Source organism: Tenrec ecaudatus, chromosome 2, assembly GCF_050624435.1.
Source record: "Tenrec ecaudatus isolate mTenEca1 chromosome 2, mTenEca1.hap1, whole genome shotgun sequence".
In the NCBI taxonomy this organism is placed as follows: domain Eukaryota; kingdom Metazoa; phylum Chordata; class Mammalia; order Afrosoricida; family Tenrecidae; genus Tenrec; species Tenrec ecaudatus.
Genome location: NC_134531.1, coordinates 296,675,048 through 296,747,136, shown reverse-complemented (window position 1 = coordinate 296,747,136; position 72,089 = coordinate 296,675,048). Strand labels below are relative to the sequence as shown.

The following is a 72,089-nucleotide window of genomic DNA, read 5'->3' as shown; positions in this document are numbered from 1 at the left end:
TATATCATTGCTGATGTTAAATTGGTCTTGGCTCAAAGCAAAGAATACCAGAAAGATGTTTACTTGTGTTGTAATGAATATGCAAAAGCATCCAATTGTTTGGACCATAAAAAACTATAGATAACCTTGGGAAGGATGGGAATTATAGAACACTTTATTATGCTCATGAGTGACTTGTACATAGATCCGTTCTTCTTGTGTAAGAAGAACAAGGTAATACTTCATGGTTTAAAATCAGGAAAGGTGTGTGTCATATTTATATGCTCTCACTGTACTTGTTGAGTTTGTATGCTGAGAAAATTATAAGAGAAACTATATTATATGTTGAAGAGTATGAGATTCAGCTTGGAGGAAGGTTTATTAATACTCTGCAATATACAGATGGCATAAAATTGCCTGCTGAAAGTGAGGAGGCATTGAAGCCCTAGCTGATCAAGATAAAGGAATATAGCCTACAGTATAGATTACAACTCCATGTAAAGAAGGTCCAAATCCTCAAACTTGACCAATAAGTGACATCATGATAAATGGAGAAACAGTTTCAGTTGTCAAGGATTTTGTCTTGCTTGAATCTATAATCAACGCTCAATGTTGATTATAGCGGTCAAAATCCAATGACACAAAGCGTTAGGTAAATCACTGCGTAAGACGTCTTATGAAGATGGAAAAGGAGGATGTGACACTGAGGACTGAGACGTGCCTGACTCACGCCAGGGTGTTTCCAAACACCTCACATGCATGTGAAAGTTGGACATTGAATAAGGGAGACTCATGAAGAATCTACGCATTTGAATGTTGGTGCTGGAGAATAATATGGAGGTATCACGGGCTGCTTAAAGGACAAACTGATGTGTGTTGGAAGAAGAAAGGCCAGAGAGCCCCTTAGAAGCAAAGATAGCAAGACTTTGTCTGACATATTGTGGACATATAGTCATGGGAGACCTGTCCCTGGACATCATGCTTGGTAAAGTGGATGGACAGCCAACAAGACGAAGGCCCTTATAGAGATGGATTAACACCATGGCTACAACATTGGGCTCAGACATAGGAACAATCACAAGGTTGGCCCAGGGCCATGCAGTGTTGTGCACAGCATTGCTATGATTAGGAACCTACTCAATGGCACAAAATCACAACAACTCTTATATTTTACCTCTCTCTTATAAGATCTTAGATTCATAAGCTTTGAATACCTTATAATTTTTCTGATGACTTCTAGATTATAACACTTTTTAATTCCTATTTCTGTTTAGGGTAGGAAGATTGATCCACCTCTTCTACCCAATCACGTCAAAGTCGTTACCTTCTCATTCAGTGTTTTTACCTCTTAAACTAGAATTTTCTACTTTGAAATGAAACTGTGCTTGCTGCTTGTGAATTATCCAAACATATTGCGATTCAGTTAATTCCAACCCACAGTGGCCCTCTATAGGGTTCCTGAGGATATAGACTTGTATTGGAGCAGACAGCCTCAGAGTGGCTGATAGGTTTAGGCCACAGACTTTGTGGTCAGCACTCCACCATTGCCACTGGGGATCTTTTGTTTTAGGTACATGACAAGATCTATGCTTTGTGTGTATGTATGTAGATGACTATGTAAATTAAGATGAAATATTCTCACTGGAAAGCAGTGATTCTGAGCATGCAATTTTCTCTCAATATTTATTTTTTAAATCTATCTTGTTATGTCACTCTCTTCACTAACGTTTTGTTGTACTGTTGTTTGAGCACATTTGTGTAAAGGAGAGATGTTTTCGTATGGTATAGAGATAGCGGTACCCAGTTAGGTTGCAGTAAAAAAGGGACCTGCTCTGGGAAAATGGATGTGTGATGATGCTTCTCTGTCCAAATCCACTCTCCCAACCGCACTCGTAAAGGGATATGAAATCAGAATGACGGGTGGACTGAGGGCAATGGACTTGCTGAGATGTGGAAAAGCTGTAAACAGAGATCTATTACTCAGAGTCCCCTTAGTGCTTGCTTACTTTCCTGATTTTCCCCTCAGTGAGGATGTGCTTACAAAACTAGTATGGTCCAGAGACACAAAGAGCTTAAAGTTTGTTAAAATTTCCACAAAAAAAGACGCTATGGGTTATGTGTAAATATTTCCATGAAAAATGAATAAATACTATTCAAAGGAATGATGGCATAGCAATGGATAGAAACTCTTTGCACCTCAGAAGACTTGATTTTGCCAAATCCTATGTTCAACCCTCCACCTTATGACCTTTAACATTTCTGCAGATATTAGCTTTGAAAGTTTATTTTGGTTGACATTTGTTGCATCACAATGTCTTAGCTTTTTCTGATTTCCCTGTTCATTGCTCACCAAACTCCCTTCTAGCCTTTCTATTCTGTTGGAATGCATCAAAGCTTGGATTCTGGTTGCCGATGTTTCTTTACTGTACTCTCCCCTTGGGTAATTTTATTCAGTCTTAATTTTTGAAAGTCATAGCTATTGTAGAATTTTCAAATATGGCCCAAATGGGTCCCAAATCCACCTCTGAATCTAATGTATCGCATACATGGATTAAATAAAAAATAGATGTATGAGTATAGAGAAACTTCTTTCTGTATATGACCAACTTGTCAAAGTTATTCAACCCCTATTATGCAACATTTTAATAAACCTTTCTACTAGGCATTAAATGACTTAGGCCCAGGTATAATCCTCTCTATATATTTTAAATATGAACAGCTAACTGCATTATCTTGTGTTATTTTCTTATTTTTTTTACCAAATCTAACTAAAACTAAACAGAAAGCATTGCCACCCAGTCAATTCTGGCACATAGCAACTCTATAATACAGGGTAGAACTGTCCCTGTGGATTTCACAGACTAACTCTTTTCAGAAGTAGAAAGCCTCCTCTTTCTCTCACAGAGAGGCTGAGGAGGTCAAACTGCTGACGTTGACGTTAGCAGTCCAATGCATAAATAACTACAATGTCAAGAGGACTCTTCTAAGGCTTGTAAATTCTCACTACCACCAATGCTACTACTCTCTAATTCAAATTTATTTTTATCATCTATTTTTAGTACAATACTTATTCTAGCCAGCTGCTTTTATATCTAGTACCCTGATATATTCTTGAAGAATTTTGATTTTAATGTTATAAAAACATAGGTAATATATGGTATTTGTAAATTCAAAACTTTTCATGTGTAAAAATTAGAGAAGTCAATTGTATAAATTTTTTGATCAATTTAAAAAATATAAACCAATGATATGTCATACTATCTTGTATCCCTTCAAACGCATCATATTGGACTACTGAAGAAATCTAGATTATTTCTAGTAGCTAATAAGGCTCTATATTAGTGGTTCTCAAGCTTCCTTTAATACATACAGTTCCTCATGATGTGGTGACCCCTCTCCAACCATAAAGTTATTTTCGTTGCTATTTCATAACTGTAATTTGGTTACTGGTGAGAATCGGGCGATCCCTGTGAAAGGGTCGTTCCACCCCCAAAGGGGTCACGGCCCCCAGGTTGAGAACAGTTGCTCTATATGATCTGCCTGGTACATGCCATTTTTATGTTTCCCTATGTTATAGACTCTCTGACATGAATGTTTTGTCTTGAACAAGCAAAAGCTTTTTGTCTCCATTTTTACATATGCTATTCTTTTGTCTTGTGAATTCTCACATAGTCAATTTCTTCTCCTATTTTAAATGTAAACTGTCTAGCATGGAATCCATGCTTAGTCTATGAAATAGGAAGGGACAAATTAGAAATTAATTCAGTGTTAATCATTATCCATATCTTGATCTATATAATGTTTATCCAACAATGTGCCAAAAATGATGATGGAATTCTGGAGAGAAGAGATTTCTATGTAGTTTGTTGTTTCCAATTATGTCAGTAAAATAGATAAGTAATAAATTGTTCAGACTTCTTCCACGACTACATTTTTCACATAACATGCCCAAGTCCACCCCTCTGAATCTCTTTATCCCCTTACTCAGCTTAATTTTTATATACTTATATAGCCTGATATAACTAGGTACAGTTACATAGTTACTATGTATATATATTACCTATCTCATAGGTATTATGTGTGTGTGTGTGTGTGTGTGTATATATATATATATATATATATATATATATATATATATATATATATATATATATATCTCCTATCTCAAATATCAGATATTTAGAGTATTCATTTTTCTTGGTCTTTTTCACCATTATATTTCCAGGATGTAAAATAATCTCTAAAATATAGAAAAAGTTCAATGATTATTTGTTTGGATACACCAAGGCAGGGTTTAACATACTTTGTTTTCTTCTCAATGACCTCTACAACTAACTCAAGGGGAAAGGAACACTTATCTTGTGTAGGCTCCTTAGAACGGTGGCCCCAAATCATTAGTGCCTCTGTGCCCTGACAAAGGGAATTCTATTACATGGTCCATGCCAAGAGATCTGCATAACAAGCCTTCAGTAAACATGTTTTTTCTCCCCTGTCTTAGTGCCTCTAACTGGGATATTATACATTTTGGATAGTGCTCATTTTTGAATACTCTTGCAGACTCTCACTATCTCAAATACGGTAGATATTATCCTCCATTTGTTCACTCTCATAAAAATTATATCCATCATATATATATATATATATATAATGGGTCTTAAATACTTACAATTTAGCTAAGAACATGAGTAGAGAAAAAACACACTTTTTAATATCTTTGTGTCCTTTTAGTTAATTGTAGTGCTGTGCATATACTGTGAAATTAATACATCTTTTCCTGAAATTTAGTTTAAAAATACATCTTAGGCAAGTTGATAAGAAGGTTTAAAACTATGAGTGAGTAAGTCAAGCAATATAAAGAGACTCTAATCATCTTAAGAAATCATGACTTGCTCCCTGTCTATAGTCTCCGTGTTTTGAATCAGTTTCCCACACCAGAACTTACTAAAGTCACAAACTGCTCATGGTTCTATTATTTAACATAAGTCAACTGATAAACCGTGCATCTAAAATAAAATAATGCCCTCCCCTCATGGATACTATAGGTTGAGGTGGTCTTGATTTATACTAGTTTTATTGACATAGCTTACACATTCCAGTATGTACATTCACTTGCAATTCTGTTGTTCACTTCCATCTGGTGAGTGTATATAATTATCAATGCGGACAGCTTCCCTTCCCCCAAAATCCCTTGTCCTCTCTCTTCCAGTACCCTCAGAGATCATTTACTCCTTCCACTCTCTCTAAGGTTCATCTATCTTGACTTTTATGTACAGATGGATCTTAAATATACAAATGAACATGCACAAATCTAATGTGATCAATGAGGTAAAACACATAAAAATCTTACTAGTAAGGAGAGGAATTATTAAAGAACTAGAGGATAGTAATGTGTGGTTCATCAGTGCCATACCACACTCTGGCTTTATCATCTGTTCAGTGGGGCCCTTCTGAGAGGGACTGCCCAATTATCTTCCAAGTGGATGTGGGGTCTCCATTGCATCCACGCCCTGTCACATCAAGTTTTTCTGATCTTCTGATACCTCTTCCCATTGATACCTTGTGACCACACAGGCTGATGTGCTTCTTCAAGGTGGGCTTTAAAAATTTGTAGCAACTTCATAAACAAAAAGGACAAAGCATAAAAGTTCTGACTTCTGTTTTCAAAGGGGTGATCTTCCTCTAGGTTAAGATAGCCTAGGGTAACACCACTATAATACTTGTTTAATCACTAGACATAAAAATCTAACTAAGCTAAAATATTCTGATACAGCCTCAGAAAAGAAACTCTGGCTTGCTCATCTGCATATTCCTTTTACTCAGTAGGGTGAAAACAACAAATCAAAGCAAACTTTAAAAAATCACTTTTCTATTTAATAAATGGGAATATGAAAGAAAGAATGAATTCATGAATGGATAGGGGGTTTCAAAAGACAAATAATACATTGATTTGGAAAGATAGATGGATTCCTTAATTTTAAGAAAAACATAAATGAAAATGTTATTCTTGCAAACTAGCTGTTGCTACTGTGTCTTATCCTGGTTTTGACAAATTGTAAGTAATTTATCTGGTGATTAAAATATAGTGTGCAAGGGAATCAACCAAATATGAATGGCCAGAGACTAAATGATTAGCTTAGGGACTTAGGGAGATCAATATTTAATATACTCAATTGCTTAGTCAGTATTTTTATTGTCATTTATCATTAATATTCCTACATATGGTAGCTATTATAGATGAGAGAGAGAGCGAGAGAGAGTGAGAGAGAGCGAGAGAGAGAGAGAGAGAGAGAGAGAGAGAGAGAGAGAGAGAGAGAGAGAGATTGTAGAATGGTACATGCTGAAATAGATCTTGAACTCATCTTATTGTGTCAGTGATACCATGTCACTTACCAGGTCTCCTAGGTCAGGAATGAAAGGGTTGCTTATCTTGGGTAGTATGCCAGGTAGAAGTCTGTAGCATCAAAAGCTATTCTGTGAATGTCCATCCGCCTACCTTTTATTTGCTGGGCTTGCATGATATTACACTAGGCATTCCAGACAACAGAAATATTATAGCTGGCCTGGAGCCTAGAAGAAGACTCGGTCATAAGAATATTTCAAGAAGAAATTATTTTTCCAGAGATGCAAAGAAACATGTGGCCAATAATTTTCGAGGTGACCTCTCTCCTGAAAGCTTTTGATATCTCACAGTCTATTAAGGCAGAACTCTTTTTATGAAACAGCTTGAGTATATGTGGGAAATGTGTAAAGGCTGACAAATAATCTAATGAACATCTTGTGGTGACAAGTAGAGGGTTAGGAGGATGGAATGTGTATAAGTATGGAAAAGTAATGGAGAAGGCAAAGAGAAATCTGGAATGATACATTTTTAAATAATTCAGGTATAGGATAAAGGATCATTTAGTATGGACTGTGTTCACACATTAATCTTCAGCAGTAATAATAGCAAGGTCCCCCTGATGACTTGTACCCAAGGTCTTGTGGACAAGGAACTGTTTAATGCTATGACATTAAATGTACTATAACATTTTTGTCTCCTTTCCTAAGGAAGCCATTTTCATTTCAAGATTCAAACAAGAAAGAGCATCTTACTGCTACAAATGCTTGACTGATTCTTTCACTGTCCTTTAGTCCAATTTCCCAGGTGCTGTGGATGTCAAAAGCTCAGATTAGAATTTTCATGGCAATTCCCAGGTTCATTGTAAATACCTTGTGAAATGACCGTTAAAACAAAACAAAACAAAAAAAGATCTAATGGTAAAACAATAAGATATTACCGTATAGAACAAGAATAATAGACACCACAAAGAAATGGATCTCAACTGGGCTCGATCTGTCACATACATTGGTTTGGAGTTATTAGTACTCTATTGGTGGAAAGAATCTGGACCATAATGTGGAACCTCACAGCTTTTGCTAATGTCCAGTGATTAAATTGTAATTCTTATTACAAGTGTGAATTTAGACCAGAGTATCAATAAACCTCTTTGTTTATTGATCTCATCAGATCTGCTTTAAAACACTAATTTGAAAGTTTTTGACATGATATATTCAGGGAGGAGTGTATATTTCTTATATCTGAAGTTAAAATTCTGTTGTAACTAAAATGAAGCAAGCAGAGATGTGAGGAAGAATAAATATAAGACAAATTCATCACAAGAATTATATTTTGCTGTGATTACTAATATTAAATACTTTTTCATCTTTGTGTCTTCATGTGATTTATGTAATGTGGATAAATTATTTGCTGAATTATTTATAAAGATATTTATATGCTGTTTTATAATATTTATACATTTCATATAGCTTACTTCCATTAAGGTACAAAGGTTGGTCTATTACTTTAAAAAAGAGAAAATAGTTACTGAGTTGTTACTATAGTGAAGAATCTACTATGAATAGAAATCAATGCTTGTCAGATTTGTTTCCATCTTTCAAGGAAATTATAGTAAAGAATAAGAAAAATTAGTTCCTATTTCACATAAGAAAAAAAACTCCTAAAGCTCAGAGAGCTTGTATTGCTTTTTCCTAAATAAAAATTTGGGTTGATTTTGACTTATAGTAGAATTTCCTCATAGTGGTTCTCTATGGAACCAGACTGCCACATTTATTTCCCTCGAGGAAGCCTGTTAGTTTGAACCATTGAACTTCTGGCTGGAATCTGAGCACTGTACTACCAGGACTCCTTTTTCATATAAAAGAACAATGTAAAAATATTGCGCTAAATCAAGCTGGGCAGTAATAATATAAGAATTCCACTTTAACCAGAAAAGAATTTCTGCTACTAGAGAACAAGTAAAGCAAAGTGATGAGGGAGGCAATAATGAGAAATTGGAACAGATGCACTTCATTAGAAATGGAAACCACAAGTCATCTCATAGATAGTTTCTGTTTAGTATTTTGCCTACTGCTTTCTAATTTTCTGTAGTTTAAAAAATACATAGGTATGGATATATATAATTTAAAATATATTTTTCTCTCTAACTCTGCTCCTCTCATTTCCAGAAGGCAGCCAGTGCCACTGCAGTGGACCCCTGTGTGAACACCACAGCTAGACCGGTTCATAAGAAAAGGACATTTCCCCAAGACCTCTCTCTTGGGACCGTCATTTTATCCTCCGTGTGGCCCAAATGCCCACCAGGAGGCAAGTTCCCCATGTCATTTGAGAGAAGGCCATAATCTCCATGTGACCTATGGAATCTTTACTGTACCTTTGGCTCATAATATATGAAACATCAATGATGTGTTTTGTGGAAAATAAAATCCATACAATCATGACTTACGGTAGCAAAGGTAATTTTTTTTATCTCCACAGACAACTGCACAAATGTATTTCCCTTACTGGGTCCTTCAATTTGTACTTATTAATCAGATCTTCAAACTTTGAATTCTTTTCAAGGTTTTGTTTTCACTCTCACCAACACACTCGCTTTCCCAACGGGCAATCAATAATCACTACAGTGTGTGCCTTTTCTTGGTAAAATTATTAATGCTAGAAATCTCCACCTAACAACTTCTGATTATTGTGCTCTGCAGGAGAGCTTTCCTATTGCATCTCCTTTCCTAAAACGTCCTCTGAGCAACTTATGCTAATTCACTCTAACTTCAAAGATAAAACTTCAAATTGTGTTTTCCAGGCAAGAATCTTCATAATCGTCCAAAGGAAGGGTGGGGGGAGCCATAAACATCTAGTTTCTTTTAGACTTTAATCTTTAGGCTTTTACCATTAAATTAGGAATTATTTAATAATTTGAGAACTTGTTATAACACCAGTCTGACTCATAGTTGAACACTTGTTCACACAATATTTTTAATTCCTTGAGTAAATTAGATGGAGAAATGGGTGTATGCACACCCCAGGGTGTCTTCAACGAATGCATTTAGCTATGGAAGAAAAATAGAACTTTGATTTCTACTTACTTTTTGCTTGTTTGTAAATTAAAAGAGTTTTAAACTTAAAGGGATTTTGGCATGTATTGCTTTACCTGGATTATTGATCACAAATGACACTTGAGTAACTCTGAATTTAGTATGGGAATGACATCAAAGCAGTTAACTTTATAATAAAGTAAAAGCTTCAAGTAGTAAAGCCTTTATAAATGTATAATGTAATCAAGGATGAATGTGAAAATATTTTGTTACATGTGCATTTTTAGAAGTTAACTAATAGCAATGACTGCAGAGGGCTATTGAATTAGAGATGAGTTATGCATAGTTCTTTGATGTAAAAACAAAAGTATTTCAGATTTTCTGGCCATGCAGTTAGTAGTTATCAGTAAAATCTATTAATATGTCCAAATTAACTCTTCAAGGTTAAAGGATCATTAGTTCATCACAGTGTTAAACCAAAATTATACAAAATATTGAAATATACCCCACTGCTAAAGGCATTATTTAGAGATCCCTTGTGGTACAGTGGCCAAGGAGCTGATAGCTTAAAGTTTAGTAGTTCAAATTCCCCCAAGGGCTCCTTGGGGTAAAAATATCTGATAATTTGCTTTTGGGTATTACAGCCAGGGAAACATTATAGGACACCTCTATACTGTCACATGGATCACTATTAGTAGGAATCAACTAGATGGAATATATCACAGCAATAATTACATTATTTTGGTGAATGCAAAGGTATCTTTTTGTTGCTTTATAATAAACTATAGAATTCTCATTCTTCTCAAGGTTATCCAGAGTTTGATATGGTCCACACAGTTTAATATCTTTGCAAAATGAATAAAACCAAGGTAAACATCGTTTTGGCATTCTCCGCTTGGAGACAAGGTTCATCTGACATCAGCAATGATATCCCTTGCTCTAAGTCCTCTGTTGAATGGGCAGCAGTGCTGCAGCCATTGGTGGGTGACCTTTTTCAAAACGTTACTTGCATGTGATATCAGCGATACTACTCTACAACTTGAGCCTCCCGTTGGGTCACCTTTCTTTGCAATTGGTGCAAATATGACTCTTTTTCTGTCAATTGGCCAAGTATCTGTCTTCCAAAATTCCTGGGTAGACAAGTGCATGTTTCATCAGCTTGTTGAAGCCTTTCAGTTGGTATTCCACAAAACCAAGGGCCTTGCTTTAGGCTAAACTTGCAGAGCACCTTTGATTTATTCCTTCAGCTCCATTGGTTTTTCATCATAAGTTTCCTCTTGAAATGTTTGGATGTGGATTAGTTCTTTTTGGTACAGCAGCAATGTCCAACATTCACATTCATATGGCATGACCAGGTATAAGGGATCAAAGAAAAAAAATCCTATCATTGAGAATTAGGGACTGTGTGCAGTGGGGACCCAAAACCCAACTTTAGCCAACTGGACATCCCTTTATAGAGAATCATGGGGAGGAGATGAAGCAGTCAGGGTGCAGTATAGAAATGATGAGCCATACAACTTTTCTCTAATTCTTAAATGCCCCCCCCCCATTATCATGATCCCAATTCTACCTTACAAATATGGCTAGACAAGAACATGTACACTGGAACAGAAAGGAACTGGAAACACAGGGAATACAGGACAGATGAACCCTTCAGGACCAGTGGTGAGAGTGGAGATACTGGGAGGGTGAAGGGAAGGTGGGCTAGAAAGGGGAACAGATTACAAGGCTTTACATATAATTCCTTACCTGGAGGATGGACAGTAGAGAAGTGGGTGAAGGGAGAAATTGGACAGTGTTAAGACACGACAAAATTATAATAATTTAGAAATTATCAAGGGTTCATTAGGGAAGGGGAAGTGGGGAGGGAGGGGACAAATGAGGATCTGATACCAAGGGCTCAAGTAGAACCAAATGTTTTGAGAAGGATGATGGCAACATATGTACAAATGCGCTTGACACAATGGATGGAAGTATAGATTTTGATAAGAGTTGTATGAGCCCCCAATAAGTATAGATTGTGATAAGAGTTGTATGAGCCCCCAATAAAATGACTTAAAAAATTTGATATTAGGCATTTTTTTGCCACACAACAGGTTTTTATGTGTGACTGTACTTCTATATAACTGACTTCAACTTAAAAAAAATCATTTTATTGGAGGCTTATACAACTCATCACAATCCATTCATACATCCATTGTGTCAAGCACATTTGTACATTCTCATTTTTTTTGAAGTCTACATTTTCACAAAGTCTCCAGTCTAATTTTGTCCTAAATTTTGAGGTAGTCACTATGGTTTTAAAAACTATCCCTTAATTAACTCTTCAATCAATTTTGAGTTCTCTGAAAGCACTCTTTCTCTTCTTGCCTCTTCTGAGAGTGTTTGGGCTTGATGGGCAGCTAATACTGTCCTGGCATCATGAGGAGATGAACTTGTGACATTACCGTTTATTTACCCTGGTATCCACTTAGAAGTAGGAGCACCCAGGTGATCCCCCAAATTAATCCCTTCACTGATATCAGACAGGCAGTTTGAACACACTCAGAAGTACCTGAGAAGCATGTTCTGTGATCTACATCCAGAAGGTCACAACCGTGAAAACTCTAGACAGTGCATTTCTACTTTCAGACAGCATCATCATAAGTCAAAGTCTATTAAATCACAACTTGGGTTTTTATTGTTCGTTTGTTTTTTCCACCCAGGAGAAGTTATTTCTATCCGGTCCCCAAAATTATATTCTGGTATCTGCTAGTAATATCCACAATCCTCCCTTGGCCTCTAGAATCCAAGTATAAATCTCCCCCTAAATCATGTATAGGTGATTCTGCTCCCAGGTCCTCACCCTCTGGAAGTACCATGGGGATGTCCCTCAATCCGAATGGATTGTGATGGGGTGCAGAAGCCTAGTTGTCCACCACTTGGTCTATTACCATTCTCTTCACCCTCATTAAGTGTTACTGTAATCACCCATGACTAGTTCTTAGCAAGGTATTTCTTTAAGAGAGTTGAGTTTTTCCACAAGACACCCTGAGAAAGGACACACAGGACACACAGCACTCAGGCTTCCTGAGGCCTCACTGAACCTGCTCTTAGATCCTCTTCTTGCAATTCTAACCTGGAGGCAACGCTCAGTCTTTCTGTGTGCTGTCGGACTCAGAAAAATCTAAAGCCCTGTACATATATCTTCCAAAGCTTTCTTATAAATCTAATTATTGTCTCCACTTACTGTGACAATAAAATGGAGTTCTGTATTATATATATGTATAATTCCTAATGTGATTTAAATCTCATTTCTCTGCTCTGAGGTTGCAAGAATTGGTAATATGAAGCCTAAAATCTGTTTGCCTATCAGAATTTTAGTATTTAAAATAGAAGCCTTCATACATCAAGTCTTTTATGCTTACAATATATGTTAAGAAATTCAATTAACTTCTTTGTTTTAGCCTGTGTCAGCCCTTCCCTGAAATTAATGCATACCACTGATTCATTGGGAAAATTATCTTGGAACAATGAGATAATTTTGGTTTTTAATTTTTTAATAGAGCCTCGTTTATATCACAAAATATTATTACATGAAGCTGTATCTTAAAGATATTTGTGAATTTATTTTGACATATAAAATATATACATTCTCCATAGAGACAAAATATACTCAAATATCAAAAGTATTATCACAAATAATGAACCTAGTTTATTGTTAGAAATATTCATTTCAACCTTGAATCCCCAAAAGTCTTGTTGCCGTCATACTGAATAAGATAAAATATTTATAATGCTAATGTTGTGCAACATGGCTAAGCCATTTATAAGCCAATTGAATTAGTAGATAAAATTCATAACATTTCAAGGAGAGATTCTGTCTTGCAATTTATCCAAATCAAGGTCATAATAAACTTCACATTAGATGCCAGAAGTCTGCTGTGAAAACTTTTAGGAAGCATAGATCAAACCCTCTGAACAATAAATCCCATTACAGCCAAATACTATGGCATGAAACTTTTAAAAGTGTACTTATTTCAAGCGACATTAAACAGAGCAGGACTCTTCCACAGTGAAATTATCCAAAGATACTTCCAACACCATGATTGGATTTGAAATAAAACACAGTAATTTAAATGCATAAAATACTATCTCATTTATATATATTATATGCATACATTAAGATTTAAATATCATATGCATACACTAAGATTTAAATATTGGAGTAGTATGTCCAAAGCTCTGGGCAGGTAACATTTAATTTTTACATTGAATATATAAAATTATTGACCCAGTTTTTGTGATATATCCTAAATTGACTACTAATTTCACACATATTTCTATAAAAAAGAACAGAAGAGAGAAAAATGCATCTGATTTGAATGTATTTTCTCATAGATTGATTTAATCTTGCTGCAGATATCAAAGTTTCTTCCACAGACTCTTTGATATAGTTGTTATATTGAAATTATACTTTGATATAGTTCTTAGAAATTATACTTCCATCAGTTATGTTGCCTGCCTTGAAAATATTCAGTCAGAATTGAGGATAAACCAGATTTCTTATCTTCATTATGACTTCTCAATTAACCTGCAACTTCTGTCAATATTGACATTTGCATTTTTAAAGAAGCTTATTTTCCAAATTTTACTTCCACACTTATTTTAAATACTTCAAGAGAATCAAGATGAGTTCTGTAACTCATCTGCTTTTCCTAAATTAAGTAAAAATTTGAAAACATTGGATATAATCTTATTAATTGTTTTCTCTTTCATCTCTCAATAATGATTCCCTTCCTTATTAGTAATATTTTTCTTTTATGCTGACTACTTATCCTAAAAATATTTCTTCTTATGAATTGTTTTATTCTCATCTTGGGAGAAAAAACACAAAAGAATATTTGCATAAAAACTTTAGTTATATAGTTTTCAGCATGTCACAAAAGTAAGGGGCATCTTTTATTATATTCATCTGTAACACATGTCACCACTTTTTCATGCAAGGACTTAATTTTTCTTAAGTGTGATTATACCAGAGTATATATGGGACTTTAAAATAGTTGGCCACTAAATAAAAGCAACCGATTTTAAATGTACTGTTTGGGGGACTTAATATTTTGACTAAACTAAAAAAAATTAAAGTTAACATATTAAGGGGATGTGTACAGTTTGAAAAGCACTAAACCACTTTCTGGAATGGACACAAAGTTAGGTTTTGTCCTCAGTAAGCTGACAGCCATTCTATTAGGAAAAATAAACTTGACAAAATGAGAAAATGAGAGAGCTACAGGAAATGGAGGGAAGAAAGGAAGGAAGAGTTCTATTGAGAGACACCCTTTTGAAACAAATGTAATAACTGACATTAGTTATGGGAAGAAGAAAGCTTGGTAGAAATAAAAGGAACTATGTATGGTATATGGTCTTGGTCACCAGGGACTGTATAGACAGACATTAGGTAAAAGGTGTCCAATTAGGACTATAGTACCAGAATATTCTCTCCTTGGGTTCTGTATAAGTATACTTTTTTCCCCCAAAGGGAGGCTGCTCCAGCCAATTTATCCACCCAAAGAAGTATAATTGACTTCTCTGAGGCACACAAAGCCCATATCCAAGCGTGACTTGGATTTTCAGTAAGATTTGCTTATCATTCCTACAGGAGGGTCTGTTGAGTTGGGGTAATCTTAGTAAAATGTTGCATGACAGCAACTGAATGCACAGGGAATAAATAGGGAAGGATACAAATAAGAGGAGTCACAAATAGACAAATGGGATACAATGAAGATAAGACACCTGTGTACATCTAAATAATTCACCAAGAGAGTAATAAGAGAGTCCATTGACTGGGAAACCATCTTTAGCGATGACACAAAAGACAAAGGCCTTATTACTAAAATCTACAATACTTTGCAAGCTTACAATAAGAGAAAAACTAGTTGCCCACTGAGGAGGTGGGCAAAGGACCCGAACAGAAGGTTCACAGAGTCTGAAATCCGAATGGACAATAAACATATGAGAAAATGTTACCAATCATTAGCCATAAGAGACAAGCAAATCAAAACATCAATGAGATATTACTTAACACCCTCAAAGGTAGCCCAATTCAAAAAATCAGAAAGTAACAAGTGTTGAAGGGGCTGTGGTGAGATAGGAACTCTCATCCACTGCTGGTGGATCTGTAAGTATGTACAGCCACTGTGGATATTAATTTGGCGATTTCTCAAACAGATGGAAATTGAGTTACCATATGACCCAGTAATCCCCCTACTAGGCATATACCAAGAAGAGGCAAGAAACAAACCATAGCCAGACATCTTTGCTCCAATGTTCGTTGCGACACAGTTCACAATTGCAAGGAGTTGGAAACAACCCAAATTTCCATCAACAGATGAATGTATTAAAAAACTGCTACATACATACAATGGAGTACTATGCATTGCTAAAAAGCAGTGATGAATGCATGAAGCTTATCGATGAATGGGAAGAACTGGAGGAAATTATGCTAAGTGAAGTAAGCCAAGCATAAAAGGATAAGTATAACATGAGTCCGCTGAGGTAAGTTTATATATATATATATATATATATATATATATATATATATATATATATATATATATATATATATATATATATAGAGAGAGAGAGAGAGAGAGAGAGAGAGAGAGAGAGAGAGAGAGAGAGATAGAGATAGAGATAGATATATGAGAGAACAGAAAGGTAAGTGCAAAAGGGGCACAGGGAAAAAGTTACTGTATACAAACACTCCAGGGGTGAGGTCTAGGTAGTACGGCAGGGGCCAGACCAAATCCAGGGATACATATGGTAGCCAACTGAAAAGAGGTGGAGGGAGGAAAGGGGAAAGAAAAACAAATGTGTGATGGGGGACTAGGGCACTGACCCATCCAAGGGCACTGACCCATCTACAGGGAAAGAGGGACCAGATTTAAAGCCAGTGCCAGACAAATACAGCATGCTGGCAAGGAGAGGGGAGCCAGTGGACAGGCCTGAGGAGTCAGCCCCCATACCAGCTATATGGACAACTACCCCTCCCCGCAGAAGAATTTACTTGAAAGGATGGCACTGAAGCTGCAGCTAGGGAAGAGGGGCATGTCTGATCAGAGCACACGGGAGCAAATGAAATGGGAGGAAGAGAAAGTGGAGCACATCCTGGCCCACCAGGCCTGGAGGATGATATCCCCACTCTTAACAGCCAATGGGCAGAGTGGAAAATATGGCTGATCCCACTATGAAATACGCCATCTACTGATGGACCAGGGCCCTAAGGGAGACAACACTGGAGACTCAGTGCTGGGAGTGGCCCAGACGGACCCTGTGACACTGAGGCAAACCACTAAAAGTGAGCTACAGAGCAACCGAGGGAGCAGGGCAGGGAGCCCCTCAGGGAGTACAAAGGACAGACTCTGGGGTCAGAGCATGGTACCCAATTAGACCTGACTGAAGGACACCCCTGGAGATAAAAAATCAGACCTTGATCTATTTACAGGTTTTTCTTTCTTTTTAAAAATGTTTTCTTTTAATTAATTTATTCTTCTATGAATAATTGGTTTCCATTTTTGTTGTCATCGCTGTGTTTTCACTCATCAGCTATCTTGCTAGTTCTTGATTTTTGGTGCATATTATTATCTCTACAGATCTATGTAGATAAGATAGACTGGATAAATAGTCTGGAGGAGAAAACAATGGCCCCAATGGTTCCAGGGGGACATGGGAGAGGGGGAGGCGGGAGTGAGGAGGTGGTGCTGACCAACCTAGGGACAGGGGATCAACAAGTGATCCAAAATCAGTGGCAAGGAGTGTGTGAGAGGCCTCGTTAGGATTCAGCAAGGGCAATGTAACTGAGAGAAATTACTGAAACCCAAATGAAGACTGGGCATGATAGTGGGACAAGAGGAAAGTAAAAGGAAATAGAGGAAAGAACTAGGTGACAAAGGGTATTTATAGAGGTATAAAGACTGGAATGTACATATGTAAATATATTTATATAAGAGTGTGGGGAAACAGATCTATGCGCATATATTTATAGGCTTAGTATTAAGGCAGCATATGGACACTGGGCCCCCACTCAAGCACTTACTCAATGCCAAAACATGCTGTTCTGTTAAATTGGCATTCCAGGATGCACACCTTCCTGACACGATTGCTGAAGAAAAATGTGTGCATAAGCAAATGTGGTGAAGATAGCTGATGGTGCCCAGCTATCAAAAGATATAGTGTCTGGTGTATTAACGGCTTGAACATAAACAAGTGGCTATCTAGCTGAGAAGCATCAAAGCCCACATGGAAGAAGCACACCAGCCTGCCTGACCATAGGTATAGAAGGGTCCAGTTATCAGACTTCAAAAATCTAAAAATCATATCAGCGGGTTCCCACCTTCCTGATATGATCACTGAAGACAGATGTGTGCATAAGCAAATGTAGTGAAGAAAGCTGATGATGTCCATTTAGCAAAAGATATAATGTCTGGAACTTAAAAGCTTGTAGATAAACAAGTGGCCATCTAGTTCAGAAGCAACAAAACCCACGTGGAAGAAGCACACCAACCTGTGTGACCACAAGCTGTCGAAGGGATCAGGTATCAAGCATCAAAGAACCAATAATCATATCATTGTGAATGTGGGTGAGTTCAGAGTAGAGACTCAAAGCCCAACAATAGGTAACTGGACACCCCCTTACTGAAGGGTTGTGGGGAGGAGATGAGCCAATCAGGGTGTAGGATAGCAAATATGAAACATATAACTTTCCTCTAGTTCTTAAATGCTTCCTCCCCCACACTATCATGATCCCAATTCTACCTTACAAATCTGGCTAGACCAGAGGACGTAGATTGGTACAGATAGCAACTGGAAACAGGGAATCCAGGATAGATGACTCTTCCAGGACTAGTGGTGAGAGTGGCGATGCCTGGAGGGTGGAGGGAATGTGTGGTAGAAAGGGAGAACTGATTACAAGAATTGAATAGCCTCTTTCTTGGGGAATGGACAGCAGAGAAGCGGGAGGGGGGAGACGTTGGGCAGTGTAACATTTGACAAAATAATAATAATCTATGAATTATGAAGGGTTCATGAGGTGGTGGGTGGGGAGGGAGGGAGAAAATGAGCTGCCAATATTAAGGGCTCAAGTAGAAGGCAAAGTCTTTGAGAATGATGATGGCAACAAATTTACATATGTGTTTGACACAGTGGATGTATGTATGGATTGTGATAAGAATTGCATGATCCCCCAATAAAATGATTTTTTTAATCACCTGGGGACACGGCAGAAGAGGTTAGGGGTAAATGGGTACTGACAACTATGAATATGAGAACAAAATGTTCTGAAATCAATTTTGGTGATGATTGTCCAACTCATCTTACTATGAGTGAATGATTAAATCGTATGATCTATGAGTTATATGCAAATAAATCTTTAAAAGCAAAGTGTATATGGAGATGTCCCTTGAGATAAGGAATCCTAGTGATTTTGTGAATTAAGTATTGGACAACTAACTGTGAAGTTGTTTGTTCAGACCTACTGGCTGCTTTGGGTGAGAAAGCTAACACAGTCTGCCCCATAAAGAACCACAGTCTCAGAAACTCTGTGTAGAGTGCTTATGAGTTGGAATCAATACAAGGGCAGTAGTCTCTCATTGTTCTTTTTAATATTTGTTGGTCCTTTGTGATAAGTATGGCAGATTTTCTACTGGCATGACTACCTGGCCACACTTTCTTGTAATTAGCTTTCATCATGCATAATTAAATTTGTAGGTTAATTGGAACAGGCCCATATGATTTTTGTTTAATCTTATTTAATGTGTTTCTTATATATTTTTAAAAAACTGTTTTTTCTCTAGTTGCTCTATGACCAATGAAAGAGACACCTTTACTTCTCTCACAATGCTTGTTATACATCCATTGAAAACGGACAGTTTTTGCTTTTGTGTTTTCAAGTTATACCTTTTTGACCATCACTTTTGATTTGAGACATCTTCCATTTTCCTTAAGACATTTAAAACCTATGCCTACATTTTGAAGAAGAAATTAGTTTATAGGACTAATAGTTTGCATGAGTAACAGCATCACCTATACAGAGACTAGAAGAATAATGTAATCCCAAACCATTGTCAAACTATCCAATAAGCAAGGTAAGTGAGATAGTTAAGGTTTATTTTCCCAATCTGGCCAATAAACACATGGGGGGGTTAATTGAAAGGCAGAAAGATAAATAGCTCTGTGAGCCTTGCCTTTCTAATTCTCATGTCTCTCGCTCTCTGATGGTTGGAACAGGGTGCAGCTGCTTTAGCCAGTTCCTTGCTTTAGCTGGCAAGGCTCACTTCCTGCAAGACATTCCAGAGAAGAAGCCACATGGGCCTACTCCAATGCAGCCCTGGGTGCTGGAGCAACCGAGTGGAGACCCCTGCCAGCGCTGAGATGCTTATGCATTTACTGATTCAGCTTTCCTCCTGCAGTCAGTGTCATAGTGTGTGTTTTGTGAGATGGAAGAGGATTTTGTGGATTGGTGTCAGACATATGGGTTAATGTTGGACTTGTGGGCTTGGACAGCACTGGGTTAGGATGCTTTCTTAATGATGTACACTTACCCTTTATACAAAACTCTCATATATATCTGTGTTTATGTATGTGTAAATATAGATATTATGGAAACAAATCCTAGTTTACCTAGACTAAGACATTAAGCATGGGATTACTGGTGTTTAGTTACTAATGTCAAGTAGATAATTTCACACATGTTTTCACTATATTAAAGCTCCCCATTATACCTTTTACAAGTCTGACTAGACCAGAGGATGCACATTGGTACAGATAGTAACCAGAAACACAGGGAGTCCTGGACAGATGACCCCTTCAAGACCAGTGGTGAGAGTAGCAATACCTGGAGGGTGGAGAGAAAGTGGGGTAGAAAGGGGGAACCAATTACAAGGATCTACATATAACCTTCTTCCTGGGGGATGGACAACAGAAAAGTGGGAGTAGAGAGACATCGGACAGTGTAAGATATGACATAATAATAATAATTTATAAATTATCAAGGGTTCATGAGGGAGGGGGTATGGGGAGGGGAGGGGGCAAATGAGGAGCTGGTATTAAGAGCTCAAGTGGAAAGCAAATGTTTTGAGAATGATGATGGCAACAAATGTACAAAAGTGCTTGACACAATAGATGGATGAATGGATGGAAGGATGGATGGATGGATGGATGGATAAATTGTGATAAGAATTGTATCAGACCCTATAAAATGATTTTTAAAAATTCTCTTTCTAGGTATGGTTGACATCTTTCTAGATCTCACCTTCAACAGTATCTTCCTACAGAATCAAAGTCTCATTTCAAAACTACTATCACCAATAAGAAATTGCTTCCTACAGATCACTAAGGAAATAAACAGAAGCCCGAGCATACCTTTCTTGCACCCCTGTGCCCAGACACCTACTGATCATTATGATAGGGTTATTGTTGAAGGACCATGGTAGAATGTGAGGAAAATGTGGGACAGAGCCTCCATCCCTACACAAATGAAAAGAAAGAGTAAAATAAGACTAACTGGAATAGTTAAGACTAGCGGATTCCTTAAGTACTTAGTAAACATTAATTCTAAACTAACCCTGGATTTCACTCTGGTGTAACACATTAGACTTTCATAGCACAGAGAGAATTTTGTAATAAGGACGTGCAATTTACTTGCAAGCTAATTTTTCTCCCAATACATTTCACTTTCATTTATTAAGTAAATTTATTTGTGACATGGTCAAGGCTGAATTTATCTTCTTTTGAATCTTTTATGAACTAAGCCACATCATTACATTTAAAGGGTTGAACAATGGTACTAAATTTGAGGTTGCAGAGTAATTTCAAATTAACCATTATTTTACTTGTTCTTCTGGTCAAATATAAATTTAATTTAATTTTCCATAATTGTATTATAAAACTATAATTTTATATACAGCTATTTCTTTAATAACTATTCACCACAGGACACTGACAAGGAATTTGGAATCAGAAATGACATCATGGCCACTAGCAGAAGCAATTCCTCATTTAACTCACCAAAAAATATAGAAAATTGGTAATTTACAAACCATATTTTATATATTTTTGTGTATCAACATTGTGCCATTTAGCTGGTAAGACTAATTGTATTGGTTTCTTTTTCTTTATAACCCTTTAAAAATGTAAAATATAACTCAGCTGTGGACCATGTAAAAGTAGATTATTGCCAGATTTGGCCTATAGATTGTAGTTTTATTTGGTACAGCCATTATGGGATGCTTATTGTCATGAATGAGTTATTTAAAAATACTCCTCTTAAAACACCCAAACGCTTTACTGTTGAGTAGATTCCAACTGATAGTGACTCATTGTCAGGTTTATGACACTGTAATTCCTGACAAGACCACACAGCCTCATTTAAGCCCATAAGTACCTGATGGGTTAGAACTGCCAACTGTGAGACTAGCAATTCAATGCTCACCTAACAGTTCCACCAGGACTCTTCTACTTGTGTTACCTATGCTTAAAGTACCATGCATATGAGTGTCTTTTAAAAGATATATTAATGATATATGATAGCTAAGTCTTATATATATATAGGTGCTGAAAATATAAAATCATTATCAAATTATAAAATCACTATCGTATTATGGTTTACAGCAATTATAAAATTAGGATAAGAGGATTCCTTAGAAAAGTGCCTCTTTAGATTTTAAGAAAATAGAAAAGGCAAATGTTGAGGGTAATACATTTTAATACCAAGCCCAAGCATAACATTTCCTGTGATGCATTTCCCTATAGTGCACATAATTTGTTTTCAGACTATTCCCTGCTTAGTTACTAAATATTTCGCTTGAGCTGCCCAGAGCTATTCATCTACCGTGCAGTCTGCTGAGGAAGCAGATGCAAATTGTGCTTGGTCATCACCCTCCTGAACTTTCTAATGGACAAAATTATAAAAGTCACTCATGTAGAGACTGGTGTTTTCCTATTTGCTTCTGAATCTGCAGTTACTGTACTGTAGAGTGAGTTCTCCCTGAGCTTTACCCACTAAGCTGAAGAAGAGAGGCTTTCCATCCATTTTGTTTTATCAATTCAGTGATCAATTCTAAATGACATGTACTTAGAGGAAGTCTCTAGAGAATTGGCTCCATGTCAGGGTGAAACTTCTCCCTCTGTGAGGAAAGAAAGAAGAAAGACAAAGATTCCCAAGAGCTTGCTAACAAGCCTAACTTCTCTTAGAAGCAAAGGTTTTCTCCCATGGTGAAATTGCACCGTGGTTAGAAGCCCGCACCTAAGGGGCCTTAGACTCAGATCCAAGCTTCTCTCTACTGCCTTGCTACTTGGCAACTCCTAGATCGATTATGCATCTTGGTCTTTATGTTCTTTCACCTGTAAATAAGAAAAGCAATCGTATATTCCCATAGAGTGCTCAGAGGATTGCATTAATTAATAAAGGAAAAGTTCTCAGAAGAGTGTCTCATACAAAGTAAATGCTAAGTAAATATTAGCTGGGATATTTGGGGGGGGGATGGTTTGATATAAAAAGAGCAGTAGTCTCCAAACAGTAGGGCTACTACTACTATTATTTTGTAGATTCTTTTTTTTTTCATTTTATTGGGGGCTCTTACAACTCTTGGTATAATCCATAGATCAATTGTATCTGACATATTCGTACATATAGTCCATCAGTCTATTCTAGACATTTATTTTCCATTGAGCCTTTGGGATCAGCTCCTCTTTTTTCCCCTCCACCTCCCCACCCCAACCCTTGTGGCCCCCTGATTGATTGTAGATTGTTGATCATTTTCAAATCTTATTTTGTAGCTTATTAAAGATAAAACATTGTTTAAGGTAACATACATCCTTATGAAAAATAACTAAATAATAAGGATAAAAATTTTAACTTCTTTAATAAAGCAAAATGTGTGACAAATACTTTTATAGAAAATTAATTAAACCCATAGGAAATATTTTATATAGAAATAGACATTGAATGGTGCTATTATCCTGTTATGGCAATATTTTCACTTACTCTTTTTTTTCCAAAAAGAGTCTGATATGAGCATTGTTAATGAGTTGATACCCTGTGAAAATATTTAATTGAAATAAAATAATCTTAAAAATAAAGCCTCATTTATATTTCAGTTCATTTGATCTATACAAAATAAATATACCGAAGAGATATAAATATGAAAATTTAACCATGGCTTTCTTATTTAAAGTAATCCCTATTAAGCACAAGTGGCTACGCACTGGCCCACTTACCTTAAGGTTACTGGTTCAAACCCATTCAGAGCACTTTGAAGAAATACCTGAAGATCTGTTTCTGAGAAGTTACGCCGGGAAGACCAGATGGAGAACGGTTCTACTCTGAAATACCCAGGAGTGACATGAATGGGGATTGGCTTGCTGAAAACTGACTTGGGTTGTCTTATTAATTATTACTGCCCGGTCCAATATATTTCTGTACACTATGTTTAGTTATTACATTTGTTATAATCAATAAAACAACCATGATGCACTTGTTTGTATTTTTATAGTACTTTTAGATGTGAAATAACATATTTAGTATATTTATTCCTTGAAATATTACAAAGTTACAGAGTGTGTTTAATGCTCTTCTTCTTCCTTAAGTTTAGAAAAACTTCTCCTTTAGTAGTTTGACACTTACCCCAAAAGCGTGCAATCTTATGAATCAGTGGGTTGGTTCAATCACTTTCCAATGCAAATTGATTTAAGAACTATTCTGAAAAACTCTGTTCAAAATGTTACCTCATGACTGATAGAATAAGGTCTACAAGACTTAGTTTCCTACAGGAGACTCAGCTATCTGCTTCTTTGACTTGCACCCAGCAGCCTTTTGAGTTGAAGGACTGCCAGTGTATAAACTGTCTCACAGTAGTGAGTTGAACTGAGCCATTTGTACTGCTCTGTGGACTAATTTGCTGGCTACTTCTTCGTGTTGCATATCTCTATCTATCTATCTATCTATCTATCTATCTATCTATCTATCTAATCTATCTATAACTGTCCTGGTTTTGTTTCTCTAGAGAGCCATGCCTAACACTCTCTTAATTTTCAGAAACAAACAAACAAACAAACAAAAAACATCTCACGAGTGAGGCCAAGGTGAGGGGGTGCTTAGGGCAACAGAGGCCAGCTGGTTTTTGCCCAAAACTGGAGCACGGAGAGGTCTGCATTAGTAGATGCATCATCGTGGTGGCTAACCAGTCTGGCAAATATCAGGCATGTTTGTCTGCACAATGTTAGGCAACCTTTTCAAAACCTCTAAATAGAAAGCTGGTGGAATGAAATCCAAATTCACTAAGAATCAACATTTTCATCTGTTTGGGAAGTTGGCAGACATCCAGAACAAGGTTTTTCATCAATCGACATGTCCCTCATTTTAAAAAGAGTAAAGGACGCATACAATTGCATTTTCCCCAGAGCACTGTCTTGTAAGCTGTGTTCAACATCACAATAGTTTCTGTGGCATTTTTTCCTGAACAGAAAACAAAATCTCACAGTTGCATGCTGTTCTTTCAAATCAGCCATCACAGAAAAGGAGGTTCAAGCAAAAGTGCTTTTTTGAAAAAATAATTCACTGTGACCAGAGAGAACCTTCCCAGGCAATGCCACTGGGTGCACTAACTCAGAGTGATTTGCTGGACACTTGCCTGGTGGGAAAAATGTCTACTGCAAAAGCTCTGTCCTGTAGAGCTTTTCCAAACTTATTTGTGGGTAGTGTTGGGTGGTAACACACTCAATAGATAAGGAGATAGAACCAGAATATCAACAAAGTCTTTGGAATGGTCTGGGAAAGGGAAACAGAGACGGAATAAGTGGGGCTTGGGTCGTAAGGACAACTATTCTGTGATGCAATAGGAGAGAGAGTAAATGTTGTAGTCTCCTCTAGGCTTGTGGATTCATGGAGATAAATAAGAAACACACACAGAAAGAGGGATACAATGAAAATGGAAGAAAAAGAGGGACAGAGAAATGGAGGGAAGGAAGAATGGAAAAATAAAATTAAAATTACCCCCCAAATCTTAATTTTTAAGGAACTAACGTGCTTTTATCAATTCAGGAAATATTTTACAGAAGTATGAATCCACTCCAGATCCCCAATTCTTATAGCAGTGCTGCTCACTTCTAAGGAACATGCTGCCTGCGCTCCCTCTAAAACAGTTGATTTGTTCTTCTGGAAGTCCAGGGAGCTTTCAGGACCCTTCCCCAACACCATGATTCAAACACATCAGTTCTCCTTTGGTCTACCTTATTCAGTGACTAGCATTGACATGCATTTGAGGTAATTGAAAAGATCATGGCTTAGGTCAGAAAACCTTACTCTTAAATATCTTTACTCTTTAACACTTTAAGTAGGTCTTGTGTAGCAGATTTGTCCCAGGCAATGTATCATTTTATTCCTTAGCTACCACTTCCATGAATACTGATGGTGGATACAAGTCAAATGAGATCCTTCAAAACTTCCATCTTCTCTTCCTTTAGCATAATGTTGTTTATTGGTCAAGTTTTGAGGATTTTGGTTTCCTTTACACTGAGTTGTATTTTTTTTTCATTTTCCCTCAACAAGAAAGGTTATATCACTGAATATAATATCTCAGGTTGTTAATGAGCCTTCAGCCCACACTGATCCCATATTTTTCTTTCTATAGTTCAGATTTTCAGTTTAAATGCTCAATATACTCACTGAAACGGTATGGTGAAAAGACATAACACTAATACACACCTTTCCTGATTTTAAATTATGCTGTGTCCCCTTGTTGTGTATGAACAACTGCCTCTTCACCTATTTAGAAGTTTTACGTGAGGACAACGAACTGTTCTGGTATTCCCATTCTTCTATTATTATCTATAATTTGCTATAATCTAACAATTAAATATCTTTGCATAATCAATGAAACACAAGTAAACATCTCCCTTGTATTCTCTCTTTTTAGCTAAAATCAGTCTGATATCAACAATCTTCTTCATCTTTTTGAATCTAGTTTGAGTTTCCCCATTGTGGAATTTACATAATCTACTATCAACTTGAGGAAGGGGTGGAGTCTAGCCTGTCAATCAGGTCATAGCCAATGAAGACTCTGGACATGGCCATCTCCTGAGGATTCTGGGAACTTCTGCCTTCTTCCCTGAAGGCAGGACACACACTCCCTGCAAGACATTCCTGTTGACAAGATACATGGAACTATGCTGGTGGAGCCAAAGCCCTGGAGCTGAAGGGGCTATGTAGAGACCCACACTAGCACTGAGATGCTCTCATTGCCACTTGATCCACAAGACTTTTCACCCATTGGCCTGTGATCTTCCTGCCTTTGGCTTCATTTCATGTGTTGCATGAGTCTAAAGAGGGATTCATAGACTGTTATAGGACATACGATCTAATATCAGACTTATGCACTTGATATGGACTGGTCTGGTATATTGTCTTAATGTATAATTACTCTTTGAAATCAAACTCTCTTATACACACTTGAGTCTCCCTGGATTTGTTTCTCTAGTCACCCCAGATTAGCACATCTATCAATGCACTGCTTAAAACACTTTTGAATTATCTTTGGCAAAAATTAATTTGCGTGTGATATCAATGTCATTGTTAAGGCCCACCAACAGTATCTGAGCATTCCAGTCTCTCTACATCCTTGTTGCCATTTGCTGTTTTGTGTCTCATTGAACTTTGTTATTATTGCTGTGGTGAGATGACATACCATTGTTGTTTACATTTGTATCACTTCCTACAGAGACACACATGTAAAAAAAACCCCAACAAATTATTATACCTCAGTTCAAATTAGACAAAGAGAGTGAATGTTGATAAGGATATGGAGAGACTATAATTTTCACACACCACTCATAGGGTGGCAAAGTGGTGCATAAATCAGAACAAAGTATGACACTCCCTTAAAAAGTCAGAAATAGAACTACCATTTTATCCCACTAATAGATTTATATCCTAGAAAAATAAGAGTTATAATATGAGCAGCTGTATGCCCACCCATGACCTTTGTTGCATTATTCATAAAATCAAGGTCAAGGAGAGATATACAACCTAAGTAGTCATGAATGAATAGACTGGTACATGCAAACACTGGAATACTATGCAATGTTAAATAATAACAAAGGATACTCAAAATGCATTTTGACATGGATTAATTTGGAGAATATTATGCTGAGTAAAATAAAAATAAAAGGACAACTATTGTGAATTCAGTCTTAGGGAAGATCAAGGGAAAGTTTACACACAGAATCTTCTTTGATGATGGCTAGAGATGAGATGGAGGGAATGTTGAAAAATAAATAAAAGATATTGTGTTAGTCTGGATAGACTAGAGAAACAAATCCAGGGAGACTCATATGTGTATAAGGAAACAGCTTTATATAAAGAGTAATTGTACATTATATAAAGCATCCCAGCCCAGTACAGATAAAATCCGTAAGTCTGATATTAGCCTATATGTCTAGTACCAGTCTGTAAATTTCTCTTCAGACTCTCGCAACACATGCAATTCTGCCAAGTGCGGGAAGATCACAGGCCAGTGGGTGGAAAGCCTTGTGGATTCAGTGGTCAGCACTGGCATGAGTCTCCACATGGCTCCTCCAGCTCAAGGTTCTGGCTGCATCAGCGTAGCTCCATCAAGCTCATCATCAGTAATGTCTTGCAGGGAGTGAGCTGTATCCTGCCTTTAGTGAGCTATTTATCTCCTTAGCACCTCCAGATGGGGTCTTCAAGCTGCGACCTGATTGACAGGCTAAACTCCACCCCATTCATTCCTAAGTCTCAAGTTGACAACAGATTATGTAACTACCACAGAAATATATTAATTTCGGGGAAGGCAAACACAATATAAACCAATGGAGTGACCTGCACAACATCACTAAGGAAAAAGAAGGCATGGAGAGATGAACGAGAGTTACAGACATAGATTAATACTATTAAGTGCCCAAGCTTTCATTATTAGTGGTGACAAACATCTCTAAGTACAACCATACTCATATAGACAAGATAAACATGTCTAGGTAAATGAAAAGTTCTACATCCTATAGAAATGGACCCTGTGAAAAGGCTGACTGGCTTTTTGCTGGGTTTGGGTCTTGCACCTGGCCCATTACTCACAGCCATCAAGTCTATGTGGACTAATAGTGAGCCTGTAGGACAAGGTGGAACACCCCCCCCCGCCCCTTGTGAATTTCCAAGCCTGGAACTGTTTATAGGAATGGAACACCTCACCTTTATCCCATGTAGTGGCTGGTGGTTTCTAATAGTGGACCTTAGGAATCACAGCCCAACTCATAACAGCTATGTCACCAGTTCTCCTAGAGGCCTATCATATTGCCTGCTGGTTCTGGGAGTCATCAGATGCCTGCTTGCTTTTCTTTTGATGTTGGACTTAGTCACTTCTCCAGTCATAAATCTGATGTTGTCACCTTGAATTAATCCCCCTCTGTAGCCACCAACTTCCTGCCACTCATCAGGTCACCCAACTTCCAAAACTACTCAAGTCAGAATAAGTATCAAGCTTAGCACCTGACACATTGGCATGACACCTGCCTATGTTTAGACTGGGCTTGCCCACTTCTACAACTGTGTGAGCCATTTCCTTGATATAATTTTTTTCCTTCATATATGCCCATATAAATTTCACTAGCTTTGCTTCTCTAAGAAACCCACCCTAAGACAGAGCCTCAAGTCTATGTTTTCAATCAAATTGGGTCATTTATATATTACAATTTGTCAATGAAATGTTCTTTAATTCTCACACTTTATTCCTTTTGACACAGTCCAGCTTCTTGGATTATTTGCTCAGTATACATGTTGAATTAAGTATAGTGAGAGGATACAACGCTGATGTACACATATCCTTGATTACTTTATACTGGAAGGTATATTTTGTTCTGTTTGAACGACTGCCTCTTGATCCATGTACAGGTTCCCCAGGAACACAATTAAGGTCTGAAATGTCCAATTTGCAAAATATTTCCCTAAATATTTTATTAATCCACACAGTTGTTTGCTTTTACATAACCAATAAAACAGGTAAATATCTTTCTGTCATTTTGTGCTTTCAGTCAAGATGAAATGCACATAGCACCAGAAATTATATTCTAGCTTCTGCTGTGAACTTGCCTTGTAATTTTGGCAGTTTCCTATTGGTGTACGGGTGCAAGCATTTATTAATCATCTTCAACAAAATTCTACTTGCCTGGGACATTAATGATATTATTCGGTATTCTCTGCATTTTGTTTGGTCACCTCTGTTTGGAATAGGCACAGATACGAGCAGTTTCCAGTGGTTGGCCATGAAGTTTTCATCAAATTTTGGGGTAGAGATGAGTTCCTGAAGCACTGCCCTTGTGTGCGGAAACCTTTCAGGTGGTATTCTGCACACTCCTGAAGTCTTCCGTTTCACCAATGTTTCAATGCAGTTTGGACTTTCTTTATTCAATATATTGGATCCTGATCATATGCTACTGCATAAAATATTTAAAAATTAAAAATTATATTGGTGCAATGACTCTTTTTAATCTTTATATCTTCTTTGGATTCTTCCTGTACTGTTCAATATCTTGACCTTAGAATGCTTCAATGTTACAACTCAAGACTTGCTTTGTTTTCCATTGGATCTTTCAGCTTCAGATACGTTGAGTATGGTCTTCTTTTTTGGCTATCAAACTCCAAAATTTGGCATATTTTATCATAACATTTCACTTTGCTGTTTCAGTCTTCGCTAAGAAATTTTTGTTCAGTTCCGTTATTTCCTCATTTCTTCCAGTTGCTTTAGCTAATAAGTTCAAGAGCAAGTTTCATAGTCACATTTCACATCAATTTGGGTTTTTATATTATTTTCTGTTATGTTAATGATCTTTTGATCTCTTCTTGGATAATGTTCTTGATATTATTTCCAAACACAGCTGATCTTAAGCCATTAATGTTAAATGATTTAAATACCTTCTTGAGACAGACAGTACTTGAATTCAGGTAGAATATATTGGCTCTACTGAACTTATTTTAAGTTTTTTTCACCTTCAATTTAACTTCCTAAAAGGATGGTCTGTTCCACACTTGGCCGCAGGTCTTCTTTTAGTTGATAATATTGACCTTCTTAACTTTGTTTTTCCACAGCTTAATTTGATTCCTGTTTATTCCATTTGGCAAGATCCATATACATAGTTGCAATTGATGTTCTTGAAAATATATTTGCAATGAATAAGATCTCGGTCTTGAAAAATTCTGTGAGCCAACATCTGTAGTCATTTCCATCACTGTGTACATTTTTGCCACCCCACCCCACCCCTGGGCAACCTTTGCATCCCAATCACCAGTGCTTATCAATGCATCTTGATTTCATGTTTGTATTTCACACTGATGATGGTAAAATGTATTAATTTCTATGCCATAGATTAAGTAGATAGTTTGTAAATTTGGATAATAGCCATATTAACTAGACATTCTTGTAGGTGCTTGAGTTTACCTATCACTGACCATCTTGCATTCTAAGGTAGATCTTGGCATATTCTCTTTTGATTATGAATGAGATGTCATTCATCTTTATTTTATCATTCTCAGCAGAGTAAAGCATAGGAAGTCTGATTCAAAATGGCCAATATCAGTCCATTTCAGTTCACTAATGCTAAGAATATCAGGCTTTCTGAGTTCTGACCAATTTTTATTGATTTTCAATTTTCTATATTTATATTTCATATATTCCACATTCCTGTTATTAATTAATGTTTGCAGCTATTGCTTTTTAGTTTGAATTGTTCAAAATCAGTAAATGAAATTACCAAAAGTTTTGCTCCAGCCACTCTTTAATGTCCACTTTACCCAAGGAATAATTTCTTCCCCAGTAATTAATATTGTGAATGTCTTTAAACCTGTGAAGCTCATTTTTTATCACTCTATCAGAGGATGGTCCACTGGTATTCATAAAGCTCTCAGTGGTGAATCTCTCATAAGTGATCTACATGTAACTTCTTCCTGTTCTGGCTTACTTTGGAAGCTCTATTGAAAACCGTTTACCAGACAGGATCTCCGGGCGGCCCAGAGTCGTGGCTAGCAGAAGAGATGAAATGTGGTCTGGGTCTCATGGACGATACGACCATGAAAGACTTCCAAGAGAACGAGCAGCCCCTAGAAGTCATCCCAGTGATGGCTACCATAGAGTAGTTAATATTGTGCCAAAGAAACCACCACTACTAGAAACACCTGGTGAAGGAAGCTACAATAGATATTACAGTCATGTTGATTACTGAGCATATGACGAGGGCCGCAGTTTTTCTCATGATCGAAGAAGTGGTCCATCTCACAGAGGAGATGATTCTGGTTATAGATGGCCAAGAGATGATCATTCCAGAAGTTGCCAACCTGACTACAGGGATGTGAGAGATGGCTTTCGAAGAAAAAGTTTCTATTCTTCCCACTATACCAGAGAGCGGTCTCCTAATAAAAAGGACAATCCCTTTTTCAGAGAATCACCTGTAGGCCAAAAGGATTCCCCACACAGCCGGTCTGGAACCAGTGTCTGCAGTAGAGGCTACTCGCCAGAGAGGAGCAAGTCATACTCTTTCCATCAGTCTCAGCACAGAAGGAAAGAGAGACCTGTTGAGCCATTGAAAACTTCAAGAGATACTTCCCCCTCAAGTTCAGCAGTCTCTTCATCAAAGGTGTTAGCCAAGCCCGGGAGGCTCACCGAAAAGGAACTTGCGGGGACTGCAAGCAAGTGGGCTGCTGAAAAGCGAGAGAAGGCAGAAAGCAATCTACCTGAAATCTCCGAGTATGAGACGGGGCCCCCAGCACCATTGTTCATTGACCAACCAGAAGAACCCGAGTCAACTCCAACAGATGGCACAGAACTATTTGAAGAAGGTCAGCTAACCAGTCGCTCTAAAGCAATAGCATCCAAAACCAAGGAGATTGAACAGGTTTACCGACAAGACTGTGAAATGTTCGGGATGGTTGTGAAAATGCTGATTGAAAAAGATCCTTCATTAGAAAAGTCCATGCAGTTTGCCTTGAGGCAGAATTTGCTTGAAATCGGTGAGAGGTGTGTTGAAGAATTCAAGCATTTCATTTCTGAGTATGATACTTTGAGCCAAGGTTTTTGAGAGTCTTTATAAAAGATTTATTTTGCTCAAACTGAAGGAGTTTTTAGGTCTCCCCCACCCCTCTTGGATTGTGTAAATCTTTAATATATGGACTTTTGGGGGATGAAGAGAAATACTTTATGAGAGTTGACCACATTTCCAATGTCAAATAAACATCTAAAATAGTTGTAAAAAAAAGAAAGAAAACCGTTTACCTGGTTGACTACATGAGTACTTGAGACACAAAGGGCATGTTGATTCCAGCATCAGAACAACAAATAAGCCATCAGAGTACAACAAGCTGACAGATGACTGGTGGCCCCACTTTCTACCTCCAGCTGTTCTCTCTAGGCCTTTTATCTCCGTACTCATCCCATGTAATTATAGATTTTATACAATCTGTTGTCCAGGTACGCAATCTTCTATCAAACTCTTTGCATCTGGGAACTCTTATTGTAAAACCACTGATGAAGACACATTCTCCATACAGATATTAAAATTATATAGCTAGCTATAAAAACTCACTTCCATTGAATCAATGTTGGTTCACAGTATCTTTGTAGGACTAGATAAAATTGCCCCTGTGGGTTTCCAAGACTGTAACTCTTTACCCGAATAGTTTTCAACTGCAGGCTTTACTATTAGCAGACACATGTATAACCACTACACCTCCAGAGCTCAGTTAAAATTATATGTTGTTGTTGTTAGGTGCCATCAAGTCAGTGTTGACCCATAGCAACCTAGACACAACAGGATGAAACACCACACAACCTTGTGCCATCCTCATACCATTACCATGCCCAAGTCCATAGTTGCAGCCACTGGATCAATATATCTCTTTGAGAACTTTCCTCTTATCACTGCTCCTGCACTTGACCAAGAATAGTATCCTTTTCCAGGAGCAGGTCTCTCCTAACAACACTCTGAAAGAATATAAGAAAAAGGCTTGGCATTCTTCCCTCTGAGGAGCACTCTGGCTCTACTTCTTCCAAGACAGATTTGCTTGTCCTTTTAGCAGTCCATGGTACTTCTTATATTCTTTGCCAGCATCAAAATTCAAATGCACGGAGTCTCCTTCACTCTTTCTTGTTAAATAGCCAACTTTTCACATGCATGCGAGGTAATTGAAAGTACCATATCTTGAGTCAGGCACACCTTAGTCCTGAAAGAACAGCCCTTGCTTTTCAATACTTTAACAAACGCTTGTGCAGTAGGTTTACCTGATGCAACGAGTCTTTTGATCTCTTGATTGCTGCTTGAATATTGATTATCGATCCAACTGAGACAAAATCATTGACAACTTCATTCTTTTCTCCATTTATCATGATGTTATCTATTAGTCCAGTTGTGAAGATTTTGGTCTTCTTTATACTGAGTTGTAATCCATTTTGAAGGCTGCAATCCTTGAGCTTCATCAGCAAGTGCCTCAAGTCCTCACTTTCAGCAAGCAAGGCTGTGTCATCTGCTTATCTCAGGTTGATAAGAAGCCATCCTCCATTCCTGATGTCACATTCTTCTTCATATGATCCAGCTTCTCTGATGATTTACTCAGCATACAGATTGAATAAAAATAACCAGAGGATACAACCCTGACACACACCTTCATTGGTTTTAAACCATACATTATTCCATTGTTCTGTTCTCACCACTACTTCTTCATCCATGTACAAGCGCCACATGAGCACAATCAAGAATTCTGGAATTCCCATTCTTCTCAAAGGTAGCCATAGTTTATTATGGTCCAGTCAAATGACTTGGCACAGTCAATGAATCACAAGTAAACATCTTTCTGGTATTCTTTATTTTGCGCCAAAAGCCATCTGACATCAGAAATTATATCTCTGGTTCCATATCCTATTCTGAATCTGGCCTAGACCTCTGACAGTTCCCTGTCAATGTATTGATGGAACCATTGTTGGAAGGTCTTCGGCAAAACTATCTTTCTTTTGATCTTCAGCAAAATTTTGCTGGCATGTATGCAATGATAAGTGTTCCATAAATTGAGCATTCTATTGGGTCACCTTTCTTATATAGATTTCTATTTATTTTAATTTATATGTATTTATAATTTATCACATATATAATAATTATTATGTATGTATATGATAATGTCTTCTGTGGACTGGTGAAGGATCAAATAAAAAGCAAATCCTAATAAAAAGATTAACCTAGAGTTTCATCCTCCAAACACAAGTCATTTATTAAAATTATAGTGTCTTTTCTCTTCCAAGTCACTCTAATGAAATGAACAGCAGAAAGGTTATGAAGGAACTCCTTGTTGCAAGGGTCCCCTGGGTCTCCCATACAATGTCTATAATTTAGCAATGCTACTCAAAGTCCTTCTAACAAAACTCTGTTCCCCTCAACCAATTGCCAGGATTAAACTGCCTCTCTATCCCATTTGATTTAAAAGCCTGGTTTAGGGTTTTTCTAGAGGCAGGTAATTTTTTTTTCTCAGAGCAATGTTCCCCAGAGCTGACATGAGTAGATTTATACATGGAATAAATCTTGACAAAACAGTACACAGCAGTTCAATTAACCTGCTTCAAGAGAACCTAATGTAATTGCCGAAGTGCAGTCCCTTCAGCTGAGGTGGTCGGGTTTGAGGCTAACTTCATTATGGAAGGGTAAATGCTTCAGTGTTAGCTTTTCCTTTGGCAGCCAAATTTCACACAAAGCTAACCACCAAAATTGCTAAGCAATAACAGACAATTGAGGGATGCAGGAACAGTTTATGCATTGCCCTAAAATGGTAATAATAATATTCAGAAAATCTAAACCACTGAAAAAGCAGTACAATCTTTGTTCTCTGATTTAATATATTAAAGAGAAAAAAAGGTAGTGAGAAGTAGAAGTTTGACAGATTAAAAATCACTAAGTGCTAGCGTTAGGAAAGATAAGTTTGACTGGGCATATGTGGATTTAATGAGGTGAGTGGAATGTTTGTTTGTTTTTACTTTTCTCCACAAGTAAAATTAGCTATTGGATATCGGTAGAACTTTTCACAAAATGAATTATCATTCTCTTTGAAACATTTTACCAATTCTTTGTTCTGGGAACTATCTTACTTTGCAATGTTCTCAAAAGAGACTATTCGGAAGAATGAGTGTTTATACACAGAATAGTGGTAGAATAAGGGAAACAAACTACTGGCATGCCTACTAACTTCATTTGTCTGGTGACGACCCTTCATATTTTCAACATGAAAAATGACTTCTTCCCTTCAAACTCTATTCCTTACACCCTGCATTTTCAGGGTGTGAGTTGAAAGGTATAACACAACTCTTTTGTTAGTTTGCCATACTCTGTTTTGGTGCTGGAAGCTATTCCACCAATAGTGGACAGGTCTCAGTCGTTTGCAGAATAAGGCAGAGATGAAGAGACAACTTCTAAAATTGTACGACTGAAAGACTTATGGGAAGCAGAGGCACCATGTTGGATCGTGTCATAATATGAATTACTTAGGTGGGAAAGCACTCCGGGGACTGGGGAGGAGCTGATTCTTCAAAGTTAAGCTAATCTGAATGATGTGGATATAACTAAGCTTTCAAGACCTCTGGTTACTGATGTGGAGCAACTGAAAAATTAGAAGAAAAATTCAAACATGTCCAATAATAACTGGAACATGGGATATGAAAAATATAAATCCAGGACATATTGATGTTGTTACAAAAATGGAATGCATATGGGCCATTTTGAACTAGACGTCAATTTAGTCTGCCTGGGACGAAAAACTAAAGATAAATGGCAACACATTCAAAGTCAAAAAGAACATTTCTAGATTTATCTTGAAGTAAAATGCTGTGAGATATAATATGGAAACACCTACAATGAAGACCACTTAATAGAATTATTTAAATTTTCATACCAACTACTAAAGTCAAAGATGAAGAAATTTAGGAATAATGAAATGCCTTTCCACCACCTGTGCATCAATTTTATTGTGGCGGGGGATTTCAAATACCAGCAAAGTGACCCAGATTGAATTGGTTTTAGCAGAGCTTCCAGATTAAGAACAGACTAGTAAGTAGGAATGGGTTGTCTACTTTTGAGAAATTAGTCAATTAAAAGTTTATGAACATTGTCAGATACTGAAAATCTCATGAAGAACAGCAGAACATTGTCTGAGATATTTCCAGAAAATTAACCTTCTGGGTTGGAAGACACAAAATATGACTGAGGAAGAGCTGCCTTCTCAAAGTGGAGTCAACCAAATGCTATGTAAGGCCCTCAGGACCTTAATTTGCTGATGCTGTATAACTCAGAATGAGAAGACATGTCTACAAACATCTGTTAATCATTGGAACTTGGAATGTAGGGAGCATGGACCAGAAAAATTGGAAGTCATCAAAATGAAATAGACTGCAGAGACCAACATCCCAAGTAGTCATGGGTTGAAATGGACTTACATTTGCTTTTTTGCATCAGGAAGTCATGTGGTTTGCTATGCCCAAAATGAGTTTTAATAGGACTGGATTTCCACTCATCATCAAAAAGGATACCTCAAGATCAATCTTTTACAGGGTAATTCCTATTTACACATGATGAAACTCGGTTAATGCAATCATTATTCAAATTTGCATAACAACTACTAAAGCTAGCAGTGCAGAAGTTGATGAATTTTACCAATGTCTTATATCTGAAATTGATCAAATATGCAATCAAGGTGCATTAAAACTTACTGGTCATTAGAATTAAAAAGTAGAAAGAAATGATAATCTGTAGTTAACAAAAATCCCTTGGAGGCTTCCTAAGTCTGTTCTCTTTGGTAAACAAGCTTCTGTCTTGCTTGTTATGTTTATAGTCGTATTCTATATGGTAGAAACAACTCCAAAGATCCCATGATAGAATTTTACAAAACCAAAGACTTATTCAATGCTAAAACCATTTTTCTTTTTACAAAATTTATTATTAATTGGGAGTTAATACATATATCATCCCATAATAGTTCAATTATGTCAAGCAGTATTGCACAATCGACAGCACAATCAGTAAACTGCAATCATATATGTGGATTTTGCCAATTTCAGGTTGAAGCTGAAGAAATTTAAAAAAAATCCATTAGAGCCAAAATATGATCTGAAGTATATACTACCTAATTTAAGGACCACAATAAGATCATACGAGTGGATTTTAATCATTCCTCACTAATGACCAAAGACCAGAGCAGCTTTAAAATGATTTTTAAAATTTTGAATTAGGTAGGGTTTTTTATTTCAAATATTCAATTCTACACTCAACAGTCCAAACAACCCATCAACACCTACTATTCTTTCCCACTGCCCTCCACTGATTTCCTTTTTCTCTAATGGATTTCTATCCGTTCTTTCACCCAAATCAATACTTAACAACCTTCTATTGCATTGCTTTATCTTCCCATCCTCACTTCACCCTCAAGGAGAAATTACTTAATCTCTTCCCTTTGTTATGCAATCCTTTGCCTCAGTTTCTATACTTACAGTCATATTCTCACTCAAGAATTGTATTTTTGTGATTGAAAAAATTCACTCGCCACAATGTCTTTGTTAATTTGTTATACTGTAGTAATTTGCATGTTTCTGTGATTCTGACACCTGTATTTCAAATTATGGCAGGGTCACCCCAAATGAACAGATTTCAGCAGAGTTCCATATAACATCAGACTATAAATAAAAATAAGCTATCCACTTTTGAGGAATTACTGACTGAAAATCTTGGATAGCATTGCAACATTATAGATACAGAAAACCCCATGAATAGAAACAGAAAAGTTTCAGAGATAATGCCAGAAGATGAGTCCTTCAGACCAGAAGGCCCTCAAAATATGAGCGAGGGAGAGCCGCCTTCTTGAATTTGAGGCCACAAGAATGACATCAATGGAGTAAAACCTTTGTGACCTTCATTTACTGCTGGGGCACAAATCAAAATGAGAAGGAAAAATGTAAATAACAATTAATTATTAGACTTGGAATGTACAATATATGAATCTAGGAAAATTGGAATTAAAAAATGAAACATAAATATCAATATTGTAGGCACAATTGAGTTGAAATGGACTAGTTATGCCATTATGAATCAGAAAATAATATGGTTTATAACAGTCATGGGATTCAAACAATTGAACAACCAATTCAATGCCCTAATGACCATTTTAATCATGAAATAACTCAAAAAAGTTTATTATTTCATACAGTTAATACATAAATAAGAACAATAAAAGAAGTACACAAAACTAAATTATAGGAAAATATTGCCCACGTGAACATTAAAAAAGAGCAATGTATGTAACTTTGTGATTCCCAAATTGGGCTGCTGCCTGGCTGCTCACTAGGAAGACCTGTAATTGCAAGTGCCACTTTAACAACTGGTTCACCAAACTCTACACAAAGTACATAAAGATTCTACCAAACCTGTGCAAACTGGCTGAATCCTACCACTGGTTTACTATACGGGGAATGAGGTAGTCATAACAAATGGCATTGCATTCATCAGAAGGAAATTTTAAGATCAACCTTGAAGGGCAATGCTCTCTGTGATAGTATTATTTCTATGTACCCAAGGAAATCAAATTATTCAAATGCATGTATGCCCCAAACACTGACACGGTTGTTAAGTACCTTCCCGTAGGTAGGTTCCGACTCACAGCTAACATGACACCACAGATTTAGTACTACCCTGTAGTGGTCCAGGGCCACCCTCATAATTGATCTTGTCCTTGAACCCATTGTTGCAACCACAATGTCAATCCATCTCATTGAAGGCCTTCTGCGTTTTTGTGCCCCTTCACTCTTCCAAGCATGGTGCTTTCACAAGGGACTGATCTCCCTAGACAACATGTCCAAAATAAGACAAAGTCTCATCATTCTTGTATCTAAGAAGCACTCTGGCTATACTTCTTCCAAGACAGACTTATTAGTTATTTGCCCATCCATGGTGCTTTCAATATTCTTTGCCAGCACTCAGTTTCAAATGAATCCATTCGATTTTGGCTGTCCTTAGTCAACATCTAACTTTCACATGTGTAGGAGACAGTTGAAAATACCATGGTTTGGGTTAGGTTAACCTCCTTCCTCAAAGTAAGATCACTGGCTTTTCAATATCCTAAAGAGGTCACGGGCAGTAGATATGCCCGATGTAATGCTTCTTTTGATTTCTTGACTGCTGCTTCCATGAGCAGTGATTGTGGATCCAAGCAGGATCATTTTTTAGGATCATTTTATTGGGACTCTTACAAACTCGTGCTACAACCCATATATGGATCACATACGGTGTGTTTGCACATATGTGGCTTTCAGTCTTTTCTAGACATTTAATTCTATTGAGCCCTTGGTATGAGTTCCCCTTTCTTTCCTTCCTTCCTCCCACCTTCATAATCCCTTGATAGCTTATAAAATATTATTTTCACATCTCACATCGACAGCTGTCTCCCTTCCCCCATGTTTCCTGTTGTTCTTCTCCCTGAAGAGGGGTGTATGGTTATGTGTCAATTATCGTGATCGGTTCCCCCTTTCTCCCTTCCTATCAATCCCCTGTTTATCCCTACCCTTTTGGTATCATATTCCCACTCCTGTTCCTGGATTTTTTGTGTCATGAGCCCCCATCTCTCATCTATACCTATGTACATGCTCCAGTCTAGTCTGAATTGAGAAGCAGCACTGGGGTCATGATAGTGGGGATGAGGAAGCCTCAAGGAACCAGAGGAATATTGTGTGTTTCATCAGTGGTCTCCTGTACCCCGGATGACTCTTCCTTCCCTATGGCTCCTCTGTAAGGAGACTTGTTCCACTGTCTACAGATGGGCTTTGGGTCACCACTCCAACCCCCCTCATTCTCAACAATATGTTTTTGTTTTTTATGTGTCTTCTGATGTCTACTACCCAGTTCCAATGATTCCTCATGATCACACAGGAGGAGTAGACTTGTTGCTTCACTGCTGAATGGCCACTTGTTTAACTTTAAGCCTTAAAACCAGAGATGGTATATTTAATAGCTGGGCACTATCCATCTTTTTCACCACATTTGCTTATACACCCGTTTTTCTTCATTGATTGTGTCAAGAGGTTAAGCATCTCAGACTGTTGATTTGTTAGAATAAAGTGCTCTTGTACTGAGGGAGGATATCAGCAGAGGTCCGAAATCCATCCACTACCTCAGTGTATTTCCATATAAACATATGTACATAGGTCAATACCTCTATTTTTTGGGTAATGTATTTACATATGCACACACCTATGCATATATCTCTATCCATTGCTTTTCTTTCCTGTTTTCTTTTACCTTCCTGCAGGAGGAAATTTTTGACAACTTCAATCTTTGCTCAAATTAGCATGATGCTATCTGTTGGTCCAGTTGTGAGGGTTTGGGTCTTGTTTATATTGAATTGTAATCCATCCTGAAGGCTACCATTCTTCACCTTCATAAGCAAGTGCCTCAAGTCCTCCTCACCTTCAGCAAGCAAGGTTGTATCATCTGCATACCTCAGGATATCCATAAACATTCCTCCGACCCTGATGCCATATATTCTTCATATAATCCAGTTTATCCGGTGAATTGCTCAGCATACAGATCGACTAACTATATTGAGCAGATAAAATGCTAACACACACCTTTCCTGATTTTAAACCAGGCAATGCTGTTCCAAATCCCTGTTCTGTTTCTCCAACTGCCTCTTGATCCATGTATAAGTTCCACATGAGCACAATCAAGTGTTCTAGATTTCTCCTTCTTCTCAAGGTTATATATAGCTCATTATGATCCACACAGACAAATGCATTGGAATATTCAATGAAACACAAATAAACATCTTTCTGGTATTCTCTGCCTTCAGCTGAGATCCATCTGACATCAGTAGTGTTATCACTTGTCCCATGTTCTCTTCTGAATCCAGTCTGGACTGCTGGCAGCTTCCTATAGTGTTGGGTGATCTTTAAGAAATTTTATTTGCATTCAAAATGAAAGATATTGATCTATAATTTGGACATTCCATTGGTTCACCTTTCTTTGGAATGGGTACAGAGATGAATCGCTTCCAGTCAATTGGCCAAGTAGCTGTCTTCTGACTTTTGGGGCATAGAGTGGTGAATGCTTTCTGAACTTCATTAGCAAGTTGAAACTTTTCCATTGGTATTCCTTTTGAGTCTGCAGTCTTGTATTTGGCTAATTCTTTCAGTGCAGATAGAAATTCTTCCTTCAGTATCACCAATTCTTGTTCATATTGACAATTCATTCTGACATGGTGGAATGTCAAACAGCTCCTTTTGCTATAGTGTCTGTTTATGCCTCCACCTTCTTTTGATGTTTCTTGCATAATTCACTATTTTGCCCATTGACTCTTTCAATATTGTAATTGAGGCTGGGATTTTTTTCTTTGAGTCCTTTTGGTTTAAAATATACTGATTGTTTTTCCTTTTTTGGTTTCCTAATTCTAAGACTGCACACATTTTATTATAATATTTTGCTTTGTCTTCTCTAGCTGAGCTTTGAAAATGTCTCTTCAGCATTTTAACGCCATCCTTTCGTGCATTTGCCTCAGCCCTTCTGCAATTGAGAGGAAGTTTCAGAGTCTCTTCTGAAATCTACTTTGATCCTTTTTTCCCTCTCATTTCAATGACATTTTGTTTTCTTCAAGAATGATGTTCCTGATGTCCCAAAGCTCATGAGGTCTTCTGTCATTAGTGTTCAAAGCAGCAACTCTGTTCTTGTGATAGTCTCAAAATTCATGTGGGATAAACTCAAGGTTGTATTTTGGTTTCAAGGATTAGTATTCTCCAGCTTCAGCTTGAGTTAGTTTACATGTCAGCAATTGATGGTCCATTCCACAGCCAGCACCCTGATTGGTTTTAGCTGCTAATATTGTTTCTCCTTCTTCTCTTCTTCTAGATGTAGTTCATTTGGTTTGTTTATTCCACCCAGATAAGTCTAAGTATCTAGTCACCATTTGTGTTGTTGAAAAAAGGTATTTGCTATGAAGAAGTTGTTGGTCTTTCAAAATGCTAACACATTTGCTTCTATTACTGAGACCACATGCCTACTACCAGTCTCTTCTTTATGTTCACAACTTTTGTATGGCCAATTATTATCGATGCATATTGATTGAATGTTTGATCAATTGCAGATGGAAGACATGGTAAAACCTTTCCATATCATAATCTTGGCCTTCTTTTTTTCCATGTGTGTCTGTTCTCAAATAAAGTGTTCTCAAATAATTGTTGGTTTGGGGGCCAGGGGGGTTGATGTTTCTCAAATATTTTGGCATGCTCTATTTATGTTCTCATTTGTTTCTGGGAGGGTTTTTTTTGTTTTCTTTTGATTTGTTTATAAATTCATCCTTTACTGCATCTAATGCCCAGTCATTTTAAAATCATATGTTCTTCAATTTCCATGCATTTGAATTTTTAACCCTGATTCAATTGTTGACTTCTTGTTTTATAACATTGTGGTTTGAGGAAATATAGTTAGAACCTCAATATTTTATTTTTAAACTTTGGAAGCATGGTGTATGACCTAACATATGGTCTATTCTACAGGATGTTCCATCGGTACTAGAAAAAAATGCATATCATGTTGCTGTCGGTGGGAGTGTCCTGTATATGGCAATGAGGTTGTATTGGTTAATTATATTGTTTAGTTCTTCTGTGTGTCTGTAAGAATTTGGTTAATATATTTTGATGGTCTTTCATAGAATATATATGTTTATTATGGGTATGATTCTTTAAAAATATTTTATTGAGAGCTCTTACAATGCTTATTACAACCCATACATCAATTGTATCAGGCATATTGGTACATATGTTGCTATTAGTTGTGCTTCTTAATGTATTATTTTAATGATCATTTAATTTCTATCTTTCATGAGTTTTTTGTCTTGAAGTCAGTTTTATGAGATTAATTTGTGGTGATTATTCTTTTTTAAAGGGGGGCTAATAATTAGCTTGCAATTTTTTCTATCCTTTTGTTTTAGTCTAATTTTATCTCAATGGCTAAGGATGTTTCCTACAGGCAACATATTGCTTTCTTATTCAGTCTGCTACTCTCTGTCTCTTGATTTGTGCATTTAATCCACAAACAATCACTATCATTATTTACCTGGGCTGATTTCTTGCTGTCATTTTGCTGTGATTTTTTTTCTTGTGTGTGTTGGTATGTGATTGGTTTTATTGGTTTCTTTGTCCTTGCTCTATTTCTGTGTTGTTTTGAGTACTGTTTTTACTGTAGGGATATTGTTCACTCTATAGAGCTATCAGGTTTGAATACTGCTGTTGAGTCTATGTCCAATGTGTTTTAAATGTCGGTCCTATTTTAATGAAATTATTTATTTATTTATTGGAAATAGGTTTGTTTCTCCTTCATATTGGAGGGATAGTTTTGCAAGATACCTGGTTAGCTGCCTGTTTGTGTTTTTTTCTTTCTGGATCTTATATATATCATTCCATTTTGTTTGCAATGATCTGGTTTCTGGTGAGACATCTGAGCATGTTCTTATTGGTTCCCATTGTAGACGAATGCTCTTTTTTTCCCAAAGTTGTTCTCAGGAGTCTCTCGGTATGGACTAAAATAAACCTTGATGGTTTTCTTTGGGATCCAGCCCATTTGAGTTTCTCTCAGCTTCTTTAATAACTATTTTTTCCTCTTCAATGGTGTTAAGGAAATATTCTTTACTTATTTCTTTAACTATATTCCCCATGGATAGTTGCTTCTTCCACTTCTAGAATCCAAGTGTAATGTCTTAGCTTGGAAGTTCCACTTACTTTGAAATCTGTTGATATCAATGACACTGCTAATGGCTCAAATACTAGTAGTGTGACTCCTAACATCACAGCAACACAAAAGCCGCTTCCATGTAACTAATTGGTAGTATCCTTTTGTACTATTTCTCATGTGACAGTGTTTTGTGTGTGTGTGTGTGTGTGTGTGTGTATATGATGTATGTATAAATTCTTAAAACACAATCTGGCATATAATTGTTCTTATAATTCCCCAAAATTTTTATCTTGGTTCCTGTTGAAATGGAATTAAGTCCACACATTAATTTTTTAAAGCATTAATATTCTTACTATACTGATTCCTATTTAAAAATCGGATATCTTTTCATCCTAAGTATAAAATATATATAGATACCCTTTATGAAAATAACTAAATGTCAGAAAACTTTATAAAACCTACCTTGAAATTAGATCTCATGTCTGATTGTGTATGTGCCTCTGTGTACTATGTTGGGAGCATATCCATTTAATTTTTATTATAACTTAAGTATAAATTATGGATGGGTGGGTCTTCACTATTATTCAAAGTGACCTTAGTTTACATAGGTTAGTATCATAACTTTTCTGTGAGTTCTAATACGGAATCAACAACCCTATATAATCCACCATTACCCGCTCCCACTTGATTTCTAAGCAGTTCCCTTTTCCAAAGGAATTGATACAATCAGTAGGTCTTTCTGTTCAGGGCCAGACTAACTTAATGATTAACCACCCATCTGTACAAACACATGTGATCTAAAACAAATAACATATACAATTTTAATTGAAGTCCAAGCATATAATATTTATCTTAAAAATTACATGAGAAAGCATGTTGGTACCTTATTTTTAATCCTAGAAGCTTACTGTTTTTTTAAAAAAGACAACTAAGCTAGTGCAAATCAAAAACATAAATATAACTTAAGCCACTTGGTGGCCAAGTTCTCTGGGCTCAGGTAGTAATGCCAGGTAAGCCAGCTTTACATTAGCAATTATACTGAGTCTTAATTCAAAGGCTTAACAATAAAATAGCTGAATTGTGCTGAAGAACTTATGATTTGTATGACAATAATTCAAAGAGAACACAGTGTCTATAATTTAAATTCTAAATAAGGTAAAGCTAGCTGGAAACATAAGAATTAATTCCAGTGCGTTTGTCCTATTGTAGACTATAGAAGATAGTGACCCCGACTGTTAGTAAATTTATCAAGCAGGATCAAATTTGAGTGCTTGGAGTAGAATTACTGTTCTAATGTTAATTAGCTGGAAAATATTAGACAAATTAAATTTTCAATATGTATCAATGAAAAACAGATTATCAGACTACATAATTTATCTCCATGGCTCTCAACTGGGGACAGTTTTGGTAGTCCCAACATAAAGAGCGCTACTGGCATCGACTGGGTAGAAGCTGGGGATGCTACAGAATACCTTTCATAGGAAAATCCTCACAACAAAGACTCACATAGTCTAAAATTGTAATAGTCCTGAGGTTGAGAAATTCTGTTTTACAAGTATGTTGGGTATAAATAGGATAAACCTGAAATGTGCAGTTCTTCTTGAACACAGGCTCTGACTATGGTATGCTCTAATATGCACACGTTTATCACTGATTTAATTGTCTGAGTTCCTTCCTTTTCCTCTTTATCCTTTCATGGGAGCACTTTAGGGTATCCCAGGTTTGGGGGTTACCCCTTTGTAGAGTGTTCCTTTTGTGGTGTCCAACATCACACTTGGGAATTTTATATATTCCTTTGCGCTCTTTGTTGATTTTTCATTTGCTCATCAAACGTAATTGAGGGAATAGGCTTCATGATCACTAATTTATTTCTCCAATGTTATTACTTTGCTCTTTTACTGTGGCATCTAATTCATAGACCTTATTTTTCCCTCTGCAATTCTGTTGTAGTGTTTCTATATTTCCCATAATCCTCTTGATACTTTCTCCATTCATTCAAAGTACCTGAACATAATTCTGAACTTCTTGTAGTGTCTGGGCCTAGTTTTCAGGATAATCCTTTCCATCAGAATGTTGTTCAGTTGTGAGAATTTTGGTTTTTATCAAATTGAATTGTAATCCGGAAGCCTGCTATCTGTGATCTTCATCAGCAAGTACTTCAATTTCAACTCACTTTGAGCAAGCGAGACTCTTTTTGCAATGGTGAGGGCAATGAGATTACCAAGTGAGATAGTTAAAGTTTACTGTGCCAACCTGGCCGATAAACACATGTGGGATTATTGAAGGGCGGAGAGATAAATGGCTCGGTGAGCCTTGCCTTTCTAGTTCTTGGGTGTCTTGCTTTGTGATGGTCGGACCAGGGTCCAGCTGCCTTAGCCAGTTCCTGCTTAAGCTGGTGATACTCACTTCTTGTGAGGCATCCTGAAGGAGAAGCCACATGGACTTACTCCGATGCAGCCCTGGATGCTGGAGCAGCCGTGTGGAGACCCCTGCCAGCGCTGAGATGCTTGTTTCTTAAGATGAGTGTATAGCCTAACTTACAAACTCCTTAAATTGTGAACTACATTCATTGCATTTTCAGAAGGTAACAAGTTATAATTAAATTAGCTAATACTTGTTGCACTTATGCCAAAAACTGTTTTAAATGTTTACTGGTTGCTAGGTGCCATCAGTTGGTTTTGACCCATAGTGACACTATGGACAACAGAATGAAAGAGTCCATGGTCCTGTGCCATCCCCACAATTGTTCCTATGCCAGAGACCATTGTGGCAGCCACTGTCTCACTCCATCTCCTTGAGGGCATTCCTCTTTTTTGCGGGTCTTCTACTTTGCCATGCAAAATGTCCTTCTCCAGGGACTGGCATTTCCTGACAAAATGTCCAAAGTATATAAAATGAAGCCTTGCCATTTTTGCCTCTAAGGAATACTCTGGTTGTACTTCTTTGAAAACATAACTATTTGTCCTTTTGGCAGCCAACAGTATTTTCAATTTTCTTCTCCAGCACCATAATTCAAATGCATAGATTCTTCTTAAGTCTTCCCTATTTGATGTGTCATTTTGCAGCAGGAGTGCTGCTCCCCCCCCCACCCCCAACCCAAGATTCTTAAAGTGGGAGAATAGCAACACCTGCCCCCAGACTCCTGTAGACAGTGGAGCAGCAGTGCAAACCACTTCAGTGAGGTGTGCTCCCCTCCAGCACAGCTAACTTTTACCTGGTCCTGAAGCAACTGAAACAGCCATGCTTCTTACATCGCTGGTCTCTGTGCAATAGCTATTTGCATGGGCAGCTTGATACAGACATAACCGATGCCCAAGCCTTACCTCCTCCTTTTTGGCCCCTTTCCTCCTTTCCTGATTTGTTTTCTCACACCCCACCTGAAAAAGTCCAACATCTCTCACGTGTTCTACATGTACCCAGAATAACAATACCTAAGATCAGGAATTCCCACTCACAAGGCAAGCTCGATATTTATTTATTTTCCAGATCGGTACTTCTGTTCTATTGTAATACTCTCTTTATGTTTGGGGAGTTTTTCCCAGATTTTCTTCTAGTGACCTCTTTTGGGATAGCCCTATCTTCTGAGAATGTACACCCTCCCCCCAGGCAAATGTGCAGTCTTTTATGTTATGACAACCCTCTAAATAAGAACTCTATTTACCCCCCTGCCTGCCCACATAGGCCCACAGTCACGTTGCCATAGCAACATAAATTAGCACTCTCACTCAGACTGCACCCAAATAGTCTGTCTCTTTGGTTCTTTGTTAATTCTCATGACCTCTGTTAAAACACATTTTCCTATTATTATTACAAATTTGTTGACATTTCTAGACATTGCTTATTATTACGATTACATCTTTCATTTATTCTCACTCTCCTTCCACCACACTTTGCCCTATTCGTCTACCTTGTCTCTATTTGACCACTGTATGAACTTCAGACCCTCTTGGAACTCTCATACATTGCTAATTGAGCCAACTGCCTCTACATGGCCAGTAGCTTACACACCAGTTATAACTATAAAACAATAGCAAGAAAATAGCACTCAACCACAGGAAGTTAAAAAAATAAAGAAAAACAAGCAAAAGAGCTCTACATAAATAAATAATCAATGAAACCCAAACCCAATGTAGCACCCTGAAGAACAGGCCATTGAACTACCAGAAATGAACTCAGAAGAAAGGTGGTTTAGATCCTTGTAGGAAATGATCACAAGGACAGAAGAAAAAAATTGAAAAACCAAAATTCTTAAAAGAATCCCAGGAGACAACAGTGAGACAGCAGAAATTAGACAACACAGTAATAGATCAGGGTACTAGAATGGCTGAAAAGGGAAATTCACTGAGTACAATCAACGAAAAAAATCAACAACAATAAAACACTTAAATGTATCAGAAGAGAGCCTGAGAATAATGTGAGATTATGAAGATTAACAAATTTCATGTCATCAGGATTCTGGAACTAGAGGAAATTTTGAAAACTACAGAAAAAATTTAATGAAAAATCACGGTGAAAAAAATCCTCAACATACTAGAGAAGAAAATAACTAATGAAGAAAATGAGAGGCTGCCAAATAGGATACATCCCCCAGAAGAAAATCAGTAATATGTAATCTTAACATATGTATATGCACCCAATCAAACACCCTGGAAGTACATCAATTAAATGCTCCCAGAGTTGAAAACAGAAATAAACAGCTCTAAAATAATAGTAGATTTCAGAATACAAATTTCAGGAAAGACAGATCACCAGGAATGATACTCAATAAAAATACACAAGAGTAAAATAACACTATCAACCAGTGAGACCGCCTCGAAGACTACAATACTATACATTCTTCTCCAGAACACACGTTATATACAGTAGAATAGATCACTTTTACATCTCATGGTAAGCATCAACAAATTAAAAAACCTTGAGATTTGATAATCTATTTTCTCAGATCACAATGATATAAAACTGGAAATCAACAATATAAAGAACAGGAATTTAAAGAAGGAAAAGATAAAAACACATGTAAACTGACCAAGATGTTACTTAATAAACATTGAATACTAGGTCAAATAAGAGGTGAAATAACTGCCTAGAACCAAATGACAATATGAAAACATCATAGCTCAATATTTGGGACAACAAAAGCAGTTATCAGAGGGCAATTTATAGCAATCTATGCTGACTTGGAAAAAAGAGGAGAAATCAAAAATCAGTATCTAACAATTAGAACAGGAGCAACAAAACAAACCCTATAACAAGAAAAAAATAAAAGAATTTTTTGAGAGGATTAACCAGATTGGTAAACTTAACAAAGGAAGAGAAAATACAAATACCATATAGACTCGTATATACTCTGTGTTTTTCAGTACATTTTGAATGCAGTTTGGGTAGTAAAATTAGGTGCCTCGGCTGATATTCAAGTCAGCTTATACTTGATTATGTATGATATATCTAGAATTACAGAGGAAAAGGGTAACACCCCAATAGATCCAAATGAAATAAAAAGAATAACGCCATCTTACAAAAAGCTGTATCACAGCAAGCTTGATAATCCGGATGAAATGAGCCTAGAATTATACCACCTATCCAAATTAACACAGGTAGAGGTAGAAAACCTGAAGAAAAATAATAATAAATAAAAGAAGAAATCAAGAGTGTCATAAAGAAACTTCCAACCAAGAAAATTTCCACCAAGGATCAGATGGCTTCACAGGAGAATTAGCCCAAGTGTTCAGGGAAAAGCGGTGAGGAATATGACACAGATGATTCAAGAATATAGAAAGTGACTCCTCATTCCAAAATCCATTCGATGAAGCCTGCATAATTCTGATCCCCAAATCAGGAAAATACCCCACAACAATAGAAACTGGACACCAATGTTCCGCATGAAAATAGGTGAAAGATTCTCAACAAAACTCTGCCCAATAGATTCTAACAACATATAATAAATAATAATTTTTCATGACTAAGTTGGATTTATAACAGGGATATAAGGATGGTTCTACACTCATAAAAGAGTGAACAAAATTCACCAGATAAACAAAACCTAAAAAAGGAGACAAATAAAAGAAATCAGGGGAATGCAATTGGGCAAAAAAGTAAAGCCCTCATTATTTACACATGATATACTTTTATATAGAGAGAACCTCAGGACTCCACCAAAGATTGTTGGAAATAATCAAGAAATTTCATAAAGTAGCAGGAAGCAAGTTTTAAAAACAGAAACCAGTTGGAACCCTGTATACTGGAAAATAGGGCTCCAAAAACGACATCAGAAGAGAATACCATGTACAATAGCCACACAAAAGATGACATACCTAAGAAAAAAACCTAACAAAAGAAAGAAAAGACTTGTACAACACACACACACACCCACAAAACTACAGCACATTATCAAAAGAGTCAAATGAGACCCACACAAAAGGAGAAATACCAAGTGCTCATGGATGGAAACACTTTATATTGTGAATGTCAATACTACTTAATGCAATTTAAATACAATTAAATCCAAATCCAAATCACACATTAATTCTTTATAGACCTGGAAAAACTAATTACTCTCTTAATATAGGGAGGGAAGAGATGCAGGATGCGTAATAAATTTTTCAAACAATAGAAAAAGTTGGCTGTCTTATACTATCTGGCCTGAGAATTTCTTACACAGCCACGGTAGGACCCGGTCTGGTAATGGTATAATGTGGATTCATAGACCAGTGGAACAGAATAGAAAACTGGGAAATGAAAGCATCCAGTAATAGGTAACTGATATTTTACAAAGAATCCAAAACATTAAGTGGAAATGCACCTCCCTCATCATCCAATGGTGCTGGTAAAATTGGATTGCCAACTACAGAAGAATGAAACAGGACCCATACCTTACCTCATACACAAAAAATGAAGTCAACGTGGATGAGAGACCTAAATCTATATTCCAGAGTTACTAGGATCATCAAGAAGAAAATAAAGACCAGCTTAAGGGACCTATTGCATACACAGACTAGCAAGATAATAAAAGAAACACACAAATATAATAAAGGAACATAAAATCAATGACTGGGGCCTATTAAAAATAAAATATTTATGCACACTAAAATGCTCATTAAAACAGTAAAAAGATAGCACATGAATCTTTAACCATGACAAAATGGACAAGGGACTAATTACTAAAATCTATAGAATTCTACCACAACTCAGTAAGAATACAACTGATAATCCAATTAAAAAGTGGTCAGAGGACATGAATAGACAATTCACGAAGGTGAAGCCTGGATGACTAACAAACACATGAGTAAATATTAAAGATCACGAGCCATTCGGGAGATACAAATCTCTTTAATTTTTTTTTCATTTGGGTCTGTTATGATGTTACCCTTTTTCATATCTAGTTCTAGATAGTTGCATCCTTTCCAATTCTAGATATTTGCATCTTCTGCTTCTTTTCCTTTGTTAGAATTTCCAGCAGTTTGTCAATTTTGTCAATCCTCAGATACCCATCTACTCATCTTGTTGCACCCACAATGTTAGCCCTATTAAAAATACAGAGACAACAATGCTGGAGAGGCTGCAGAGAAACTGGGACTCTTATACACTCCTGGTGGGCTTGTAAAAATGTACATTCATTGTAGAAATAAATATGGTATGATAGTTAGTTAGGTTTATTATGCCAACTAGGCCAATAGGAACATGTGGGCAGAGTTTAATCAGGTCATAGCTTGATTGAAGAGTAATGAGATGAATCGCTTTGCAAGGCTTGCCACTTTCTCTCTACCTTCCTTGTGTGATCGGACCAGCGTGCTATTGCTTGAGCTAGTTCTTTGCTTCAATTGTGTGCTGCACTACCTGTGGGCCAAGCCAACCTATGGATCATGTCACTAGAGCTGAGGTTCCTTCGAGATCTGCTTTCCATGCTGCGGGCTTGTACGTCACTTGAAATTGAGGCTGGTGGATCTGTCAGTATGCATCACTGTGAGCTCGAGATCCAGTCCAGGCCTGCTTCACTAAGCTCCTTTACTACTGCCTGTTGTTCACCCACCCTGCTGTCTGTCTGCTTCCTGTGGGCAGACTCCACCTGTTTTGCTTGAGAGAAGACTACTTTGTCTGCTTCCTTGACATTGGACCAGCAGCTCACAAGAGTCGAAGAACTTTCAGTATATTAATTGATCCAGGAAGTGAGTTGAACTGAGCCCTCTGTACTTCTATGTGCACTAATTAGCGATTCTATTCCTTCTCGCTGTAAAAACCTATATTTTGTATACAATAGAATCATAAGTGTCCTGGTTTTGTTTTTCTAGAGAATCCTGCCCAACACATATGGTAATATCTAAAACAACTGGCAATAGAAATACCATGTGAACCAGCAATACCCCTGCTGGGCATATACATACTCAAAAGAATTGAGACAGAAAATGAAGAGGATATACGTCTTAAAAAAACAACACCACTTCAACAGAGGAGACATCACCTTAGCTCGAGTTGGTTTTTCAAGATGCGGGGAGAGGGACACTATTTAGTTGCTACCATAGAAATTGTTCTAAGGTCAAATCAAGAGACACCCCTACTAGTGCTAAATGAACATTACTAGAAATTCAACTCAAGATTGTGGGGTGGGGGGCCTGTATTTTGCAGAGAAGGTGATTACATTTGTGTTTGTAGGTCAACAAAGAGGAGCAATCTCCCATTGGGAGAAAATGCTTACCAATACTTACACAGAACTCGGGAAGCTAATATGTGTGGTACTATGTGCTCCTAATTGGACGTTTTCTACATAGTTTCTATCCAGCCCTTGGTAACCCAGGTGTGTGCTTTAGATTACTAAGACTTTAGACTCCTTTGGTGACACACAGCATCCTTCATAGGTCACACCAAACTTTTTGTAGAACTCCTACTAAATGAACCGAGCTTTACCTCAAACTCATGGATAGCCTGGATTTAAGGTTGAAACTGCAGTGTGTGATGAAGCAGATGACTGCTATTCCATGGTTAAGAACGGACAGTCATTGGACTTCAGTTCAGATCTTTTGCCTTGAGGGTGCCCAACGTATGGTGGCCCAAGACTATCATATATATATATAAAACTATTTTAATATCCCCCATAATTTATGATGACATGTATTAATATGATAGGCTTGGTTCTGCCTTTGTGAATGAATGCTATTGAAACACTTTCCCCATCAACCTCCCCCCACCCTTGTTTGTGTAAATAGTAAGGAAACCCCTAATTAGACACTTTTGATCTAGTTTCTACCCAAACCTAGATGACCCAGACCCTATACGCTAGACAATTGGGACTTTCGTGGTGCACAACACCTTCACAGACCACACGAGGACACTCCTTTTGGAAACTCCATTGATTGACCTGGACTTTACCTTAAAATCACCTGTAGTAGATTTAAGGAACTGAAATACTCCCTTGAACTGAAAGGCTGAAACCAGAAAGCAGATGATCCCTTCCCAAAGGTTATGGGACTGGTGGCCATTGGATTTTGTTTTGGTTTTCTTGCTTTGTGGATGCCACTGTATAGTGGTTCAGGTCTAGTGATATTTACTGTTTTCGTGTTTTTTCACATGTGTTAGTTTAGAAGGCATGCTTTTACCTTTGAGAATGAATGTTACTTAAAGTTTTGCCTGTCTCCAATCCTTACTCTTTGTGTAAATAGTGTTCAATCATTTAAGAATCTTATACATACAAGTCAATAATTCATATATTGTGGTTTATAGCCATCCTATACTTGTATAATTTCCTTTTTTCTAAAGCAGTGCTTTAAATTCTGTATCATTGACAAAATTATTAACACTCAGTAGAATTACATTATGCCCTAGGGGATGATTAATAGCATTCTCTTACATAAAATGATAATGTCTCTAAAGTGAACCAGAGACATATATAAGCCATAGTTATATGGATGGATTTGGAACACACACTTAATTCTAGGCCCAACCTATGAGCAATTAATTCTTATGACATATCCCTGCTTGGTGCTCATCCACACGAAGAGCTCACTGAAGATATCAGTACTTACAGTGTGAGGAAGAACCTGGATGGTGCCTGGCTATCAGAAAGCATTGCATGTGGGATATTAAAGGCTTATCTCTACACACGCAGCCATCCGAGTGAGAGCTCAACTCCGTCCACATATGAGAAGCAGATCATCCTTTGTGATCCAAGGATTGTAAATGAGAAAAAATAAAAATCCAACTGCAAAGGTTGGCATCGTATCAGGGATGGAATTGTGAACACCCAGTCCTCCTCTGACTATAGCTCAGGGATGTAAATAGCTTGATCGGACAAAGCACTGTAAAGTCCAATCGTGGCAGATGTAGTTAAGGCTCAGATGTAATATCATTTTGAACTTTCTTTTTTGAGCAAACATCGGGCTTTTTAATACAGAAATGGTTGGTGAGGACAACTGAATGCACGTGGCTGTGGAAGGTGAATTTACTTACAAGCTCTGGGTAGCTTGACTTAAAATTGACTGTTTCCAAAACTATGTAACCCAACTTATTTTTATTTAATAGAGTTAGAAAAAGGCCCCTGCAAAGTGCAGTCAGTCTAAGGTATTTTCCTTGATTCACTCTCTATGGAAGCATCGCTATAATAAGCAGATAGGTTGGGTGCGAATGTCCCCCAAAATGACCTCATCTGCTGACAGCCTTTTCTTATTTACTTCTTAGTGATGAAACGCTGGGCCCTGCTGTCTAATTAGTCAACAAGGATAGCCTGAGGCTGGCCTAAGATTTAAAGAACCTTCTTGTTCACTTTGCTTGTCCTCTGTCAACAACTATTTCCCAGTTATTACCCTGAAACCCAAGTTAATGTGAAACATGTATACACAATTTCCCAAAGGACAAATTCCAAGGACAATAAGGTATATATTCTCTATGGATTCTGACGTCCAGAGGACACTGTAAAGATAGTCTGTCTTGCAGTGCTGTGGTCTTCTTGCTTGTATACTCACTGCCATCAAATTGATTCTGACACATGAGAACCATATAGAGTAGGACAGAACTGCTCCTGTGGGTTTCCAAGACTGTAACATTTTTCAGACATAGAAAGCCTTATCTTTCGGCCACAGAGCAGCTGGTGGTTTTGAACTGCTAACGTTGTGGTAAATATCACCAAACACAACCACTATGCTACCATGGCTCGTTGTTATAATCACATCAAGTAGTAGTATGCAATTGCTACCCCAAAAAGTTTTAAAACTTTTTATTCCTTCTTGAACTTCTGGAGATCAGCTCCCTGCTAACCCTACCTGCCAGTCCCCAGGAACTCTTACTCTAGTTCTTGTCTCTACAGGTCAGTATATCCTGGTTTTCCATATACTGAACAACATAGGAAAAATAACATAACAAAAAATCAAAAGTACCCATAATGACAAATTTCAACAAAGATAAACCACAATATGAAAAACCCCTCAGAAAATATTAAAAACTAGATCAAACATTAAGTATATCAGGGGGGAGATAAGTGATGCGGTTTTAACTGTTCAAGTCAGATTTATAATTTTAATTCTACTTACAGTCTTCTCTCCATCCTCTCTGATAACCAAATTATTCTCACCCCTCAATCACAGTGAGAGGCAAATAACTGTATACTTACTCCAGTTTTGATTCTCACATGCAGGTCTTTGATGCAGGAAGCCAGTACCCCTGGGTGGGCCCCAATCTGGGCCAGGTGGGCTTAATTCAGCCAATGGGGTCAACCAGTACCTTCAACCACTCTGCCTAGTGGAGGACCCAGCAAAGCCAGATTGAGGAAGGAGCCCACCGACTGCTTTCCCAGCCCTCTCTTCCCAGCTGCTCCTTGGCCAGCCTTACTGCGCATTCTCTGGCCTCACGTTTTCAGGTGTGGTTGGAAAGTGCCCTGAGGGTACCTGTGTAAAACCTGAAACTCCGCCTATCCTTTATAAAAACTCACTTGGATCTCACACACACACAATCAATGCAGATCCTGCAAATCTATTTTGGGCTTCCACTGCCATCCATAGCCTTCTCACCCTAGAAGCTCACAATTTAAGCTCTGATGTTATTCCCTCCTTCAGATGTCAATTATATGCTTTATAATCCTTGGGTCACAGATGATGGTGTGCTTCTTCCATGTGGATTTATTGGATGTCTCACTTAGATGGCTGCTTTAAGGAAACAAGCCTTTAAGACCCCAAACACGATTCTATCCGATAGCCAGGTACTGTTTTATTTCTTCTCTACAGTTTGCTTAGCACCCATATCTTCTGTGCTTCCTTCATGAGGCCATGTAACGAGCAGGCCATGATGTAAAACTGTTCTTATATAGTTCTTAGATTAGAGCTTGCCCTAAGTGCAAGTTACAAATGCATTCCTGAATCTATATACTTTTATCTGTCTCTGACTTACCGCAGAGACATCCTTGTTAATTCAGGCAGAGAATCTTATCAATCATCTCCCCTAGTTTAAGGACCTCTGTTATATTGTCATTGATCAGCCTATATTATGGGTTTTCAAAACACTCTTGAGAAAGGGAGATTGAACAAGTGTAGGCTAACTATCTATCACAATACCTAGATTATTCATGTGTACAAAATAGATCCTTCAGTGATTTGGCCTTATGTGCAAAAACAATGGGAGTTGGTGGACATTTGACCCAGTTGAAGTTGTTTTGCTTAGAAACAAGAAGTGAAGGGGAAATGTACATGAATTCAGTCCTCTGTGAATTCCCTCTGACCATAGACCAGGGATATGAATCATCTTGCTATCATTCAGAATGCATTGATAAGTATATTATTGCAGATGTGCTTCATTTACAATCCATGACCTATTATTTGATCTCCTTTTACTCATTTTAAGTTGGTTTTTGTTTTTAATATTTCCTGTTGTCTTGCTATTGAAGTTTCCCTCCATTTTATTGTTATGGTTCTTGGTTCCTTTTTTGTAGGTTTTCCCACATATGAAATCCAGGATAGGTGTGTTAGGCTGGGATGACCAGAAAAACAAATCCAGAGACACATATATGTATAAGAGAAACTTTTATATACAAGAGCAATTGTAGATGAGAAAACACCCCATTATAGTCCAGAACAAGTCCAAATGTCTGATACTAGCCAATAAGTTTGATACTAGTCCATAAATACCTCTTCAGACTCAAGCAGTCACACGCAATGATGCAAAAATTCAGGAAGATTACAGGCCAGCGAATGCAAATCTTGTGGATCCACTGGTGGTGGAAACATCTCGGTGCTGGCGCAGGTCTCTACATGGCTCCACCAGCTCTCTGAATGTGGGTCTTCAATAGGAAGGTGAAGCAGAGAGAGGGGCTCTCACCGGTTTCAGTATGTCTTCCTGCGGCTTGTCAATAGGAAGGGGAAGGCAGAAAGTGAGGGAAGCCAGCCTCCAGGGAGCCATTTGTCTTAGTTGCCCACCAAACTGTGACCTGATTGGAAGGCTGAAATCCACCTCTTCACTTTTACTACCCTTAAGTTGCCATGAAGTTATGTAACTACCACAATAGATGCACCTGTAGAGACAGTAACTGGATTAATGATTGTTTGAGGTTAAGTTAGGGGAGTTTGGGAGGAAATGGTGAGCTAAAAACAATGAGTAAAAGAAAGAAGAAAATGTTTTAACATTGATTTTGTTGATGATTTTTAATATGGTTGAACCATTGAATTGTAGGTTAAGTAAATTATGTGCCAATAAAACTTTTTTTTAAAAAAAGAACAAATAGTACTGAAAAAGAAGTCCATGATGCAATGAAGGCACTAAAGAAAAACACGAATTTAGGAGTTGACAGAATGCTAATTGAAATGTTGGAACATCCTGCTATGTTGCTTGAAGAACTCACTCAGCTACACGAAACATTTTTGATGACAGATATATGTCCAACCAGCTCTAAAACATTCATATTTGTGCCTACATCAAATAAATGGATCAAACAGAATGTGGAAATTATGGAATAATGACACATGCTAGTAGAATTTTGTTGATAAGAATTCAAAAATGCATGTAGCATGCATGTAGTTGTACATTTTCAGGGTGCTGTCAAAAGTTCAAATTGGATTCAGAAGAGGATGTGGAACAACTGATATCATTTTTTATGTCAATTGGCTCTTCCCTGAAAACAGAGGATACCAGAAATATGATTACTTGTGTTTTATTAACTATGTAGAAATATTAGACTCTCTGAATGCAACTGACTATAGATAACATTTTGAGAATAAGAATCCAGAACACTTCCTTATTTTTATGGAGAAGTTTTGAATGCCAAAGCAAAAATTGGCATTATTTTGACTCGAATAAAATGTATTGAATGGTTTTAAAACAGATAAAGTGTGCCTCCGGTTTACATGCTATTTCATCGGTGTATACTGAGATCAAATGACACATTGCATTAAGTAAATCAACTGCACAAGACCTCTTTAAAGCATTAAAAATCAAGGATGTTTCTTTCAGAATTAAAGTAGGTCTGACCTAAGCCATGGTATTTCGATTGCTTCATTCGTATACACGTGACATTTGGTCATTAAATAAGGAAGACAGAAGAAAATTGGATATATTTGAACAACGGTGTTGGTGAAGACTATTGAAAGGACCATGAACTGACAAAGAACAAACATATATGCCTTGGAAGAAGTCTGACCAGGATGTTTCTTAGAGGAACATATGGGGAAACTTGGTCTCACCTACTTAGGACATGTTATCAGGAGAGACCAGTCCCTGGAGAAGGACCTCAAATGGAAGTGCAGTGAAAAAGAAGGCCCTCATCAAGATAGATGGGCACAGTGACTGGAACTGTCTTCTGAACTACAAGTCCACTTGTGAGGATGGTGTAGGTCCTGGCAGCGTTTCATTCTCTTGTATGTCAGATTTTGATGAGTCAGGGGACGCAAAGGCACCTAACAGCAACAACAATAAGCTGAGCCACAGTCAAAGAATTTGGATCACAGGGAGAAGAAAGCAGCATTGACATTGGCGGAAAACTCATTAGCAACCTGTGACATGTAGCCAATGCACCCTTGCTTGCTGAAAGCTAGGAGGACTTGCAGATGCATTTACTGATGAAGATCAAGAATTGATGTCTTCCTTATGGATGACACCTCACATCAATAAAAGATAAATCCTCTCAGTTGGACCAAAATCCAAGATAATACTAAATGGAGAATATATTGAGATTGCTGAAGGTTTCTTTGTTACTTGGATCCACCATAGAAGGAGTAGCCTTTATCTATCTACCTATCTATCTATCTATCTATCTATCTATCTATCTATCTATCTATCTATCATCTCTGCTGTACAAAACAAACAAAACCTCTTTAAAGTTTTATATGATTTTGAAGGGTAACCTAAGCCTGACGTAATCTGTAATATTTTTAAATGGCTCATGGATGTGGGAAAGCTGGCTGGTGAATGAGGAAGACAGAAGATTTGATGCACTTGAATTATGGTGTTGAAGAATACTATTTAATATGCTATGAAATATAAAACATTTTAGGGGAAATAGACATTAGCATATATCACTTTTGGGATCCCAAATTATAATACTTTGGGACAGCAATGTTGATATACCTATAAAACTTTAACTAAAAAAAGATAATCTTCAGCAGCATTTTCATTCTGAGCATATATTTTATGCATATCTAGTAAAGTTTAAATATATTTAATAACTATTTTTATTAGCACAATTTTTAAAAGAATAATAATTTTGCTAATAAAAGGAATGTCAGTGATTTAGACTTATTAATGAATGCTAATTTAAAAATGGATATATTTCTATAATATGATATTCAGGGAAAGACACAACAAAATTTAGTATTAATTTATATAGCATAGAAATATAGATGGTAGGGAGTGAAATAGATGAAAATAGTGTGTCTATATGCACATATGTAGCATCTTATATTGTAAGTAACAAAGTCTCATTTTTTCCACAAAAGTAGCAAAGATTCTGAGAACAAGTTACAGTTGAGAAAATGATCAAGGGCGCGTTTGTGAGACGCTTATGTTATACATTTCTATAAAGCCATAAATGACAATCATGCAAACGCATCTGTGTTTGGGTTTGTATATCTTTGAATCAATTCTTACTCATACCAACCCAATAAAGCTAGTGCAGTTTACTTACAACCATACTTTTTATGATGGATCTTGAGGTTTGTCTCTGATCCCATCATCTACTACTGAATTTTGAGAGGAGATTACATATAATGTTGCAATATTATTTCAATATCTTTATGCTTCAAAGTTTACAAACTATGTAATATGATGGAACTTTTAACTTATTTTAAGAAAGCAACTTTATAACCTTCAAAGTACTCTCCATTGCACTTAATACATTTGTCAAATCTTCAATTCCATTCTTGGAAACAGTTTTCAATCTCATCTGTGTGGATGGCTCACAGCAGCTCCCTCATTTTTACCTTCACCTCTTTTATGTCATTAAGTCACTGTCCTTTCATGTCCTTCTTCATTTATGGAAACAAAAAGAAGTCTCATGGAGTGAGGTCAGTTGAGTAATGTGTGATGTGGCAAGAGAGGCATGCTGTTTTATGGCAAACTGGTACATTGAGATGACTGCGTGAGCAGGTGCATTGTGTAGGCAAAACCAGTCCCCCATCTGCCACAAATCAGGCCTTTTTTTGGTCATACATTGTTACGCAATCTTTTCAGAACCTCTAAATAGAAAGCTCGATGAATACTCTCACCTGGTGAGATGAACTCCAAATGCACTATGAGTCGACATTTTCATCCGTTTGGGAAGTTGATGGACGTACAGGACAAGCTTTGTCATATCGACATTTTACCTTTTTTGAAATGAGAAAACCACTAATATACTTGAGTCTTTTTGCATAGCACTGTCCTTGTAAAGTGTGTTCAGCATCACAACAGTTTCTGAGGAATTTTCTCCTGAGCAGGAATCAAAATTTCACCTGGGCATGCTGTTCTCTTAAATCAACCATAACAAAAAAAAAAAAAGAAGTTCTAGTGAAACTGCTTTTATGAAAAAATTCACCGTGACCAGAGAGAACCTTCCCAGAGGACACCACTGGGTGCACTAACTTGGAGTGAGTTTGCTCACCTAGCAAGGGTTTGGGGGTGGAGTGGGGGCTCCTACAATGACAGCTCCATCCAGCAGAGCTTTTTTTCCCATTTTTTCCCACATAACTCAAATAGTATCAACTCCAGTAATGAATGCTCTATTGCTATCTGAGAATGCTTAGGTCTGTAAGTCATGCTAGATAAATTCATTCCCAGAACCACCTCTCCGACAATTTTTCGTTTGTTTTGGTTCTCACTTTTATGCCTTGCACAGAAAAGGTTTCAGAACATTCACTCCATGAAACACTGAAAAAGAACATTCACCAGAATAGAGGAGGGAGGATGCACATTAAGATCAATAGTTCAAATTATAGAAACTATTTGGGAAGCATTTTCTTGCTACCCAGCAGAGAGCTAAGTTCCAGCATGAAGTAAAGCTCTTGGAAACACATTTGGATAACGAGTGAGGCAAATACATGTACAGAGCAGAGGGAGCATTTGGAGCACAGCTCTGCCTGAATTTGCTTCACTTTATATTTATCCACCCTAACACAAGCACTGCGCTGAATTGCTCTTCTTGCTCTACTGTATAACTTATTTAAGTCACAGTAATAAGAGGGTATAAATAAGAAATCAATTTATTTCTTATTGCTGTTCTTGAAGCAAAATGAAGAAAATAAAATATTTAAAGCACATAGAGAAAAACAGATGTTTGTGATTATAATCAAGATCTGGATGGATGTCAAAGGTTTGTACGGTCACAAAATCTAGAGAAGTCAGTACTTTTCATAGAAATGTCTTATTTAAATAAAACCCACTATATTTTATCTCCTCACTGTGTTTTATTATCATGGAAAAAATAGAGTTAGGTTTAAAAAAGCGCCAACTTCATATGTTGTATCTTAGCTAATACTCCTGGGGAGGCAGTTGAAACAGACTTACTTCTTGCTAGTTAAATTTCCCCCAAGCTATGCCCAAATATTTAAGGAATAATTAAAAGAAAACCAACGGCCACTGGCCCATACAAATGGCACTATAAAAGGACAATTCAAGGGAGAAATTTTAATTGTACAATTAGGGATTCTCTCTTTTTTAAATTAGCAGCTTAATAAGTGATCAGTATGGAACCTTTAAGGGTCATTGACGATGCTCAATGTGGTCAAACATCATAAGATCTAGTCAACTGAAATCGAATGAATACCAGGGAGTAAAAGGGCAGTTGTCCTTTGGGCTATACCTTTTCAAACCAGCAAAACAATACTAAGACTTCAGAGTTCAATAATTCAATCATAATATCAACCTTTCAGGCTTGGATTAAAGGTTAGATTCTATTAAATGACTTCTCCAGTGCTTCCAGAGAAAATAATGTTCTTTACTTCTGATAGATCTGCAGAAATGCATTTGTGATTTTTTCTGATATTAATCTGAGGGGCTTCAAGAGTTAGTTGAAATAATTCATTATGTTTACTTCCATTTTCCACAAAGTGTTTTTAGACTCCTCATGTGTGTGTGTATATATGTATGTGTGTGCATTTATATGTGTATATAACATATATTTCCATGCTTATTTTCCATCAAATTTGCTTAGCTCCATCATTATCTTACAGCATTCTTGTGCCAGATATGCTCATGTCAGCCTCTGTAGAATGTCCATCATCTATTTGCCCTGTGCTGTGTGGTATGACCTTCAGGGGCGTATATTCTAGATTCCCATTAACTCTAGCTTCCACTTTGACCATGGCCAGTGAAATGCAGAAAGATTAGAAGATGAAGAGTTAGAATTACTTCATTTCTGACTTCCCGCTTATTTAACCAGAGATCCTGGTCATTCCATTCTTCTACAATTATATATATTTTTATATGAGTCCTTTTCTATAACTCTGGCTCTTTTTCCTCCAGTCTTAAAATTGGATAAGGTCTTCTCTTGCTAAGTAAACCCACTAAAATAAAAACCTCAACAACTCAACACTTTGATAGTTCCTGTTAATTCTTTTAATCCTGTTAATATTCATTTAATAGATCCTTTACCAAATGCTCTTTTATTTATTTATTTTTGCACTGTATATTAATCCTATTACTGTAGTGTTTCCTAAGTATAGATTTTGTGTCTATCAGCTTTATGATCTCTGAAATCGTTTTAATATAACACCTCCAAGCGAGCAGACACTCACTAAGTGTTTTTGGAATGCAGAAGTAAATAAGGATAGATTAGCTACTTTGAAAGAGCTTAGGTTTTTAAATCTAAGAAAGAAATCAACTGTGGGTGCATAAATTCAAGTGACAATTTCAACGTGATACATGGTAAGTAATGAATCATAGGGTTCTATATTCAAATTCTAGAAAAGGTGCAAACCTATCAGTAGAGAAAGACTACCTAACAGTGAATGAGAAAACAACAACAACAACAACAAAATTAGCATCTAGTAGTCTCACAATTCCCCATAAAGTAAACCCAGTAAGAGAACACCCTTAACAACCCAGCACTTCTCTGCCTCGTGGGAGGGCTGGACATTTTGATTGGTTAATATTTATAAAGCGCCTTGAACATGAAAGTGCTAAGCATTCTCTAAAAGGCCTGTAAATGAAAGTTTGTCAAATGTTATGAAATGTAACAGAAATTAGAGAGTGACAAATGACTCCCAAATAAAAATGCTCAACTAAGCCTTTGCATTTCAAAAGACCAGATGGGAAAGACAGGATTTTTTTTCCCTAGGGTAGACACTCAAGCTAATCTAAGCTACCTACCCCCAACACACAGCAGAAATATTTAATATAAAGTCTGAGAGATGATGCACTTTGTAACAGCATGTAAATCAATGTTTTATTAAAGTCTATGAATTACTATGCAGGAAAATGCAAATCACAATATAACACATCACAAGCTGAGTCAACTCTACCCCAGTCTCAGTGGAGCAGTTACCAAGCCTTGCTGTTGGCAAATAGGGGTAGAATTTAAATTGAGGACTGATTTACCTCTTGCTTGCCTGTACAAATTGAACAGACTTCCAATCTTTCCCTTTTATTACCAGAATTATGGGCAATGTTTAACAATTCCACGGAAACATTTTCAAGTTGTTTCTAAGTACAATTTTTAAATGTTTAGATTTTTCTCCTCACTGACTTTAATTATGCTTAGCCTACGAGACTTGCCAATTCAGAGAATATATACTCACAAGAAAGAGGGAAGTTTCACACCATAGAATTACTTTACAGCTGCCCCATCAGTTAGAAAGCTTAGATATAGTCATTACACTTATATGATTGGAGCTTAACTCTATGAATTCATAATTTTTACATATAACGTAAATATTGATTAAATTATCAAAACTAAGACCTTGATGCCAGTGTGTATGTTCAGCAGTTAGAGCAGGATGTGATTCAGGTTTATTGACTATCCGGGGAAGGTGGAGGCTAAGAGGGAGGAGGAGGGAAAGCGTCTGGATAAGCATCCCTCTTGTGTTGTTTCAGGTACACGCAAGTCAATTCTGACTCATGGGATCCCATGTATCACAGAAGGAAACACCGTGCAGTCTTCACGACAGCTGTTATGCTTCAGCCCCGTGTTGCAGCCACTGTGCTAATCCGTCTCCTTAACAGCCTTCTCTTTGTCAATGACCTTCTATTTTATCGAGAATGACGTCCTTTCCTAGGGACTGACCCATCCTGATAGCATCCCCAGCGTGTGTTAGATGAAGTTTCACTGTCCTTGCATCCAAAGAGCATTCTGGTTGTTCTTCTGACAGTCCATGGTACTCCCATACTTTTCACCTGCACCGTCACTCAAACTTACCTATTCTTCTTTGGTCTTCCTTATTCAGTGTTCATTTTTGACATGCACACAAGACAGTTAAAAAATCCTCTTTACAGTGACTTGAAGTGATAATAAATAATACCTATTGAAATCAAAGGCACACATTTAAAAAGAAAAAAGTATGAAGCAAATACTACACAAAATGAATTCTAAAAAAATCCTTTATACAATGTATTAAAAATGAGACTAGTAAACTAACTCCTAAGCCTAAATTGTCTTGTAAGTGTAAGTCTTTAGTTACTAAAGGAAGAAGTAGAAGTGATTATTGTCCTATTAATCCATAATTTAATCTTATATTTGTGCTTGAGGAATGTTTTCATTTCAAAGAAGATTTTAAAAGGCTTCACTGCTGAGCATTTTACTAGGTAAATAAGGCTGAATAAATAAACCACAGTCAGTAATATATTGTACAAGCTTTAGAGAGGTAGATAGGTCTCTAAGGCTCACTGCTTTTTAATATATTAAGCAATTGAGTATCTGTGACCAAATAAACTGGAATTGCTACACTTTCATATGGCTGACACCTTGAACACTTAGTAGCTAAATGAATTTTGAGTGGATCTATTTTGTGTTACTTATGAGTAATAGAATACATATGATAATCAGCTTTTTCATTTCTCTAGCACTGGGTTGTGAAAATCAAATAACACACTCTATTTGAAAATGAGTTGAGGATTGTAACAAACTCTACAAACATTTGATTTTATTGGACGTTTTTAAATAATGCAATAATGTTGGGGAAATAATCGGTATATTAGAACTTACGATTCAGTCATAACAAGGTAATAAGTAATACAGTAATAAGGACACTATTCTTCCTCATTATCCAGTAAAAAATAATTTTTCTAGTCCATTTTTCAAATTAAAATGACTAATAAACTTAGACCCTTCTTACAGCAAAATTGAGGCTGTAAAGGGAGAAAAATATTTATTTTATGGCAATCCTAGCATATCTCTGCTTTAGATTTTAACTTGGAAATTTTGGGGTGTAAGTTGAATAGGTGACCAAGAAAAATTTTTTTGGTAGGCAAGCATAGATTTCTTTGGAATATGTACCCACATAATGAATTAATAATTCACTGAGTGGCTATCTCCCAGGGCATGTCTCCCCACAAAAATGACACTCTGAGAGAGTATTGAAGGAAGGAAAGAAATCCTTATATCTTAATGTATTTATTAAAATGTATTTTCCATAAAAATTGCATTAGGTATTGTGAATAGGTGTTTTATATCTTCATTGATTCTATGTTAGTTACATGTAGAGTCTTAACAAATTTTATAGAAAATTGAAAACAACTCAAGAAAGACAAACTAAAATAGTAAAATGAAATGTGTAAACACTAGTTAGAAAACCAAAAAGAAAGAACATGTTTATCATATCTTAAACTGAAAGACCTCAGGAAGAACATCCAGCTTCAAACTGCAATATTGAAAGATTCTAAAACAAAATCTTGAATGATGCACAAAGCATCCAAAGAACATTGGAAGATGACATATATGGAGAGTCACAAAAAAACTAGTGGGCAATCAATTCAGTCATTACACTTTTGCACGGGCACAATTAAATGTTCTGAAATTCCTATTCTTCTTAAGGTTGTCCATAATTTGTTACGATCAATATGGACAAGTTTTTTGCACACTTAATAAAATTCAAATAAATGTCCTTCTGGTACTCTTTGCTTTCATTCATGATCCATTTGATACCCACAATGTTATCCCTTGTTCTTCTACTTCTAAATCTCTCTTGAATTTCTGGCAAATCCAGGTCAATGTGCTACTGCAACTGTTGTCGAATGTTCTCAGTGACATTATTCCATAATTTGAGTGTTCTGTAGGGTCACCTTTCTTTGGGATAGATACAAATGCACAGCTCTTCCCGACACATGGTCAGGTAGCGACGTTCTAAATTTCATGGCATAGGCACGTGAATGCTTCCAATACTCCATTAGCTTGTTGAACCATTTCAATTGTATGCAGTCAATTCCTGAAGTTGCTTTTTGGCTCATGCTTTTTGATCATGCAAATTTATACATAAATCAAAGGCAGTTGTGTGTACAGAGCAAGGGAAATACTGCATGATTTAAAATCAAGAAAATGTGTGTCAAGATTATATCCTGTCACAACAATTATTTACTTTGTATGCTGAGCAAGTAATCAGAGAATGTGGGGTCTATGAAGAATACTGCATCGGGATTGGAAGAATATTTATTAACTCAACCTTGCTTGTTGAAAATGGGGACGACTTGAAGCACTGGCTAATGTCGATGGAGCCTGGCAGCCTTCAGTACAGATTGCAAATCAATGTAAGGGAAGAAGTTCTCATAAGTAGACCAGTAGGTGATATCATGATAAAAGAGAAATATTGAAACTCGTAAGGATGTCCTCTTTCTGGGATCCACAATCAGTGTGCACGAAGGGTTCGGTTAAGAGATTACACGGTTCACTGTATTGGGTTAATTTACTATACAAGACCTCTTTAAAGGGTTGAAAAGCAAGAATGTCACTTTGAGCACTACGTTGTGCCTGACTCAAGCCACGGTTCTTTCAATCCCCTCATAAGTATGTGAAAGTTGGACATGGAATACGGATAAGTGAAAAAAACGGTTGTACATTGGAACTATGGTGGCGACAGAGAATATTGCAAGTACCATGGACTCCCCCAAACACAACGAAATTTGTCTTGGAAGAAATACAGCCAGACGACTCCTTGGAGGTGACAATCTTGAGACTCAGTCTCACATATTTTGAAGATGTATCATGACAAGGCATCAAGCGTGGCACCGCAAAAGGCAACAAGAAAGAAGGCCTTTGTTCAACAAGATGGACTGATGCAGTGGATGGAACAATGGCTTCAAACATGACAATAGTGAGCATATAGCAGGACTGAGCAGTGCTTGCTTCTGCTGTGTAGAGGGTCGTTATGAGACTCGACCAACTGAAGGTCACGGATCAACAAACACCTCCCAAACTGTGAGAGCATATACTTTTGTTGGTTTCTGACACCCACTAATGGGGTTTCTACTTTGGGAGTACTAAGTAACTAAGATCTCAAGTAAATTGTCTCCAAATTATTCTCAAGTAATTGCCTCTTGAACTATGAGGGATGCTGCTCCGGTAAAGATTTCCAAAATCTTGAAGGGGCAGTTCTACTCTGTCCTCTAGAGTTAACATAAACTCAATGGCAGTGCGAAGAGAAGAGAGAAGTTTATATGAAGAAAATGGTTCGTGCAGTTGTAGAAGTGAGCAAGGCTCAGCAGTTTCCAGGTCTGGAGTTCAGATGTTAGGCTCAAGGCTTCTCCGTGTAGATTTGTGTAGGTTAGGAGACTGATAAACCTAAGCCTGGCAAGAAGACTTCAGGCTGTGAGCTACAGAGGCAAATGAATCCAAGGTCGGCAGGTCAGCCTTGAGATTAAGCAGGTCTGTGGACCCAGCGTCAGAAGAAGCTGCTGACAAATCCCCGGATGGATTACCAATAAGCCAGACTGTTTGCTTCAGTTTGAAGAAGCGGACGTCATTGAAGTAGACACAGAATATAGAGTAAGCAAAATGCAACCAAGATTTTCTACAGTGACACTGGAAGCTGGTTTACACGCAGAGGAAAGTACTTTTCAATTGATTGCACCAAGACTGGGATCTGAGTAAGGGTGTTTCATCCCACTGCAATCTTCCAACGGATATGTTGCTCAAAGCAAATCCCACAGGAAGGAGAATGCATTTATAAGAACACATTATGGGGAATTTCTGGATTTTAATTGTCAAACTACTGAAAATTGTGACTCACCCAAATTGACACCAACTTAACTATGACATCATCATTGTAACTTGTCTCCAACAGCATGTATTCTTGGTCATATGCTACCTCTTAAACGATGGACAGTGAGGCCATTCTGTGGGCATCATAACTGTATGTTCCTTCCATCTTCTTTTCGTGCACCCATCAACATTTTCCTCACAGGATTCTTGAATTTTGTAACTGAAGTCTTCAATGTCTTTGACAGTACTTTCATCTTCAGTAATGTTTGGGGTGCACTTCACGTTTTGTTTTCTAACTCCAGACCTCTGCACATTTCATTTTTATACTTCTACTTTGTCTTCTCAAGCTTCCTTTTGATGTTTGTTCAAATGTTTTTCCTTTGTGTTGCTTTTGCTATTCTACACTCAAGAGCCTTTCTGACATCTACTTTGATCTGTTCTTTCCTGTCTTTGTAATGAGCATTTGCTTTCTTCCTGTATATAGTTGTTGATGTCACCCCATAACTTGTCTGTTATTCAGTCATTACTGTTTAATGCATCAAATCTATTCATGAAATGGTCTCTAAATTCAGGTATAATATATTTAAGGCTGCATTTCAGCTATGCTTTCACATGGGGAGAAGTAAATGAGACACAGCAAGAAAGAAATCAACTAAAATTAAGAGCAGATTTAACATAACAGAATAAAAATTAGTAAAATTGAAAATATGGTGATAGCAACTATCCAAAACAGACAGAACAAAATACTGGGTATTTTGGGTCACAGTGGGCCCTAAGGAATAATATCATTGACTTAATATAAAGCAAAAGACAAATTCTTGCCATTGAATTGATTCCAATTCATGATGACCCCATAGGATTGAACAGAACTAATCCTTAGGGTTTTCTGAGACTTTAAATCATTAAGAAGTAGACAGCTTCATCTTTTTCCCACAACGTGACTAGTGTTTTGAGGTGTAGACTTTGTGGGCAGCACCCCAACTCATAACTCATTGAACTACCAGGCTTGCTTACAGCCTAATGAATACAAGTGTGAACAAGTTTGGAGCAGTTAAGAACACCCTCATTTCCAAAACTAGGTGTACGTTTCTGGAGTCCCTGAGACCACCCTCAGATTGAATAATTAGGTATAACAATTCACAGAATATTTGTTCCATGCAAGATGGGGAATGCCAGTAGAATCATCACATAGCATTTGTTTCTCCCGCCATCAGTGTGGCTCTTACATAATCTCCTGTCAACTTGTGAAGGGGTGGAGTCTAGCCTATCCATCAAGTGGCGGCTTGATGACCTCATTTGGAGGCACAAAGGAGCTAAGTGTCTTGTATCACTGGATGCCAGATACACTCTCTGCTTATCTCCCTGCAAGGCATTCCGGTTGACAAGTCACATGGAGACACACTGATGGAGCCAGAACACTGGAGCTGGAGGAGCCATTTGGAGATACACGCCAGAGCTGAGATGCCTGCACAAGACTTTCCACCCACTGGCCTGTGATCTTCCTGCATTTGGCATCATTGCAGGGCTCTGTGAGTCTAAAGAGTAATTTATGGACTAGTATCGCTATATGGGGTAATATCAGACTTATGGACTTAATCTGGACTGGGCTCAGATGTTTTCTTATTGTACAATTGCTCTGTATATAAAGATCTTTCTTATACATACGTGAGTGTCTCTGGATTTGTTTCTCTAGTCAACCCAGATTAATACAATCAGTATCTGTTAATTAATAGAATATTGCCAACCAGACAAGTTTACTCACTGCTTGATATCAGAAATTTTATTGGATCTTGGGCATGTGTATAATATATAGGACCACCCATACACCTGTTTTTAGTCTCCAATACAAACAGGGGTAAAATTGATACTATGCCCCTTAATTTAAGTCACCATGTTATCATAAACTATCTATCATAGGTAAAATCTCTCCTCATAAACCTTAATGGAAGAATATACTACCTCATGATAATTTAAGGTTCCCAAGGAGATAAATGCTATCTTATAATAAAGGAAATTCCAAAATATTTAAGATTACCTTCCAGGAGTTGAGGGTAAAAGTCAAAACCGAATTTGATCAAAGTTAATGCATAATGTACAATGTTTGTTTGGAGTTCTTGGTGAGGAGGAATACATATTTAATAAATTAACAGGTATACACTTTAATTTTTTGAGGAAAATTATAAATCTACAAATTATAGAATCTCAATATACTCCATGGAAACTATTTTTAAATTTTTAAAAATTAATGAAGGCACATCATAATGAAAACACATTAAATTGCTCAATATGTATAAAGCAATATCTTAAAGCATGCAGAGAAGAAGATATAGCATATGCACAGTAGCAGCAGGACTAATGACCAGAGATCTTCATTAAATAATATAAATGAAAAGGTGGTGGAACAGCAATTTTAAAATGTTGGGGGAAAATAACACTAGTCAGTTTACAAAATTGAAAAGCTGATATTTTACATATAAAAAGCTGTATGTGTTCATCAAACTTATTAACAGAAGTCCTCCTAGTTAATGATATCTATAAATCTCTATCTAACAAAGGTATAATGATTTCTGGAAATAATAACCAATTGGATATGTTTAAGTAATTTATCTCTTCATTTAAAGGCTTCAAAAAATAACTGGTGGTTTAGAAGAAAAAGTACAATATAGAGTGGCATTTAAAATAAGTAAAATTAAAATATGTGATAACAATATAAAATGATTTCAGGGGAAAAGTGAAAGAATATAGTTATTGTTCTTAGGTGCTGTTGTGTTGGCTCTGACTCATAGTGACCTTATGTGCAGAACATTTTTTCACCTAACAAAATTATTTTGAAATATGTAAATTGAAAACTTGCTATTTAAAAGAGATGTAGATCGATTAGTCATTATACTAAGATGTTAAAATAGTCTTCACTCAATAATTTGTTGAATTTTTAGGTGATGCTGAGTTTGTTACAATTCATAACAACCCTATGTAAAGCAAAAGGAAACAATGTCTAATCCTGTACCATTGTCACATTTGATTTTATGTTTAAATCCATTATGTAGCATTGTCGATGGTGAGGATGGCACAGGGTGATGTTTTGTTCTACTGTGCATCGGGTCATTATGAGTCGGAACTGCCTTGACGACACTTAGCATTGGGAACTTGTCATTCTGTTTCATTGTGGGTCTTACTCCTTTCCCATGGCTCCTTCACTTTACCAAGGATAACGATAACATGTTCAAAATGGGTGAGATGATGTTTCACCATTTGGCTTCTAAGGAACTCCACGCCAGATTTGTTTCTTTTGGCAATCTAATGTGCTTTCAATTGTCTTTTCCAACACGACCATTTTATACATGTATGTAGTGTATTTAGAGTATGGATACAATTTATTGAACTAGTGGAAGAAGTGACGTGTGGG

At 37.0% G+C, this 72,089-nt stretch overlaps 1 pseudogene; it reads left to right on the top strand.

Moving 5' to 3' along the window:
• The first annotated feature begins 31,386 nt into the window (after window positions 1-31,386).
• On the top strand, window positions 31,387-32,460 carry LOC142440671 (periphilin-1 pseudogene; annotated as a pseudogene).
• The last annotated feature ends 39,629 nt before the right edge of the window (window positions 32,461-72,089 follow it).